This window comes from the organism of the source record quoted next, unplaced genomic scaffold (assembly GCF_019419815.1).
Source record: "Pyrus x bretschneideri cultivar Hongxiangsu unplaced genomic scaffold, Pyrus_bretschneideri_v1 Contig2, whole genome shotgun sequence".
Taxonomy (NCBI): Eukaryota; Viridiplantae; Streptophyta; class Magnoliopsida; order Rosales; family Rosaceae; genus Pyrus; species Pyrus x bretschneideri.
The window spans coordinates 4,731,743-4,803,831 of record NW_025999501.1 but is presented as its reverse complement, the minus strand read 5'-3'; the positions used below and the strand labels follow the sequence as shown (position 1 = coordinate 4,803,831).

The following is a 72,089-nucleotide window of genomic DNA, read 5'->3' as shown; positions in this document are numbered from 1 at the left end:
ACTTTTGGTCCCCCAATAACACTAATATTTTCAAACGCATTAGTGATCATTTTGGATCTTCAGGAGGAAGATTGACTTCTGGTTAAGTTCGTTCTAAAGTAGACTAATAACAACTTCCTTTTTGGCTTTAGGACGTTCCAACCAATACTAATTTTCTGAATTTCTTTTGGTGATGTACCCATCATTTCGACGAGCATAAGCACAGGTGTATGAGTTATTATACCTATAGTTAGTAGAAATCATCGCGTAGCAAGTGTTTTCCTTAGGATTAACGAAACCACCTCACATGACCAATTCCTTACCAATTATCCTAGACCATTTACCTGAGCAGGTTCTAGCCTATAATCAGTCTACAGTGGCGCTACTAATTGATGATATTGTCCGATGCCGAGGAACTATCAACCAGTATTCAGGCGGTATGATTCCTGATACCGGACACATGTACTAGTATTTGGGAGTGATACCTTTATGCCAGAAGGCCGGTTTACAGTTTCAGGGTAACAAATAATGTTAAAAATATCAAAACTATCATATATGCGTTAATTAACGGCACGACTGATAGATTAATTAACAGTTTGAACCGAAGAAACTAAATTGTGGTTAGGAGCAAGCCTTGTCTTAGGACAGTAAATTCCTAGTGGTGTTAACCATATTACCTAGTTAGGTAACCCAAACGTTCTGGATAAGTCATTTTTCTGGTTGCATCCACCGACAAACATTAGAATCTAAGTACGATATAATTTCTCATTGTTAGAGTGAATAGAGTATCGAGAAAGTTATGAAAACCGATAAACACGAGGCATGGTGAAAGGAAGTAATATGGTACGTTTCGAGGACGTACATCCAGGTTTCATATTCCAAAATCTTACCTGGGATATCACCAAATGGTGGAGTGAAGTACACCATCGATCCACTTTCTCATACTACACCAGTTTTTCCTTGCATCCTTTTGAATAAGTCCTACATCATGGAGATAACTTAGTTACAAAAGCTTAATGATTAGAAATTTACCTAACCACACACCTTATATAGGGAACCTCGAACCTATTCATGAAGGCAAAAGACTGAACCTTAGGATTGTACCTAGATTTTAGCAACCCAATCAGGTGACGATTAAAATTGTTAACACCCATACTTCGAATTACTGGTCTACCTGACTGACCTTTGTAACCCGAAATTATCCTCCATGGGCTGACGAATTCATAGCGGTCTTATCGACGACCTTCTCAACTACCTCAACAATGAGACCAATTTCTCTAAATATCAATAGTACTGTAAACTTTGATTAAATTGGTACTTTTCTTGGGAGACGTGATCTCCGTAAACGATAATCTTTTCTTTTTCCAAAAAGGGTTTAGTGGGAGAAGGTTGAAATTCTCACAAAGTGTGGTGAAATTTGAGATATCTTTGGTCTTGTCGATTTTATCGACAATTGGTTAGCGATATTTTTAGGCTATAGTGTTTTTCCTCACTTATCGGCTGAGGAAAGTTAATTTACTTTGAGATGTCTATAAGAATAAAGTTTTAGACAACATAACAGTTGTCTCACCTCACCTCTATTTTACGCCTTTTGATGATATTGATCATTTCGAAATCTATGACGACGTGTTCTTTGGATGTTTCGGTTGTGTAGAGACAGCATGGCAAATTATAGCTTATATTTTCCAATGTGTAGAACTGTTTGAAATAAGCCATTTTATTCATGACTTAGAGTCCACATTTACCATCTTTGCTTGAAAACCGGATGACACTTCTCTGTGGAAAAACGTGTTTAAAATCTTTATCAATCTTAGACCTCTCAAGTATATATTCATTTTAAAAGAATTAGATTTCTGACTGCAACGATGGAAGAACCAGATCATCGTTTACGTTTGCACTACCGTCTATTACCCTGATTGTGCAAATGTAATTACTGTTACAGTAGCAATATATCTACCCTTGAACATCTTTAGTTTGTCCTATCCCATTCTTGTTGGGATTCATGAGTATCAATTTAATGTCAATTACAAATGAGCAAGAATCGTTCGAGTGGTTATAATCACTTCCTGTATATAAATGGAGTTGGGAAATATCATCGTACACTCTCGGTACGAGGTATCTTGTGCATGTGGAGATTATTATGATGTTTCGATGATTATAGATCGACTTGACAAGTCAACTTACCTCATGTTGGTCCACATGGACAACATTTTAGATCTCTTGGTAAATTGCTCATTCTTGAATTTACCAAATTTTTTGGCGTTTTGATCAACATCTACTCTGATTGTGATTCCATATTCACCTCTTGGTGTTGGAAGGCATTCCAGTCAACCTTGGGTACGTGTCTACCCTGCTGTGCACTTCGTATTATTTTGAAGCCAATAGACTGTCTAAAGGAACCGTTGACTTTGGAATTGCAGTTGTGACTATTACTTTCTCAATCATGCGATAAATGCTCCGTCAAATAGATCGTTACCATTGATGATTGATTATTCCAGAAACTGCTTTTGTAGTGTGATGGCATGCAATCAACCTAGATATTTTGAACTCTAAATTTGATGGACTTATTTTGACCCTCAAATTCTTGAGTGTTCTTTTAGCTTTCTCTACATAGTTTTCACTAAAATTCGAGAGAATTGCTTTATGAATCTGTTTGCCTAGGCATTTGTGAACTACATTGCTCATCATTGCTGCACCTGGTGTTAGTGCTCACCCCAAGCCAGGGCCAGTCTTTCATGTGTATGTTCACATCCACACCGCACGCTTGCCTTGGATCAAGTAGGTGCTAGTCATGTTGTACAGGTTGCAATAGGCAACTCCGACTCGTATGTGATCACAAATAGCACCAATCTTCACGTGATTGTAGCACTAGAGTGTATATTATGATTACACCCAGTCCTGTCATACAGGTTGCATTAGGCAACTCCGACTCGTGTGCCAGCATAAATTGATGAGCATCAGTTCAGTCGTACAAGTTGCATTAGGCGACTTCGACTTGTGTGCTAGCATAAATCGATGAACGTCTGATTTTATTATGCTACTGTTGAGATACTGTGATTGGCATATCTCTGAAATTATTGTTGATTTGCACTTGATTTCATACTTATACGTAGTATGACTTTCTGGAAACTATACTTGTTTTACAGCAAGGGGTTACAATGTTTTCAGAAAGGTTTTTATAAAACTTTATTTTCAAGTCCACTTACCCTTGTTTTTCGCCCCTCCAAGTTTTAGTAGCTGAGCTTTCATATCGAAGAGGATTCTTGGCGAATCTTGGTATTGGAGATTACCTTCAATGGTATAATTCTCATCATACCTTATTGTACTTTACTTGTGCTCTGTCATCACATGTGAAATGAGTTCATTCCCGCTCACCAGCGCACTCTTAAAATTAGGCACTTTTAGGTTGAAATTTATTCACATATTCCACTACACTACACTTTATGGTTTTGTCACCTTCCAGGTGTCGGCCAGCACAACTCAATTCGGAGTTCAAATGGACATTTCAAGTTGGGGTGTGTCAAATATAAATTCAGGTTAACAATCTAATATATGATATACGATATATTATTACTTTTACACAAATTTGCACTATAAAGAGAGGAGATAGCTTAAATCCAGAACACAATTAATTGAAAATAAAGATTTCGAACTATCAAAACATCCACCACTTATACATGTTATGGTATTCCTCTTTGTTTTTCCTTTTTTGTTATGCATGCGATGTTGGGTCAACTATGTTGTTTGTAGAAGAGACATTAATTTGGAAACTTTGCTGAGTGAAAAAGGGGGAAACCTAGGAGTTGTGCTTGGGGAGGGAAAGAAGGTGAAAAATCCCAAAAAAAAAAAAATGAGGGGTCAAAACGCAAAAGCACTAAGCCCATAAAATCACTGCAAAGCATGCAAAGAGCGTAGAAAGCACGCTTAACCGGCGGCTACCGCGTCTGCAATAATTCCCGCTGATGCGGCGGGCCCCAACCCCAGAAATCTCAATCTCTATTCCACGTGTCGACCATCCGCCAGACGAACCGTACGACCCTCATGCTGACAAAAAAAAAAGACAGGCGGCAGAGCAGAGGGACGCGTGCATAGGCTGGAAAGCCCATTTAACAATGGTTTGACCCAAAAGCCCTCGTCCTCCTCCTCTACTCATGGAACCACGAGCCCAACGCATACGCCTATTTAAGTTTCTTCGCCCCATGCACCTACAACAACTAGATCCCGGCGGCGATACGTTGCGTGTCACACAGCACCCCTCTTGCTTTTCACGCTCATTATATCCTTACCCGCCTGTCACGCCTTTAACTGGGCGTGGCTAGAAGGATTTTAATGGTATAGGATATTGTTCTTGTGCTTACTGCATCACTGATGCAATATTATGTGACATATGTGATAAAAAATTTACTTCAATAAACGGCTTTCACGTGTTCAAAATTACTTTAATTATGCAATAAACGAATGATATGTGGTGTTACAGATTACGTAAAAATTATCTATGGAGATGACCCTCCTAAGTTTCGTCACGTAAGCATTTAAGTTGAGAATTATAATAAATAATGTTAGGCACACCAAACTTATGTACTAAGTTTGTATCGAATGACAAAACGCCGCATCATTTAATGTATAAATTTAGTGAGTAAATTTGGAGCACCGCCCAATTATAAAATGGTGGCTGCAATGAGCAGGTCTGGTGGGGGAGATAAGACGGCTTGTTAATAAAAGTTTGGGAGTCGCGTGACTAACTTTTTCGCATAAAGTCTGCTGTTTTGTCACTGTGCCGGAGATTTGGTGGTCTGGGATTCTTGGATTTTCCTCCCTTTTCTTATTCGTCTCTCCCTATTTTAATCTCCTCAAAAACCCTCCAATTTTTTGGTATATTTGCTTGAGAGGTCAGTGATTAATTTTATTAACTACTCAGATAAGTACTAAATTAAAATTTTATCACTCATCTTCATCTCCAGCTGAGCTACCTATTTTATTTTCCTCCTGTATTAGTAACTTTATAGTGCATTTTTTTAAGGTGAAATCACTACAAATTCTACATTAAAAGTTAAAACATTTAGATATTTTAAAATTCAAAACATAATGAGTTGAAGAAAAAGTGTTTTACCTATTGCGATTATAAAGTGAAAAGGAAATTCTGGTACTGAAAATTATTAGAATTGACTGACAGATAATATGCATGCGTTGCAGATGTTAATTGTGGGCATAAGTGAGAGAAATGGAGTTACATTAAAGTAAAGTTTAATTACTATAGTCTTTAATCTCATGTTTATTATTCAGGTTAAAATTCTTTATATAATTTATTATGGAAGTTTTTAATAAACTTTATGGGCTCATGCATGTTCATTATATCATCGATATTATTCTAACTTAACAACCTATTACTAAGTGATGAATTTTATCACAAAATATCTTAGTAAAGAGTGGAAAAACATAATAAGATTAGACGGCAATCATTTAACTATTTTGAATTATCGTAATATTTATATAATTGTTTTGGTTGACATATTCATTGGTATCTAAGCTAAAAATATGATATTTTAACTAAAAGTTTTATTAGAATTGGTCTCCAAACCAAAAGATTTCAAATAAATATGATAATTATTTCACCCATGGGACTTTCGTTTTTGTCCTTTCACCCCTTCGAGTCTCACCACCCCGCATTGTCTACATTTCTCTTCCTACTTATTTCATCTTTCACATTTCGCATGCATTATGCGCTCCTGTGTATATTCTTTGTGGGAATAGGGATCGGCCTAATGGTTAGGTGTTTAATTTGATTGGTCAATATTTGATAATTACAGCACTGCTGTGGGTGGATTATCTTGACTTAATGGTCTTAATCTAATTAACACAAAGTAACCCAGATGTGAAATTTCACTGTTACTTGGGTGAAAAGTGAAAACATGTGAACCAGGAACAGCCTAATCATGTCTCATCCACCATTTTCAACCTTAGAATACAAGTTATCTGGAAGCATGAGCCATATATGTCACATTGGTATTGCCCTTATTATTACTTGGAAAAATGCACGCACGCTGTGATTCATTACAACTTAATTAGCGGTAATTAGTGCGCAAGGGTTAACTTCTTTATATATGCGTCACAAGTCTTGCGTTTCAAGGATTATGATTTCTAAGAAAAGTTAAAGGGTCGTTTGATAATCATTTCATTCTTAGTTTTTATTTTACTTTTATTAAAAAAAAAGACTGCAAACTCGTTTGTCAACTACTTTTAGTTAAAAATTGAAAATTATTTTCTTGAGTTTTCAAATTTTGATGGTGAGTGTATTTTTTGGAAAATTGGATGAAGTTACCAATGAGTTTTTAGTTTTCAAAAAACACGTTAGGTGCTACTACTTATATTTAAGTGCTATTCATCCATTGCCATATATATAGAGTTACTATTTTATTTTTGACTTGAGATACCTAATTTTCAAATACCATATAAGTAGAAAGTAGTGCTGCTTCAAGGGGCGCCAACAACTCTCCCCAATCTGAACACTTAGCTCTAGCTAGTGGGTGGATGAGAAGTTTACCTCTGCAACATCACATCTACAAGACTTTGATGCGAAAGTTTCTGTTTTCTTGCCATCGAAGGGACATAGACGTTCAACAAGATATTTCAAACCGTGTTTGATACAGTTCAAGCGATATCTTATGGAGAACTTTTTTTTTTTTTTTTTTCGATATTTTTAATTTATTTTATAATACTTGAGTTAGTAACAACATAATGCATATAATCACACCCAAACTAATGATTTTTTGTTTTGTTTTAAAGTGTTTTTGTTAGTGCCATATATATTGATTGAAAATGCTTGAATAGTACTTGAATTTTTAATGAAATTTTTTATATATGCTTCTAATAAAAACGTCACTTAACAACAAAAATGCTGGATAATTAGGTCTGAAAACATGACTTATAAGCATCAAAACCTCACATCAGGAGGACCTCAATAATTAGGGTTTTGAAGGAAGACAATTGAAACTTGCCCATCATAATCCTTATTTTTTCATGGAAGCGTGCTTGGCTTCACGTGTTTGATGATGTAAATGTCAAGCCTAACCACACCTACTCAAAATTGAATCGTGCAATCTCGAGCTACTACTAATTATATTAACTTCTAATAAAAGAAAATTTAGGTGGAGGGGAGGCTACCCATCTCAGAGTTGGGGCATATCACAAACTTCTTTAAGAACTTACAAAGGGAGTCTTAGCCTATTTTTTGGTTTTTACAAATGTCCACCAAGAATGATTGTCGACAGCAAGACTTGAATCTAAACCTTAATTTAGCGAAGAGAACGATCATTACCAACTTAACCAACCTTCGTTGTCTACTTATATTAGCTTGCAAAAACATCAACTTAAACAAAGAGAGATGGAGAGGGTTGACACTTTCTAAATATAATGGGCCAATTTCTCTTGGTAAAATAATTAGGGCATTACTATAAAGTAAGAATGGGAAAAGTCTAAGAAAGTGGGCGGTACGTTGCCGTAAAATATGGGAGGAAGAGAGGAAGGCAATAGCAATAGCCAATCGGCATGGATTCCCGCCTTTTCTTCTTCCTTTATTATTTTTTGTGGGTTTTGGTTCTTATTTTTATGAAAAAGAAGGGCATATGATTCTTTTAGTGCGGGCTGGTGGAGAGAGTATTGTTTTTGCTTTCCAAGCGTGGGATGTGTTTGTTGGAGAATCCACAACCAAATGGCTCCATGGTCTCATGTCCCACGCTCCCCCACCAGACTCAAATATACCTTATTATGTTAATCCGCCGATTAATGGTGTCTTCAAAAGAAACTATCCATCTCCTGTTAAAGAAAATAAATAAAAAACGATCAATTGCAGAACGACACATGTTATGTTTTCAAGTGTTCGATGGGTTGGATCGCTCTTCTTTAATAATTTCTTCCAGTATGCTCAATAATACATGTATTAAAATTGCATATATTAAAAGAACATCAAAGTTCTAAAAAAAATACAAATGCCTCCTGAAAAATCATTTGCTCCACAATTCAAGATCAAATTAAATCTCTTAACCAATGCTTACTACTGATCTGATATACAAATGTGCATCTATCATGTATGACAGACTTGCCACTGCTTTCACCATAACTATGAGCTTTTGATATATGATATGAAGGCAAGTTAAACCTAAAAGTATATGCATATGATTAACTGTTGAAACAAATCATTTATGTCAATCATAAAACCATGTACACCAACACAAACTTTACGTATGAAATTAGTTATAAATAAATATATTTTTGTTAGAATGCTAGTCGAGACTTTGCATTCGATTGTTAAGACATTTTTAGTCTTTGTGTTTTGCTTGTAATACGTTTTGGTACATATGTCACATCCCGATCCGGGCCTCCACCACATCCCGGGCTCGACTCTGCCGTAGCACGATATTGTCCGCTTTAAGCCCCGACCACGCCCTCACGGTTTTGTTTCTGGGAATTCACGTGAGCAGAACTTCCCAGTGGGTCACCCATCTTGGGAATGCTCTGATCTCTTTCTCGCTTAACTTCGGAGTTCCAATAGAATCCGAAGTCAATGAGCTCCCAAAAGGTCTCGTGCTAGGTAGAGATGAGAATATACATATAAGGCTTACATGATCCACTTCCTTTGGTAATATGGGATATTACAACATGTGTTTTAAGTTTTAACTTTAAATCCTTCAGTAAATTTGGTTAATTTCTTCTAATTTGGCTTTAAATTTTGCACGTGACAAACACTTAAACGAACATAAACTTAAAGTCTTTTACAATAGTTTATGTAAGTTTGAGTTTTGTATATATATAATAATCGAACTGCCTGAGTTTTTATTTTAAAAACACAATTTTTATACCGGTGTGAGTTTAATAATTTTGAGAGTCATATTTTTTTTTTTTTAAACCGAACTCATATGTTAAGCTCAACAATTGAACTCATCCTTATCGAACTCATATTTTCAGCCTAGTACGTGCGACTGTGAGTACTGTGAGATTGATACCGGTGGAGTCCGACTAAAACACCAAAAAGAAAAAGGTATTTAACCAATTAACCCTACATTCAAACATCCATGATTCCGTTGGGTGTTCACCCGTGAGCTCCTAGCTGAACAACTTTTGGATCAAAAGGGAAGTGATAGGTGTTAAGTTCACAGAATATATATATATATATACACACACACACACTCGATTAAGATAACATATCGGGTTGTTTTTAGAAAAAGGAAGAAAACATGATGAACATCCATAGAATATGGAGGGTCCACTACCAGTGATGAGAGAGCTCAAATAGTGAAAAATATTTTGTATTTGTGCGTTACACAGAAACATCCATATAAGCTTCAACTTTAAAAACGAAATAAAAAAGAAAAGAAAAGGGAAAACACTTGTGTTCCAAGAGGCTTTAGTCAAGTGGTCAATCCACAACAACCACCGTTCTTGTGTCATTGTTACATTTTAATTGGACCATTCAACATTTTACTTTTAAATTATAAAGTTTTAAATTCTATGATACTAAAGTGGCTATGATGATTAAATAACACATAAGACGTGCGGAGGAAAGCAAATATTTCTTTTTCCTTTTTTAAAAAATACTGTATATTCTCAACTGTGTTATTAGCTATCCGCTCAAAGTCGAGTGAGGTGCTCTAGTAATGTGAGAGCTTAAGACGAGTTGGTGAATAGACTTTAAATACCAATACTCACTTAGCTTAGGTTTCATCTTCAATCAATCATTAAATGCCCAGTTTAATTACAAACTCGCTCTATCAGACTCAACGTTTATAGATATACGCTGAACAAAAGAAACCTTGCTTTTATATTTAATTATTAATTAGGGTTTGCTTTACATCTCACATTGTAGTTTATACATGGGAGAGTGTTTAGGTGCCACCTAAAGGGTCGACCCAATGAGATTGGAGGGGGAGGAAAGGACTTGATTGGGCGTGGCCATTTGTTCCCTCCACTCCAAACAAGAGAGCATGAAAGCATGTATATAATTGACAATTAAATAAGCTTAATACATATATAATTAGGTAATATGGATCTTCTTACCTGTGCATTAGATCTCTTTCAGGTTATCAAATCATGGGTCTACCTTATATATTATATTTTGGGTACGAACATATGCCATGCCCTAGCTCCCCACAGTCGGCCGGCACTAAAGTCTAGGGCAGAAGTTCTCTTTCGCTCGATCCACTGATTTTTTATTCCATGTTTTTTTAATCCAGGCCCTGTTTGTTCTGGTTGTTTAAAGTGAGTCACGTATCAAATTAGAATCCTATGATAAATTTGCAGTTTATTAAATAAGGCAATACTTTGATTTATTATTTGTACGGCTGTCTCGACCATTTATCTAATAAGTAATTTTGTTTTTTTTATGATCGCATTTTTTTAAAGTTGATGTGCTTTTGTTATACTAATACTAGAGGATATTACACATCCGATGCATGCGATAGAAGTTACAAAACGAGAAAACGAAGAGTGTGAGAGATAGAAAAGATAAAAGTGTATTAGGGTTCTTAGTTTACAAATATTATAATATCAACTATGAGAATATACATTTTATAAGACGATTATTTTGATTTTATTATCATTTAATATTACGGTGAAGTAATATTTCTCTTTATGTTGTATTAAAATTACTATAATATTATCTTATTATCATTGTTTAATGCGGGTGCCAAAGAAATCCTTGGAAACAACCATCTTCTTCTAAATCATTTGCTTTACAAGCTTAATCAAATGCACCCGGCTCTTCACTCTTGGTTCGGGCCAACCATTGATGGCTACTTTGGAGGTCGAGATACATCCATATATCACATCAACCAAAAGTATTCTTGTACCCTATATATGGCGGGGTTGCCGTAGACCTATTGCCCTTTTAACCTCCTAACCCTAAAGTAGTAGGCCACCGATGGATAGAGATACAATTGTCAGGTGGAGTGTGAGTTTGTGAAATCACATTACCCAATCAAAGATCAGTGGGACCCCCAAAATGCATGTATACAGTTCAATGGTTTGAATGGTCAAGCTCCAAATAATTGGTGTTTATGTAAAACATTGGATACCATCTCCTTCTACCTTATAATCTTGTATATACATTTGCCTAATTTTGCCTTTCGTTCTTCTTTTAGTTTTTACCATATCTATTGCCCTTTCTGCATCATTTCCACGGTTTGTAGCATAAAAGTGAGAAGCAACTAAGTTTGAATCATGTTGCCATCTAAAATAGCTAGTGCTTCTCACTCTCATAATGTGCGGTTAAATTGAACTTAATTTTATCAATTTTTACTGGTGTAATTGAATCAACTTTCACACATGTGTAAAGATATAGCAGTTGGTCGCTGTTGATGTAAAATCTTATTTATCACGTCTTGTTACGACTAATCATAAAGTTATTGGTGCTTACAATAAGAGCAATTGCTAATGTTTTCTTTTCTTTGTGTTTGGATTAAGAAATTTTTAAGACTAGTACATAATTCTAACAGAATTTAATATGCTAGAGCTAATACATGGTAACATATGGGTATCAAATAATCTCATCATTAAGAATGAAAGTATTATTAGGCCAGATGCTAGTGTGTCATGCTGTAATAAGGTGATTTTTAGTTAAACTGCTTTAACATCAATTTGAAAGTGTTTTTAGGATAACGAAAAATGTTCTTAACAACGACTATTAGCAAAAATTACCATGCATTTTTTTCATACGCATTTTTTTGCTTATGTTTCTACAAGATAGCAGTGCAAGATGACTATTTTTTAAGCACCTAAAAATTTAAAATTATAAATAAACATGACAAGAAAACTAAAAAGCAATCGGTTTATGATAAAAATGAAAAAGAGACGGGCAAAGCTCCAATATAATTAAAATTAGGAGGGTATGTCGGCAATTTTGAATATAGAGTGACTCATGTGCAATACAGAAGAAGAGTCTCGACTCTAAGACTGCAAGCCAACCAGAGTTACTCGCGTAGGGAACCCAATGACGTCGTCAACATACCACGCAAATAACATCCTTGATTATTTGACTTAAACTCCAATGTCGATATAAAATATTAACGTGATTAAATCATAACAGTTCGAAAAAAAATAGAAAAAAAGCGAGTAGTATTCCAATATAATCACCCACCGGTGACGGGTCCACCCCGGATAAAAATAAAAATATAAAAAGCAATAAGAAAAAAAGAAAGAATTCGAGTCATTCGACCCCCAACCAGGGACATTTCTGTAAAATCCGTTTCTATATAATCTCACCCTCCGTTCTCTCATCACGTTTCGTCTTCCGACTGTATCTGCAATCTCCACTCTCTCTCTCTCTCTCTCTCTCTCTCGCTCTCGCTCTGCTCGCTCTCGCTCTGCCCTCTGCTTGTTCTGAAAGCTTCCGGAGCTGCAATTCGATCTCGTTCCCTCAAGCAATCTCGCTCTCAAATTGGGTTTTCTCCACTGTAAGTTTTCTCTTCGATTTCCCGGCTTTTAATGGCGGATTTGTCGATTTATTCATGTTTTTGGACTTCGACTTTCTGTTTGTTTCCCGAGATATTGAATTGGAAAATTTCCGAGAAAAAAAAAAGAAGAGCTAACATTTTGATCTGTTGCTTCGTTTTCCATTGCAGGGGATTGAGGAAAAGGCGTTGGAGATCTGTAGATTCGTACTGTGGGTAAGACCAGAACAGCATGCGGTGGTGGCTGAGTCTCTCTGTTGATGTTGTTCGCAAAGCCATCTCTTTGAACCTTTATTGCAGAGTAATTCTGTAATTCTTCTTTTTAATGAGCAGTGAACAATATTGAAATTCTGATATAACCCTTCAATTTTCTTACCCTTTTTTAGCCTGAAAATTTTCCATGGGATCCACTTTTTTCATCGTCGTTCCTTGTTATGTTCGTCAGATTAGTTGATTTGAATCCAAAAAGCCTAAATCTTTAGCTGAAATTCTGTTTCAATTCACTCTCATTTGCTTGTATTTGGGTAATTTAGCTTAAATTCATCTACACTTTTCATATTTTCTCCATTTGGTTCTTGTTGATCTGCCTTCATTCCTTCGATTTTCGGGTTCGATCTCACTTTCTTGTCAATCAATCTGCTCAGACTTTCTCATACTCTATTTGAGTTTTAGTGTATTGCTCTGTGTTGAAATTGTTTGTTGTTTGGAAGTTGTCATTCCAAAAAAATTCAAGTGCCGCGAAGTCGTTTAGTTATGGTGTGCCAAGCAGCGGGCCAAACAAGATTTCGGGCATTGAAACACGAAAATGGGATTGATGGGGGCGCCACCATAATTGTTAGAGTAATTGCATGCTTTCAACCTCTCCAGGATTGCCAGGTTAGTAATTGAATTTACTACTTGTTGTTAACACTTCTAAAAAAGAAGAATCAGATGCCCCTATTCGATATTTCAGCTTTATTCGTTCATTTTCGGTAGATTCCATGTTCTTTTTATTGTGCTGGATAATGGTTGATGATGCCTAATATATGATTCTTGGGTATTTTCCAGGCTGAATATTTTCGACATTTGTTGAAACCTGTAACGTAGGAAGATTTCAGTGCTTTTGTGTTCAAGTTAAGCTGGAGTTTTTAGTTTATTTCATTCTTGCTGAAAGAGAGACATAAATAAACTATTTCTAGTTGTACATACGTCCTTCTGGTACGTTTTACATTTCCGATTGGATGAATTGTAGTTTATCGTTTTTGGTTTTTTTTTTTTATTTTTATTTTTATTTTTATCTTCTTCTAAGTTATTAGAAGTTTAATTATTTGTGATTGAACTTGTAGGTAGTTGTTTTGGTTGGATGGGTGAAGATTTTGGAGCCTGGATTCCTCACCAGTATCTGGGCTGGCAACCACCCGATCCGAATGCAATGGGTGCTCAACATGGCTTGGGGCAACAAAACTTCATTACTGCTTATGGGAAACCAGGCACTAATATGCTTTTGACAAATGGTACTATGCCGCCATATGCATCCTCCGAGTTGCCGCAACCACAAGTCGGCAGACCAAATGAACCTAAAGGTTGGTTCTATTGCTTACCCCGTGTCAGACAGGCCTTCATGCCTGCCACAGACAATGGTCTCAAAGAGAGAGTTTCTTCTGCCTGTCATGAAAGTACTGGGGGGACATTCATACCGTACACAGACAGTGCCTTTGAACAGAAGAGACTCCTTGTTAACAATCCGTCAGGGTATCAGACAACTTTGGTCTTTAGTTCTGAGATAGTGAATCCATTGCAGTGCCGTACTTCTTGGAATCCATACCAACAAGGTGCTTATTATTTGGATGGGGATGATCCTCGAAATGAAAGAGATTTTAAAAATCTATCTGGAGCAGTTTTGACAGATGAATTCAAAGGGAATGATGAATGTGGTGCTGAGAGTGAGATGCATGAAGACACAGAAGAACTGAATGCCTTGCTCTATTCAGATGGTGATAGCGATTATACCGAGGACGATGAAGTTACTAGCACCGGCCATTCTCCGAGTACAATGACAGTTCATGATAAGCAAAATTGGTTTGAAGAAGTTGCCAGTTCTGATGGAATGAATAAAAAGCGGAAGCTATTTGATGGGGGTAAAGATGACGTGCCATCCGTAATGGACACTGCTAGTCCCATGAAACACAACCGATCGCTGGAGTTGGAGGATGATGCAGAATCCAGTTGTGCCTGCAACCGAAGTTCTGGATTAAGAGAAGTGGATTCCTTGTCCAGCAACAAGAAGATGAGAAAGGAGAAAATCCGCGAAACCATAGACATTCTGCAGAACATAATTCCCGATGGAAAGGGAAAGGATGCGATTGTGGTGCTCGATGAAGCAATCCAGTACTTGAAATCGTTGAAGCTCAAAGCCAAGGCTTTCGGACTTGACTCCCTCTGAGTCCTTAATATGTCAGTTCCAGTAGTGCCTCTAGTAGGCACCTTGTATTACTCCTTATCAGTTATCGTCGATTTAGTAATATTGGAGAATAAGTCGGTGTACATACGTGTTGCTTGCGGATATAGTACGGCATGAAGTAGGTTCCAGCTATGGTGGCGAAAACGGGATCGGCTCCGGAGAGGATGAATCGAGCATGAAACCCTCTTGAAGCATTTGTGTTAAATGATTGAAATGGTGAATGATTTGTTTTAGGGTAAAGAGAAAGTGACAAGCGCACCTGGAGAGAAAGAGAGCGTGTCATATATTGGCATGGGGTGAATTCAAAGAGAAGGAGGAGAGAGGTCCCACCAAAAGAGATGAAGAGTGCACGCTCCTTGTGTTTTTTTGGGTCCCAACACTTCACTTTCCTCTCACTTTTGTGTTTACTTGTCATCTCTCTCTCTGCAAGTTTGCACGAGCAAGAAGGCTTTCACCAACCCCATCATACCAACTTGCCAAAAGAGGGTCCCAAAACTAACCAATTTCTGCCGATCAAAAGGGTTCAATCCATGACAGCCATGTGAGCGGAGCGACTGTTACTCGAGGTGAGGCGACAGGCTTACCCCGTGAGATGATGGGGTTAAAGATGTTACTATGGTTATTTTTTAAGTGTGGTTTTTGGGTGTGCGGGATGTAAATTGCATGTGGGTGTTGGGTTACTATTGTCCAGATGTCCATGTACTTACGTTGCATGCAAGCTTTATGATACGGGACAGCGATGTGTATTTCAATATTTGTGTGTTGTGATGTGATTCCCTTTTGTTTTTGCTGAATGAAGTATTGTTGTTGCAGAAATATTTTCTTTGATTTAATAATGGAATTGTGAAATGAGGGGGAGGGACCACTGTGTTTGCATTAGAAATATATGTGCATGAGGGGCACGTGTACGGCTCTAAGTTTAACATCATTTTGGCCTATGAGATTGAAATATGATAGAAGTAATCTCTAATTTTGTTCACCATAAATTATTTTTGGTCATTCTGTGAAGAATCTTTCAACATAATTGTCAAATTAACAAGTAAGCAACCACGTGGTCACTTTTTTTTTTTAAGGTATTTTTGTCAAACTGACCATTTCTTTGTACGAAATGGTTCTTGGGATTTGCATATCTCTTCATATTGGTTTTGAAAATAGAAATTGATAGAAGTGGTTCATAAGTTTCCATTGTAAATTATTTTAGTCATTTCGTCAATATAGAGAAGATATAGAAACTCCAATAAAATATGACCTAGTAAGTGCTTATATCACCGTAAACTCCAATAAAATATGGCTCTAAGTTTAACTTGTCTATAAGTTACTATATTTTATTTTTTGAAAATTGTGAAATGTCCAAAATACTCCTAGAGGAGAAGATGTTGACTTTTGTAGACAATTGAACTCGTGACATGTGTGTCTTAGCACATGTTCGTAGTACTCGTCAATACAAGCTCACGAGCGCAAGTGGAGAGGAATTAGAGCCAGAATGAAGATTTTATGAAACACAAATGTTAAAGGTATTCTTGTAATTCTAAATTTAAAGAGTAAAACTAATAATATTATAAAATGTTAACTAAAGTAAAGCAAAGAGGGGAAAAGGAGGTTTCTGGAAAGGGGAGGAAGAGAAAAGGGGGGAGAGAGCGGGAAAAGAAAAGGGGGACGAGGACAGAAACTATGTCTGGATCTTTGAGAGAAGTCGATGGAAATATAGAAGAAGATGCTAGGAGAAGCAAAGAGGAATAAGGAATTAAGATGTTACCCAGGAACTGGAAGTGTAATTTGAATCATAAGAGTATAGGTTCTAAGTTGCAGAAAAACTATGTTTCAAGTAGCCTACTTTGAGCTCTAAGTCCTTACGAATTCCTTTTTAGCGTATAGTACGTGGTTTAAAAGTAGACATGTTCGTGATCTAAACCCATCTAATTTCACGTAATTCCATTGAGTATTGATATGTCAAAATCATATTCAAACTTGAGTCCCGAAACTACCAGACAGCAGCAAATACTGGGGTTCCAGTTTTGAGACTCTATTTTGTAACTTGCATAACTTTCAACTTAGAACCCCGTTATCTACAAATCTTTTATTCTTTTAAAGTACACAAAACAAGCTTCCAAACCCATGTAAGTTTGCATGAACCGGTATAGTTATGGGTGTTCAAAATCAGGTTTAATCTTAGTTGACTGAAATTGCTTTTCTGCAGCTTTTGTGGAGAAGAGGTTGCTGCTTTTGCAATATTCGTTCATCTCTCAGTTTTAATTCTAATTTACTTATCCGTATTGAGTTTGTGACTAAACCACTTTATATGGTTATGTATTGGGGTTCAAAGAACCATTTTCTTATACAATTATAAGCTCAATGACTTAATGTATTGGTGCAATTATACCTATTGAAACACATAAATCCCTTATGGTCCAGAATTATTTCCATTCAAACATATTGGCAGTGATGAAGTTATTATAGATCAACCAAAATGGCATCTGAATTGGGTGCTGTTAAATTTGTAATTCCAAGTACTTTGACTAGAATTAAAGTTCATGTCATGCATTTAGTAACGTCTTATATTTGTGAAAATGGAATTGGCCAAGTTGAAGGATCCGTGTATTAGTAACTAAGAGCAATGCTTAGGAATCTAGTTAGGGGAAATACAATAGACATTTACGGAGTTTGATTATACTAAACTTCGTGGAATGTTATATTATTATTTATCTCATTGGTTGATTACTCTTGTTGGGTGTTACTTGATCAAGTGCATAATTGGATGACTTGGAGGGTAATTGAATTATTGCTTTTGTAGGATGTCTATTTGTGTGATTATGGCTTGCTTTGATATGAGATGGAATTCTGATCAGACTTTGCAATAATGTGAGGTATGTTAGGGAACTATGAATGACTTGATCCCTTCTTAGGGTACGTAGGCAGTCTAATGCTACGGTTAGATGCAGCCATGAAATAAAAGGAAATGACTGCGTGGTTGAATTATTGATTGTGTTTGGATTGTTTTGGAGTTAAGACATGATGGATAAACAGGAATGTGGTGACATCATGTGTAGATCTTGGACGTATGTTAGGATCGGGGCATGACATGTGAATCCATCGCGGTCGCTTTTTTTGATATGTTTGTTAGCTTAGAAACATTCTGGCAGAAAGAAAGAGAATGACAAAAAAAGGAAGAAAGGCCCAGAAAGAAATAAAGAAAAAGAAGGAAAATGACGAAAAAGGAAGAAAAGCCTAGAAACTTTATGTACATTTTGGTCATTTTACACATTCATACTGTTTTATATAAAAATTTACCAAATACTATAACAATGTTTTTATTATTTTTTATTATAAACATTTTTACAAGTATAGTTTACCAACACTTTACTATATTATTTTACAACTGCTCATTCTCATAGCATAGCATAAGTAGGAGTGGTACAGGACAGGTCCAAAAATAATAAATACATAACGGGGCGGGGCGGGATGAGACGGGTCCAAGTAAATAATGGGGCGGGGCGGTTCTAAAAGTTGGAGAAAACGGGCCCCCGGCCTAGATCGTTGATTTCCTACCTTATTAAATCTCTACCATCTATGATTCTATCACCCTCTCGGTCTAATTTCTTTCCCTCGTTTTCTGAATTTCCGTCTCTCTCTAACCTTCACTTTGCAAAACTCGCTTATTTTCATCGAGAAACCATCACCCACAATAATCATTTTCCTGGCTAGATTCAAATCGGAACCACTATAATCAGTTTTTGGGTGGCTTGAAGATCATGTTGTGTGCTTGCATGGAAGATCTAAAGCTACGACAGTAGTAAACTCTTGAGCCAGAGAACCCTAGGCCAACTCATCAAATTTTGATGAGTCATTCGTCCAAATCCATACCAATTTGTATATGGTTGAGTTATGTGGTGATGTATGTTGGCCTTTGCTATGAAATTTGAGGGTTTAAACCCTTATTTCATCATTGTTAATTTCTCCAGAATTTGATTGGGAGACTTGTCCAAATTATGACGAATCAAAGACGGATTTAAACCCCCAGTATAGAAATTATGAGCTTGTTGGTAAGTTTCTAGACTCTTACATGAATTTTGAGTGAAATTTAAGTGTGAATTGGGATTCTTAACCTTTGATGCCTACGAGCATTTTTCTAGAAATCGATCACGGACTTCGGCTGAGTTTCGTTGAGTCCGAAGCCATTTTCAACCCAAGTCTTTTTGGATTGAACATAATAGAATATTTCCATCATTTATGGACGGTTTTGATTTAATTTGGTGAAGGGATAAAGCTAATTCTAACCTTGGACAATTTCTAGATCTTCTTTGCAGAATCTGGTGAGCTTCGGCGATGTCAACGACATTAGAGACTCAACGATATTAGACACGTGGACCCAGCTTGTTTTGGCTCGTTTCAAACGAGCCGGGTTAGGTCCGGTTCCAAATTCTCAAAACCGATTACTTGGCTCGGCCCGCCCCGTTACTATTTACAACGGGTAAGGTCCGGTTCCTCTAAATTTAGGCCTGTGTCCACCCCTAAGCACAAGCAGTTTTTTTTTTTTTTTCTTCAAAGCACAACAATTCAAACTAATACTTAAAGATCTAAGGCCATCTCTAACCTTGGACAAGTAATTTTCAAGGAATAGAGCTGATTCTAACCTTGGACAATTTCTAAATCTTCTTCGCAGAATCCGGTGAGCTCCGACGATGTCAACGATATTGGACTCGTGGACCCAGTCCGTTTCGGCCCGTTTCAAACGAGCTGGGTTAGGTCCGGTTCCAAATTCTCAAAATCCATTACCTGGCTCGGCTTGCCCCGTTATTATTTACAACGGGTAAGGTCTGGTTCCTCATAGCCCGTGCCCACCCCTAAGCATAAGGAGGTTTTTTTTCCTTCAAAGCACAACAATTCAAACTAACACTTAAAGATCTAAGGTCATCTCTAATGATGTGGCTATATTTTTCTAACGTTCTTAAATACAACACAAAAAGATAATTTTCAAGGAATATTGACGGACAATAATGTTCATCCCCAATGGTGTAGGGACTACATTTTATTCCTCTCAATATTTTATCACCCTTTAGCATCCTAAGAAATACTATAGTACATTACTTACACATTCAACTACAATGTATTGTTAATTAAACCACTATTTTATACTAAAATACTTAAAATTTAAAAACAATACATAAATGTAAAAGAAACCAAATACATAAAAATCAAAGACATCTACCTTCTCTGTGTGTGAGAGACTTTCTCTCTTTGTGAGAGTTTACTCACAGTGGTGTGAGTGGTTTCCCTTCCGTCAAAATTTGAAACCACCGACCCTAACTGCGGCAAAAGTCGGAGGCCAGTCCTTTCCTATTTCTATTTGCTTTCTCCTTTCTTTCCGTCTGTATCTTTTTCCCTTGTTATCCATCCCGATCTATGTTCTTCAACCCTAATAGCCGTAGGTCTTACTAGACTATGCCTTTAGGTTCGACCTTCTCTTTCTTCTAACCCTTGTTATCCCATCTCCATGTTCCTTATCCATCCTCCGCAATTCTGATATGTCTTTTCGTACACTTGTTCCTTGTCCATCCTCCGCAATTCTGATATGTTAGCAGTGTCACTCATGGCGATCCAATCGGCTTCTTTCAATTGGTGACTGAGATCAGTTTGTTTTTGGTTTTGGGCTTCAACATTGTTCGGCCTCTTGTTGTTTAGTTTGGAAGGTTCATTTTTACTTTGTGTTTACTTATTATAATCGGGCCTTTGTCATGTAATTTTTTATCGTTGGTAATAAAACTTATCTTTGATCCAAAAAAAAAAAAAAAAAAAAATCAAAGACAACTACTTAAACATTATTAAAGAAAACAAATGATAAATTACATTTTTGCAACTTTATATATCATCTTTAAAATGTTGCAATGTCATCCAAAGAGGTAACATTCTATTGCAATATGCTACACTCGTTAAAAATTATGTTAAATAAATCGTTAAATGATGACGTGGTAAAATCCTAATTTTTAATGATGTGGAGCCAACTTTGCGCCATGTGGAAACAAAATATTAAAATTTTTTTTTTATTCCGTCTCTCTTCGGTTCCCCACTAACCCTCTTCCGCATTTTGGCAGCACACATCTCTTGCCAGTCCAACTGCGTCCTCTCTGGGTACGGCTCGAATAGGTTGGGCGATTTGCAATTACAACAAACCTTCCACTTTCTCTATCTCCTCCGAGTTATAAAAAAAATAAAAAATAAAAAACTAATGAAAATGATTTGAAAAATTTGAGTTTTAACAATAAGGATAAAATAAAGGATAAAGTGAATAGTACTAGGATTAACTTTTTAGTGTAAAAATGTGATTTTTCGTTAAAATAAACAGTAACGAAAGTTTTTCGTTAAAATTCTCACAAAAAAAAAAAAAGGGTTAAATTGAAATGTTTTTTGGGTGCCCAAAATTGCATAAAGTAAAAAGCTCCACATGTCAAACTGCACCAAAAACAAAGAATAAAAGTCCAAAAATGCCATGGATTGATGACAGGCTTCAAAAGATCCCTCTGAATCTTGTTCGACAACACTCCCCATTCCTTGTTTCTCTTGGTGGAAACTATGAATATAGTGAGCGCTTTGCAGTCTGTGAAACCTGGGGCCTGTAGAGACGGGCTTTTTCGTCCCGTGCCCTTTACCCTGAGCAGAACCACCACCACTAGCGCTACCCCTCCGTCATCATTACCCATCGACACCACACCTACACCCATGACTGAATCGCAACAATTCAAACCTAGTGTGATTGAAAGGCTGGTTGGGGTTGGGGAAGTGCGGCAAGGCCGAGAAAGAGCTCAGGGGCATGTCGCTGGAAAGGGATGACATAGTATATACTGATCTTATAGATTGTGAATGACTGATTGACAATTCTACAATTAGGAACGTTTAGGATATACGTATGAGAAATAAATATCTCATGAATCTAATTTTCTTATATTACATTCTCTCTATTACATATTTTTTGGACATATTGTTTAAATGTGTAACATTTAATGAGATGACTCTAAACCATAATATTTTCCTTAAATTAAACTGAATTAGTTTCATAAATGTCTGTAGAGTATCATTTTATGATTGACCTTTAGCACATTTCTAACAATTGTAGCAGTGAAAAAAAGAGAGGTGCTAGTGGGTACATATTTGGGGGCTTACGTTCTTGGGTTAATAATCATGGTACGGTGGACTAGGTATATGTGGGTAATCTCCATACATGGAATTCAAAAGATCAATTTGGAAGAATTATTAGGAAATGGCTTGATAGGGGAATATGTTTGTTGTTGCAAATATTAGATAACAAAAAATTAACCTCGTTAAATCTCAAATTTTAATACTCGCAAATTGCAAGTCGCAAGTACACAAAAAAGATTGCAATATACCATATAAGCATGGGTATCTAATTCTTAGAATCTCAAATTCCTATCCTCTTTGCTAAAAATCCAAATCTCATTAGCCCGGAAGAGAGAAGGGTCCATCCTCCGAGTTTCCAACACAGCCAACCCTGGTCGCGTTGGGTCCAGAAACCAGAACTCACGGAACGACATGCCGTATCCCTGACCGCACTTAGCGCTTCAAAACAATACATGACGATACAGCGGGTCGCACGTGTCCAGTTTCAACCATATCCATCATCGCCAATGGAGAGAAGATCAACGGCGGTTAAACATCTCCCAGACGTCTCACAGCCGTGGATCTCACTCCCAAACGACAGCATCATGCTGTAATCTTCTAGACAATAATAATATAAAAAAGATTAGAAAATATATAAAGACATAAATTAATAAAAAAAAAATTGTGTAGGAAAAGGCGAGTGTTTCGTGTTCCTGAAAATTGGACGAGGAGGAGAATCAAGAAGCGCTTCTTCTTCTGCAAGTGGCTTACTGAAGATTATCGGACTGGTACACGATCGCGTTTCGGTTTTTGGTTTCGGGTTTTCGGCTCTTCTCTCTTCAATGGAAGGCGTCCCTTTTCACGACGGCAACATCCACGACTTGATTGCGAGACGATACGTCGACGTTCGGCACGTATGTTCTTCCTCTTTCCCTCTTTCGCGTTTTGGAAATTTCGGCTCGCAATTCGCTTGGATTTTCTTGTTTTTGTGAAGATTGGGTGAATAATTTTGCGTGCTGTTTGCAGGATGCCAATCACAGGTTGCAGATGCACTCGTCGTTGGTGCGAAGGCTTTCTCAGGAAAGAGAATTGGAGGTTTGTTCGCTTCGATTTTATTTTCGGCATTTCATTTCTTTTGCGGTTAATGTTTTCTTCTGCCCTAGTTTGTAGTAAATGTGAATTCTTGTGATGTGAGGTGAAATATGTGATGATCTAAGAACATCTCCAAGGGAGTTAGCAATTGGGTAGCAAAGTCTAATTTGCAATGTCACGTAGGAAAAACGCATCTCCAACGGGGGTAGCAACCCAATTAGCAAATTGAAAGAATTAGCAACTCACCTTGTAAAAGATCAATTGCTACTTCAAATTAGGTTCCGCAATATATTTATTTAAAATTATTGTTTAGTAAAGAGTTTAGAACTAAAGTTTGTGCTCACAAGATAAAATAAAGTTAATATATTAATATTTTAAAGTGAAAAATAAAATTTGAAGAGTTCCTTGAAGAGTGGGCTGGAGTGACACATTTTTAAAGTAGCATAAAAGTGCCAAATGAGTTAGCAAATGACACTTTTAAAAAAGCTTTTTGCTAACTCCTTTGGAGATGCTCTAAGGTAATTGAAATTTGTTAATTGTAATTATCCATTCTGGTTCTTCAGCTGTTACTTGTGTATTAACAGTTAGAGGGAACGCGATTCGACCAGAAACTAGTTAAACAACAGTAACTCCACTTCATTTGAAATATGATCAATTTTTCTTTCAGGATTTTGGTTTATGGACTAGGTTGAATTGAACTGCTATTTGGGCGAGACACTACCTCAACTGTACTCTACTTAAGAGACTCACTTTAATTATCTCGGGACAAGTTTGAGACTGTAGCGACACCAGGCAGCTCACTGAACTTAGGAGTGTTGTGTGTGTGTGTGTGTGTGTGGTGTGGTGGTTTTTTTTTTTTTTTTTTTTTTTTTTTTTTGGGGGGGGGGGGGGGGGGGGGGATGAACAACTGACAGTCAAACCTCTGCACATGGGCTGAAGTCATGATTTTTCAGTTTGTATGATTCAGAGCACCTAGTTGTCTTACTGAGAGGTTCATCATATGACATTGTCCCCCAATGCACTTTCAGCATGAGAGATATCGTGCCATAAATGTTTTAAAGTTTAAACAGATGGAAATAGTGTAGACTGTGGAGTGTCATTTTGTTGAAACCTCATTCTTTGCATTTACGTGCATGAACAACTGTGGAACTCTGATTGATACTTAAATTTCTTTGGTACATAGTATGATTTCTGTTGAGCTTTCGGTGCAGAGGTATGGTTTGGAAGTACAAAAATTTGGCTGTTGCATATTCAATTTGAAGAGACTTGTCATAGCTTATCTTTTAGCTTATTTCCTATGTTTGCTTTTCTTCTTTGGATGTAATTATTGAAAAAAAAATCCACTGAGTTAGAAATTGGTGACGTTTTATTTATAAATATGTTTACATTTCTGTAATTATCATTTTATGATTCGCTCTCTCTACAGGGGCATCAAGGTTGTGTTAATTCCATTGCTTGGAATTCGAATGGCTCGCTTTTAATGTCTGGATCAGATGACACACGGGTATGTTAATTACTTAATTCCATGATATTATTTATAACATTTCCCAAATGATTTATAGTTAGTACAGGGATAGAACCACCATACATGAAGGGGATTGTAAAATTTTACGGAATGTGATATTAGCATGGTGTCCAATATTATTCTACATAGTTATGATGCAGAATCATCCTAGTGACTTGGATACATGTGTTAAATTCCATTGAGATAATATATCTGGTGGATCACATATATTTCTTCATTGAGAATTGTTTTAACATTGCATACATTGCTCCCTATGTCACTACTTCTGCAAAGATGAAATATGGATGAGATATATGGTGCTTGAAGAGAAGTTAAGCATTCTTTTCCATTGGAATAGGCTTTTGTTGTTGAATTCAAAAGCTTGGTAACCCTTCTTAAAGGGAAAGTGAAGATGTATATTTGTGAAATGCAGCTGTATATGTATTGCATCATGACCAAGTTGTTAATGCCTCCATATTCTGCAGATAAATATCTGGAGCTACTCTAGTCGGAAGCTTTTGCATTCTATAGAGACTGGGCACAGTGCGAACATATTTTGTACAAAATTTGTCCCTGAAACTTCTGATGAGCTTGTGGTCTCTGGAGCTGGAGATGCAGAAGTAATGTTTAAACATTTATATCTGTGAATGTGAACACTCTATGCCTAGACTTTAAATACTGAACATAATTTAAACTTATCTTTTTGCAGGTTCGATTATTTAATTTGTCTCGTTTAAGTGGGAGAGGAACTGATGATAATGCTATTTCTCCATCAGCTGTGTATCAATGCCATAGTAGAAGAGTAAAAAAGTTAGCTGTAAGATTCCAGATTGTAGAGAAATTTCACATCAAATTTTTGTGTAGTATCTATATTGACACAAGAAAAGAAAATTATGTTTTGGGTTGTTCTTGGTTTTATGAGTATCGAACTTGTCTCATAGTTTCCGCCTGCTTCTTATGGCAGGTTGAAGTTGGAAATCCCAATGTGGTATGGAGTGCAAGTGAAGATGGAACTTTGAGACAGCATGACTTCCGAGAGGGCACTTCTTGCCCACCTGCTGGATCCACTAATCAAGAATGTCGCAATGTTTTGGTAAATAATTATGTTAATTAGATCTTAGTTCATCTAATTTAACATGAAAACATCAATTTGTCATGTTGTAAACTCAGATAGTAAAATTAGATGGAACTCTGAATGGGATTAGGGAATGTTAAACTGGGGTTTATTTGCATGAATAAAAAAGGTAATAGCAAGTCAAAAGTGCGAGTATCAGAACAGAGGGTGGAAAATATAAAGGATATGAGAGAAAACCGGACTATTAAATTTGGAGATGAAAACATATATGGGTTTTCTATGATAGTTTAGAAGGCATGCATTATATTTTTTGTGCCCTCAATAGGTTTCTGTAGGACTGTTTTTTTTTTTTTTATTGAATTTCAACAGTTAGATTAACGCTTTAGTCATGCTCACTATATATGCCAAATTTTCGGTCATTCTAATAACTAACATTCCATATATATTATGACATTTTTATATTAGAAATCGAACCTTCTTACTGGAATAAGTCTACATTGAAGTGGCTTAAATTTGATAATTGGTCATCATCAGAAGAATTAAATCCAAGATTGGATCAACAAATTAAATTTGTTAAAAATTCATTCCGTGATATAAAATTCATTAGCTTTTTTCTTTTTATTTTGTAAGAAATAAAAATCATTAGTTTTGTGTCTGTGTCAGTTGATCATGCTCCATATAACATTTTACTATGGTGATGATTTCTTGAAAATGAATATCCAACTAATGTTGTCAAGGAAATATGACACTTCATTATTTTGTGACAATTTCATCAAACTTTTAGATGTAAATTATTCCTTACATCTTGTCAAGCATCCACAGAAAAGGAAGTTATAATAATGAAGATTAATGTTCTTAAGGAATTTCATCTTGAATTGATACTCAACCAGTAAATAAAGCCATTGACAAGCTGTAGAATCCAACTTTATCTATACTAATTTGTATTACAAATTTGCAAGGAATGGATATGTATAAACTCCTTATGTGTCCTTGTAACTATGAAAAATAATGCAAGTTTCATCACTTACTGCAAAATAGGACTTAGTATTATGTGTATATATTATTTGTGTAAAAATTAAACCTTATTTCCTTATTTTCAATACATGATAGTAGCTATCTTTACCTGTCACCAGAGTAGGAATGTGAAATCGTTCTTTTGATTGTGGGGTTGTTTCTCAAATGTGCCATGTCCATGATTGATTGGTAATATGTCTAGGTTGATGAACTACTATTTAAAATCTTCATGTTTGAGTATTTGTTTTTTTCTCTCTCTCTAATACTCTCAAAATGTATTTACAATACAGTATTGATGAATTTTCTCCATTGAGACTCACATGGGAAGCCTAAATTAAGGAATCTTATTTGGGGCAAGTCTGAGTCAAAGAGCCCAATTAGTGGGCAACAGCTTGATCCTTGAAAAAGTGGGCTCTGTTGTGTGGTCATTACTAAATATTGTACAATTTTCAAATTAATTGGTGTAGTTCTGTCCTTTGCGAGATATGCTCGAATCTTAATTGTAGTTCACCTCTTTGATGTAACCAGAGAGCTTTATCTGTCCACATTAAAATTTCCTTTAGCAAAAAACTGGTGCAGATTTGTTAGTATACCATTCTTTTGCAGCCTGGAACGTTAGGTGCTTTTTATTTCCCTGTGTGTCCTAATACTTTGGAAATCATTGTTTTCAAATATATTCTTAATGGCAGCTTGACTTGCGGTGTGGAGCAAAGAAGTCACTTGCTGATCCCCCCAAGCAAAATTTTTCTTTAAAATCTTGTGATATCAGTTCCACTAGACCTCATTTGCTCCTAGTTGGTGGGAGGTATTTTGTTGTTGTTGGTTCTTAATGCAATGACTTTGTTAACATCCCTGCCACTCTTCAATTTGAACTGATTCTCGTCGTGAATGTTTGCAGTGATGCATTTGCCCGTTTATATGATAGAAGGATGCTGCCACCACTGACATCCTGTCGGAAACGGACAGCGCCACCTCCTTGTGTTAACTATTTTTGTCCAATGCATCTCTCCGAACGTGTTAGTGCAAAGTTCTTAATTACTCAACTGCTTCCTGTCTTCATAAAAACTCAGATTCATGTTTTTGTTTGGTAAAATATATGCTGGTTGTGCTTGCATCAAACTATTTGCTACAACTTTTGGATGTTTAGTACTTTCTTTTATGGATTATATTTTCAGTCAGCGAAGTTACAGTTTTTAGCAGAAAAATTTATGTGGATCTTTTGCTCGGGCTTTTGGGGATATGATTTGGAAAATTGTTAGTGTTCAGGTTGTAACTTCTTTTTTCTGACCCCTGAACATTTTGACTCTTTTAGTTGTTATTTACTCCTTTTTACTTTTGACGGATAAACTTTTTCATGCTATCCTAATTATCTCCCCCCACCACATACAACCTGAGGGCAAGAAGAAACCGTTGACGGAAGTTTTGAATGTTTGATTTGTATGCCCAAGTTTAATGTATACACCAATTGGTTTATCAAATATGTATTGAGGAAAGTAGTATTTTTTTTCAGGGACGTGCTAGCTTGCATTTGACTCATGTTGCATTTAGTCCAGACGGAGAAGAGGTTCTACTTAGTTATAGTGGGGAGCACATATATTTGATGAATGTAAATCATGGTATGTTAATTATCCTTCAAAATAATTTGCTTATGCAGTTAAATGATGTGATTTATGTGGCAAGGGTGTAGTTATAGGATAAAAATATTGTTGGTTAAATGAACGTCCAGTTATGCTTGGACTATTTATGACAAGTTGACAACAAAAATTTCTGATCTCACTTTGTTATTTTGTCATTTTTGTCTTCATCTGGTTGTATCATATTAGTACATTCCGGCTAAACAATATATATTGGTTTTGCAATTCCAGCTGGTGAGAGTGCTATGCAGTATACTTCTGGAGGTGTTTTGAAACTAACCAGCTTCAGTCCTATACTCAATGGAGTCGAACTGCATCAACCAGCATCCAATGTAGTTCAGAAATGGTCTTCCCAAAAGAGGCAACGTTGCTGCAAGGGTGTGCGTCTTTTCTTGTTTAGTTGTACTTGCATCCTAGTCATTTTTATTTTGTCTGAAAGGAATTGGAAGTAGCTGGTATTCTCTAGCAAATCCATTTGTGGCTTATCTAATATAATATAGTTGTTTCAGTTTGAGAAGTGCAGGAATCTAATTGAAATTGCTGAGCGGTCCTTGGAGGAGGGGACAGATTATTTTTATGGCATTGAAGCGTGCAATGAGGTGTTGGATGGAAATGGTTGTGATATTGGGCCTACACTAAAGCATAATTGCCTTTGTATTCGTGCGGCATTGTTGCTTAAGGTGATTTTTTATCATGTGAAGTTACTTGGTTGGAAACATATTCATTAGTTGAAGGGCGCTTAACTCTTTCTTTCTTTTTTTCTTTTTTTCCAGCGCCAGTGGAAAAATGATGTTCATATGGCTATAAGAGATTGTTATAATGCTCGGAGGCTCATTAGCTCCTCTTACAGAGCTCATTACTATATGTCTGAAGCTTTATCGCAGGTAAATTCTGTGGTGCTTCCTGCAGTTGACTATGATTTTGGTTTAGTCATACATTGCTGTCACTAAGTGTTGGGACTAATCCAGCGTCCTTTTACCATCTTCTCTGCAGTCATCTTGACTTTCCCAATTGGCCAATTTACATTTTTTTTAAACTTTTGTTAGGTCTAGAGTCGTGTTATAGTCTTCTGTTGGACAGGACGGGTTGAGATTAAGAGGACTGAATTTTTACCAAGTTAATGTGATCCAGAAGATGCAATATTGCAACAGAACCTTTTGTTTTTTAACAAAGTGTTTAAACTTGTTGCCCTTTCCTATATAATCAGGATATCCTTGCCAGGATCGTAAATCTGATTTTCAAAATTTAACCTAATAAATTATTGGTCCCTAATATGCTTTGACAGCAAGTGCAATTTCCCAAATCATTTTTTTTTCATTTGGAGAGAGGGGAAGGGAGCGAACTGGAGTGACATAACCAATATTTATAAACACTAGTGTGATGGGAGTTACTGCAATATATTGAAAGTTGCACAGGAGACAAAATAGGGTGTGGTAGAGAGAAATGGGTGGATAGAAGTTGAGTTTAATTATTATAAAATACTAGATTAACCTTGGCTTTTAAATCTTTGTTTATACTTTCTTTGAAAAGTTTCTTATACATGTTTAACATAGAAGGGGTATAATTGGCATGGTTCTTAGACTCTAAACCTTTGTTGGCCTGGGTTTTAATGAATTTTTTTTACTAAGACTAATATTAGTATTACAAAGTGACTCTTTTATAATCGAATAGATTTAATTAAACTTTCATTTGTTTTATTACTTCTTTCTTGATCTGTTCCATTACTGTTAATTTTTTTATTAAACTTTTTTTTATTGATAATTTACTTAAGAAATCTGTCATAGACTATTCACTTATGTTGTTCTCTTGAGGGCCTAAATTTTTCTCCTAACTGAGGAACTGTTTGTTAGTTTATGACTGAAACAAGGAAATGCAATGAAATTATAAGCTTGTACCTGTCTTTGTGTTTGTTAAGCACTTTTTGGTTGGTAATTGCTATTTCCTTGCAGTTGGCTAAACATAAAGAAGCTCTGGAATTTGCTATCGCAGCCCAATCTTTGGCTCCATCAAATTCTCAAGTAGCAGAACGATTGGAGCGTGTACAAGGGGATCTTGCTGCAGGTTTGTGATTTTTAGTGTTTTATGTCTTGTGCATTACCCTGGTCCCCAAATAGTTTTCAATTGATCAGCTTCTAATTTTATTCAGTACAGTAGTGTTGATTTGACCATTTTAAGTAGACTAGGACTAAAGCATTGTGTTTCCATCTTAGCCTTGTTCCAGTTTTTTTTACTAACTACAGCATACTGGAATGACAATAATATATATATATATATATATATTTTTTTTTTTAAATTCAATATATTGTATAATTTGTGGATGCATACATGAGTGTCTCTAGTTAGCGCTCACATGGGGTCTTTGACATGCCAACTTCCAAAACCTCGATGTGAGAGTACCAGTATATTTGACATTTTTTTCCTTTCCTTTTTCATCTGCATAAAGATAAATTTTAGTCGTTACTTGGGGAAACCATATTTGGTAAAATCGACAAAATAAAAACTGTTGTAGCTTTCTTCACAGAAATCCTTAACAGTTAACACCTTGATTTCTTCATTTATTCTAAAATAATGTGAATGGGGGAGTTGATTTCTGCACACCCTATTTCACTTCCTGCACTCTTGCCATGTAATTGAACAATCAATGGTGACTTGAGGGCCGGTGTGCAGCTTAGATCAGCACTTTGTGAGGACTAATTCTTTGCATTGCTTGGTTCAACTTAGTTTACTTTGTGAGGACTAATAATAGGATTAGTGACTTAAGAGATTCAATGTACTTTGCTGATGGTAGTTGGATTACTGAGCCAAACATATCCTATAAAATGAATATGTTGTGAATTAACATGATTTGCAAAGATCAATTTATGGCATATTTTGTATTGATTCATTGTTATGCAGTTGTAATTGTTTGTTTTACTGTCTAGTTGAATCTGAAAGAAATAGTAAGCCAAATGATGGAGCACACAGGTCTGAACCTCGAGGTGAAAGAGTTCTATCACTGAGTGACATACTCTACCGATCAGAGGGTAATAGTGATGTTTCACAAGATGGTCCAAGATCTGAAAGGGAAGATTCTGATTATGATGAGGAACTAGAGCTGGACTTTGAAACGTCGATCTCAGGTGATGAAGAGCATGATATCGAGCCCAATATTGTACAAGGAAGCTTAAACTTGAGAATTCATCGAAGAAGTGATTCTGCTAGAGAAGTTGGTGGTGCAAACGGCCCATCTGGATCCCCTTCTTCGTCATCTCACAATGAAAGAATACCATATCAGGTTGCTTTCATACTTATGATGTGAAACTCTGGTGTTTTCAGATTGATAACATGCAATGGTGTTGTTGGCATTATCTTTTGCTATTGTGCTGATTTATATCTTGTTGTGTTCCTACTTTGTTTACCTGTAGAGGATTGATTATGATTTCTTCTTTGATCTTTAGTGTAATTGGTCCAAGTATAGGTTCACTGTGTTGGATGGTAGAAAAAAGTTATTGACTTCTATGTGATTTGTTCTATACTTTATACCTCATTCTAGGTATTCATTGCCCAACCACTGATTCTTTCTCTGCCCTTTTCTGTGATAAGTCTTCATACACCCTTTAATGACGGATGCAAGAAGAAAATTTCTCTTTTTAGGTTTAAGCACAAGCTTAGAAAATTAATGTAGAGGTTAATTATATGTTTAAATGTAATTATGATAACTTGGCGTCTTACTATTTAGGATTCCAATTATATGAGGAAATGTTGGAGAATGGGATTGCCTACATAAAATTAGAGTGGAAGTTGTTCTTAGTGTAGTTTTATTTCTATCTTAATATTCTCTGTTCTTTCTCTATTTTATTTTCACAATAAGTCCTAGGTGCATTTTTGACTGTCATCAATCTAGGGTTTCTGTCACCCTTTGCTCAGAAAAGTCCCCTTTTTTCATGCACTGATTCTTTTATTTTATTGGTTGAATAGCATTAACTTTGTGCTGGACCAAATTAGATCCTCTTGTTTTTTTCCTTAGCGTCGATAAAATAATCTCTTTAATCTAATACATTCTTCTTTGTTTTTTTTTTTTTTTTTTTTTTTTAAACTTAAATTTCAGCCTGAGGCAACTATTGATATGAAACAGAGATATGTTGGCCATTGTAATGTTGGAACGGACATAAAACAGGCCAGCTTTCTTGGCCAGCGAGGTACTTTTGTTTGGTGTAGATCTTACTTAAGAATACAATGCTATTGAGTCTTGATATTATTAGGACTTGGTTATTCTTGGCATTGAATGATAGTATTAAAGGTAAAAAACCTTCGTCTTTTCTATATTTATGCGCTGTGGCAGTGTGTGGTTACTTCCTTTAGATGAATCTACATAGCAGAGTTACCTCAATGCCTCATCATAAAAATGTACATGGCATCCTCAAATATATGTGTTTGGGATCTGATCTTGGGCGCATCGATAATTTTGTCAGTTTCATGTCTTTTTTATAATTCATCTTGCTTTAAAGAATATTCTTTCAAAATAATTAAAATTGCATCAATGCCCTGCATACTGACATTGTCATGTGTGAATGGTGATTATGTTTATTTATTTTAGTGGAACTTATGTGTGCACTTATCAGTTATACCATTTATCTCAACTAAAAGAACAAGTTTGATTTTCGAACAGACTGGTTGTTGTCATAAATATTGTATTTCATGATTGTACTGTTATCTATATTGATTTGCAGGTGAATATGTTGCTAGTGGAAGTGATGATGGCAGATGGTTTGTCTGGGAAAAGCGAACTGGTAGACTGATAAAAATGCTTCAAGGAGATGAAGCTGGTATTGTTTTCCCCTGCCACGGAAAATAATGAGATTACCAACTTCCTTTAGTAGTTTTATTTACTAACATATTTACGTTTCTCTGTGCAGTCGTGAACTGTGTACAGTGCCATCCGGTTGATTGTGTTGTGGCAACTAGTGGAATTGACAACACAATAAAAGTGGGTATTATGAAGTCAACCCTTTTCTTTTTTTTTTGGGTGGGCTGTGGTGCGGAATTACAAAATTATTTTTAATTTTGTTTTGGTTCATTATTCTAGATTTGGACCCCCAGTGCCTCAGTCCCATCTATTGTGGCTGGTGGAGCCGCTGGACCAGAAAATGCTGACATTTCGGTAGTCATGGAATCCAATCAGCGCAGATTAAGCCATAATCGTGAGACTATCCTGTAAGACTAGTGAAATGTCTGACTCTATATGATTATCCCATTTGTTACAAAGACTGAAGTTGCTTCTGTGATAACAATATAATTATAACAAACTTGTCTAACCTGAAATCCCCAAACTTAGTCTCAACATGATGCGTTAAATTCTGAATTTAATACGAGCATGTACTGGGAAAAATGAATCCATGATTGTGCACATGGAATTTTAGATCTTCTAACTTGTCTATTTCTTGATTTCATTTCAGTATTCAGTTATATATGCACTGTTGATTTCCTGGCTTTGCATCCTCTCTTCTTCCACTGACTAATGCCATATATGTTAGGTACAGCCATTCTGAAATTTTGGAGCATTTTCGAATGCACGAGTTTGCTGAAGGAAGCTTGCACCCATTTGAGTGTGCCCAGAGCTGACAAAGTCTTATGGAAGTATGGAGGTACTGATCATGTCTTACTGTCTTATTCCTTTTTTCAAACTCCATTGTTTCTTGTTCTTCCATGCACTCCATTTAAATGATGGGCGATGAATCTTCTGTATTTGGTATCCTGGGACTCGCAGGTGTCTACACATGCACAAGACTATATATGCACCCACACATTTAAACTTAAATCGATTAAACAATTGCCAAATTTTAGAATTAAACTTAAATTGATTCAAGGCATACAGCTATGGTTTGGTCATATTTGATTGACAAATTTTATATGTAAAGTGTAAACTCTGTTTCACTAAAACTTATGCTTATTGTTGAATTATGAAATTACTTACATTCAACTAGAATTATAATGGAAGTATAGGACAATCGTGTGTATGGCTTGCCTCAACTTTTGCCAATTGCCACAAGGCATGACGATTTTGATTATACTCTTTGAGATTGAAGTGGTGTAATGGGTGATATAATGCCTTAGTTTATCCCAATAGCAAAATTGGTGTGACCATATTTTACGGCCGACTGTCAGTTCGTTAATTAGCAAAACGTTATAGTTATACAGACTATGCTCTCGTCGTGCATCTTGGTCACTTGAGTAGTTTACAGGTTGTGCTATCTGTCATTTTAAACCTACTTTAATACTAATAGGTGACTGAAGCTTGTGATGTTTTTGTTTTGGACAGTGGAGGTGGAAGTTACTGATTTCATAACATGATCCTTATGAGTCTAGTTCTGATTTTTATCGGTTATTACAGATGCATAATGGTAGATTGTAAAGGAGGGGCAATCGGGTTTTTGTTTTCTGTAATGCCAGAAGTTGATCCGAGGCAACCGATATTGCTGTTGGCAGAAATCTTGTAAGTCATACAAAACCATTGTCAAATCCCTAAATTTGTTGAAAACATAGAGATGTTATTATCCGGTTCTCAACTGTAAAGTTGTACCAGCTGAAAGTAGTTTCTCCCCCTCTTCGTTTTGTTTTTGTGACTGTAGATAAGGAATGAGGATGTTATTTTTGTGTATTCGTTTGCTTTCCTTTCCGTGTACAGAATAGAAAGTGAAAGTTCGTCTATTGTCTTGTGAGTTGATAAATATATAATTCCCTGCTGCCTTGCCTGCAACCGTTTTCATATGACATTAGATGTATTCCCTGCCGCCTTCGTTTTTCTGTATACGTCTTTTTCTTTCGTTATTTTCAATTACAAAATACCTCTTTTTTCTTTATTGAGCAACTATCATAGTCAGGGCAATGTGGCCGTCTCTTTGCTCGAGTTCGATATTAGAAGAAAATGTAAGTGGATGTATGATTACCTTTCTCTGTGTTGCTTCTTGTAGTTTATGAACCCTCGTATAAACTACAAGAAGCCTCATGTTTTACCTACTTGGTCATTTTAAATTAAAAAATGGTTTGTTTACATGGTAATTGTAGGTGCATTTTATTAGAAAAAGGTTTGGAGCATTAGTCCCTTGGATTTTTGCGCGATTAACCAAAAACTCAAGTGCGTAGTGCTTCCTACAATGCTACTTTTGTGCAACTCCGTTAAACCTCGCATCTCTTATTTACCCCATAAAATGCTTACTTTTGGTGGAAATTGTATGGAGTTACCCAAAACACCTTTGCTATACCTGACGAGTTCGTACACTGATGCTTACAAATTATATGGATTCCGAATGATATGAAATTGCAAATTTCTATCCGACTTGAAATTTTGGTATGAAAATTTGAAACCCTGGTTTCGATCCAATCCACCCGAAAACCGCCCATGGTCTAAATTCAATTGGTTTTACCCCCAAACCGCAACCAAACTAATTATAACTATATGATTTGGTTCAGTTTGATTTTAACAGAAAGCCGAACCAAACCGATTTAAGACATGTGATTTGGGCCACATGGTCAATAGCTAATGTAGTTACAACCCAATTATGAATAACCTCATCATCAACATCCTCGTCTAAGGCATTACTCATACATCTTTCCAATTACAAACTGATACGAGAACTACATGTGTAAAAGTAAAACAACATAAGTGAAAACATATGAATCGTCGGTCTAACTTTGATTAGGCCGATTTCCAAGTTCTCAAAACCAAAAAATGATGACAGTCCGGTTCATTCTAGACGGGTAATTTTTTTTTGAGTAGGACAATATTAAATAGTTAGTTATTAAGGAAAAATCAGTAAGTTGCATAGTTATGATTAGTTTTTACCATTGGTCCACTGCAATAAAGCACCATCTACTGGTACGAATGAACTGATTAAACTCTTTCATGGTCAAAATCAGGGTAAATCAACTTAACTGGCCAATACGAATGAGCTGGTTTAGTACAACTCTATATTTTACACTAAGGGGAGGGAGAGTTCGATTAAGCCATACAATGAACAACCTAATTTGGTATTGAATTCGCCATCCACGAGATTCGAACCTAAGACCTCTCACTTACAAGTAAAGATGAATACGACCAGACTAGTACCAAGTGACAGTAGGAAAGAACAGGTTTAACCGGTCAATATGGAAGCAGCCGGTTTAGTGAGTAGCAACGGGCAAACAAATACACAGTGAGAGAGGGGATCCCTACTACTGCTAGGCTTTCTCTCACCACAATCACCTACCAAAAGCAATGCCCTAAAACCCGAAAGCGTCCACTATTCAAGCTCGCAACGCAGCAGCAGAACCATACTCGCTCTTTCACCACCATTTTTGTGTCATCATATATTGTGAGTTTCTGAAGCCCTTTAATGGTGTTTTTAAGAGCTTATTTCTTATAACAATGGTGGATTTGAATTTACTGTTTATTTTATAATTTCAATGAATGTTACTCTGCTGTTAAAACACTTGCCTTGATTTTTACTTGTTCTCGGTTCTCGTTTCTCGGTTTTATAGATTATTGGGTTGTATGGAGAAATGATCAGAATTACAGGGATGAGATAGTTTCTCTGGACCTTGTGAGCAAACAATTGAAAAATCATGGAATTCATGAATATGATTATTACTTTGCTGATTCTTATGACGAGAGCCTAGTCTTACTTGACTATATCGATGCAGTTTCTTACTGAGGGATAGAACAGGTACGGTGATAGGGCATTTTCTTCTTGTTCAAATGCAGTTACCTCCAATCGAGTGACATGCGATATGACCATTAATTTTAGCACTAGATCAAATTTGTATGTGTATTTGTGACTTGAATTATTAGGGTGATGTAGATTGGTTGCTGATTTTACATTTGAGTTCATGACATAACCTCATGAAATGGACGTAGAATAATAAAGCGACACTTCAAAAACCGCCAATTTTGGAAAAGGAGGACATACTAATTATGATAACTCCGAAATGTGTTATTTGCCATCTTGAGGAACTCTGCATTCTACAATGCTGTCTTTAAGAGTAGACCATGTAATATTTGCTTGACAGTAGCGTGGTGTCCTTTCAAATTATGAAAATTTTGAATATACCTGCATTGAACCTTGGTTATTGGACTCCGTTGCTGAAGCGTAATTGTTAATGTCATTCCTCCGTCCTTGGTGCAGGTTTGAAATGCGGCTGATAACTCTCAAGAATTTTACGATTCCTGCAGCTGCGTAGTGCTAACTTTGCTGCTTGAAATGTTAAATTCTTCAGTAGTGCAGTATATGGATACTTTGAATCGTTGATGAATTTGTACCTCTCTATTTGCTAGGAGATGAACCTGGGATTTTGTGCCTTTTTAGAAGTCTATGTAGTCACTCAACATCTAATATCTGCTGCTTAGTGGTCTTGCTTTCTACCTTCGAGTTTCGACCAGAAAAAGGATATCGCTTGTAGTACAACCTGTATCTTGATGTCCTTTCTCGTGAAGCTTACACTTTCGTCGGCCGAGAAAAACCTTGCAGATCCCGGTTTCATTGCTCTAGTGCCGTTATCCGTCTCATCGTGCTATTTGTTCCTCGTTTCGTATAAGTTTTCCTCCCCTAAAAAAATTAAAAAATGATTAGTCAGGTAAGCAAGCTGGTGTGCTCCCTCTTTTAACGACTCTTATGAACCCACCTAACCTCCCTAACGCACACTGCACACATTTGTTTCTTTGTTCAAACATACACCCTTTTTTTAATCATTTTATAGGATTTCTCCACACAAGTTATAAATTTTTCCTTTTATAAGTATATGTAATAAATTGTTTCTTTTGATTAGTAATTTTTATTCATGGTGATGAGGAGGTAATGTTTTGTATAGTTTAGTACAATGATATATTTTACACTAAAGGGAGGGGGGAGTTCGGTTAAACTACACAATAGGCAACCTAATTTGGTATCGAATTCGTCCTCCACGAGATTCGAACCTAAGACCGCTCACTTACAAATGAAGAGGAATATCATCAGATCGTAGTACTAGGTGGCATGTTTTGTGATAGTGTAAAGATAGTAATAAAATAAATTTTTTTAGGTGAAGGACCTAACCCTATCAAGGTTTATAAGGAGTTAGGTTATTAAGGTCACCTCAAGCCAAGAGGCATAGGCCACATTTAGCCCTAAAAGGGGCGTTTGTTTGCCCTCACTAACTCTCACTTGACCAGACTGGAGTAACTATTAGTCTAGTCCTGTGTTTCTTAACATGCTGGACAAACGTTAATGAGATTAACCGGGACTCACCCAGACTAAGACTAAGGGTGTGTCTAGAGGTTCTTAGCGAGAGCCTCTGAAAACCATGGGACTAGCTAAGACCTTGGCTTCGTCTCTGCTCTCCTGCTAGCGTCCCCTCTTTGTTCTTTGTCCTCTCTCCTACTCTGGCCCCTCTTTGCTCTTTGTCATCTCTCCGGTGACATAATAGCATTAGACCATCACCACTTTCTCCCTCTCTCCTCGTCTTGCTCAACTATAACCACAAGACCACCACCACCAGAAGCTCGACGCCAATCTCCGCGTTCGAACACGACCTAGACTTAAGTCGGGACCGGAACTAGAGCATACCAAATGCCCAAGTACCAGTTGGGGTTTTTGTCGGTGGTGGAGAAGAAGCTGAGCGTCGCCATCGCGATTACAATAGATCTAGCGGCAATTTCGATTTCAATTGTGAAATTAGGGAGAAAGTTGTGAAATTTGGTATTTGTATTTTGATCTATGAGAAACTTGTAAAATTTGGGCTTTATGTTTTGTGAATTGTGAGAAGAGGGAGATGGGGTTTGACGGGAAAATAGGGAGTCATAGGGAAGCGAGAGGTTTCATGAGAGAGGGAGAGAGTTCTAAAACAGGAAAAAAAAAATAAAAAAAAAAATTACTTTTTATTATCTTCCTTGTAGTCCGATACTCCACTAAACACCTCTTTAAGTTAGTACAACTTAGTTTATTCTAAGCTAGTCCAACTTAGTTCATGAAGTTAGTCTAGTCCAAGATAGCCGACCCAGTGCAACAAAAACATTGAAAGTTGACAAAATTAGTCTACAACCTAAGACCAACTCCAATGATTGGGCTAAAAGCTAAATTTTTTAGCCTGAAAAATTTAGCTTTTAGCCCATAAACAGCTTTTCAGCTCTAACCATTTTGGACTAAAATTTTAGCTCGGAATCATTAAAGAATGAACTTAGGCTATTTTTTTTCTTAAATTAATTTTAAAAAAATAAATAAATATGTAGACTATCGTAAATTAATTTTATGAACTTTTTATTCTAAAAATATTTAAATTCCGATAAATAATGAAAAATCACAAAATTTTCTACAAAGCAAGCCTTCAACTTCTTATTTTGATTTGTGCCAACTACACCATCTTTGCTAACACAAACCCATGCCAAGCATAAAGCAACATCTTCCTCACAGGTCCAATTACGACCTCTAATATGCTCTCTTGCCATGTTGAATAATTTGGAAATGGAAAGAAATTGTAGAAAGATAATTTGGAAGAATTGTAGGAGAAAATTGAGTTTTGTGTGAATGTTTGAACAAATACATAGGTATTTATAGAGTTTTTGGGTGAATTTTGAGTTAAATATATATTTTTAAAATTATTTTAGCCATTGGATTTAAATTTGGACTGTTAGATCTTTTTTTTTTTTACCGTTAGATTTGATTATATTCGATCTCAGCCGTTGGATTCAATAATATATAAATATAAAAGAAAAAAAATTGAATTTAGGCCGTTGGATTAACCAACGGCCTGATGATCATAGCCGTTCGATCGAAAGAGCTGTTGGAGCTCTGGGGAACGTGGCCGACATGCCCAGGTGGGTGGGTCCCGGTCGGTCAAAAGGAGCGCGCGTTAGGCGCGTTTGGCGAGTGCACGGGCTGGGTTTGGAGCCCAAATGTTGAAAACCACTCTCTTCGATGGGGCCCACTCTGATTTTGGGCTAAATTTTGGGCGGTTTCTAGCCTTACTTCCCCCTTTTAGCATCTAGCCCACATTTTCCCCTTGGGTTGGAGTGAGTGTGGGGGGAAATTTTTGGGTTTTGGGGGGGGTGGTGGGGGAATTTAGCATTTAGCCCACCATTGAAGGTGGTTTTGAGGGCTAAGGGAATCAAGCCAAATTTAGCCCCAGAGCAGGCAACATCAAATAGGCAACCATATAGTTTTGAGTTTGATTGTAAAAGCAAATCTTTTTATGGATTGTCTGAGAGAAATTATGAATCTCACGTTGGTGAGAGAAATGACCTTGCATGGACTTTTAGAGAGTTGAGCTATTTCTTATATTGTCAATTAATTTTATAATTAAACCTCAACTTTCTTTTAACTTTTCGAGAGTATTGTCGGCCAAATAAATTTTAATAAAATAAGACCCATTGTGAAACAAAACCTAGCACAAGGATTTGGCCTCGTATTGGAGGTTAGTCTACAAACACCAGCTAATGTACAAAGCCCGATTGTTGCGTATGTGCATTACTCTGGTCTTCTTCGGTGTATTTCTAATTTTCTATTGGGTTAATTGCCACATGTGTTGGTCTCCTCATATTATCATACGTGTTATGTATCACATACTCTAAGATGTAAACCTATTGTTTAGTTCTTTTATAACATATGGATTGGCAGTACTTTCTTTGGTCAATGTCATCAACCTAAGCACCTACCTGCCGATTTAAAATGGTGGTCGGGCTCATAGTTCTAGCCACTGGTAGTAAAAATCATGTCGTTTGTGGCTTACCGAGATCAAATATATCGTATTTACCAAGTTAAAATATTGATTTTAGAGTTTATAGTTCAAGTTGTAACAAATATTTTATGATATTGTGACTATAATTTATGTGACAAAATAATTTTGTATATATCTCAAATACATTGATCATCTGACTTGTTTTTCCATTTAAATCTTTGGAGAACATGTTAACCTGACATGGTTTGCACTTGGTCGGTTTATAATCCGAGTAGTTCAACCGAATTTTTTGGAGAAGAACACATGCAGAAACCCGCGTGCATCATGACAGACAGACAAGGACTGTTCACTTGCCAAGTCGGTGTGTTATTTATATTTTAAATTTCTGAGGACAAAACAATATAGTTGTTCAATGTACGTACAACCAATACATTACTACAGGGGACCATGAAAATGAGTATTTTATGTGGCTTTGAGATTCCAAGAAGCTAAAATATCCCATTTGCATTGTCCATCAAGGGTTTATGTTCTGCCATTAGCCGAAGCACGTGGTCATATAATTCAACTTATGTATAATATTGTTTGGGCCCAAAATATTGGTGTGGGCCGAGTTAGAAGTTGTTCTCGGCCCGACAGTATGATTCTAGAATCATCGCGAATTCTAGTTATTATGGGCAACTCGGTTAGGATCGGCCGAGTCTTAGTATGAGACGGATTGATGGGAAAGTCGAATCGTAGCATAACAAGGAGTCTTAATGGGATGAGGATAATGAGATTTGAGAAGTGAATGTGGCCAGATAAAGAGTTTGGTTCAAAGTTCTAATGGAGGAAGATTGGCCGAGACTTGGTTAGAGTAGGATAAAGAATCCTAATCCGAATATAGTTCTGGTTCAGCCATGACGAGATTGGTTGCTATAAATAAGAAGGGGGTGCATCATTCTAAGCCTCTCCAATTCAACACACAAACTGTCCTGCGCAAACTCTCGCTCTACGCAAAACCTCTCAACAACCTTGAGATTTTTATTTTCTTTTTCCTGCCGACACATCTTTAGTTTGGATAAACAACACTGTGAAGGCAACCGGCAAACATCTTCAGTTTGGATAAACAACACTATTGCTGTAGAATTAGCCGACTGCGGAGCACCTTTAGTTTGGATAAACAGAACTACGTCGAGGTGGACTGGTTATCTATCCAAGTCTCGGTCGAGAAGGATTTTCGAATCCTTATTGGCAGAGGTCATCTCATTAGCCTTCTCAACGAAGTGAGGTGTTACGGGTTACTACATGCGGCACATTGAAAGCCGAATTTGATATTGTACTTCGCAAGATTAGCAGCCTTGTCTTCAGGCTCTAGAACCCGAAGATCAAGACATGTTCCTTCCTCGGTTGCAATCGCAAAATCAAGAAGTCAGCAGCACGCACAACGCAACATCAACACATTTTACTCCTCGGCTGAGCTAATGAGTTGGCATGCCCCGCACACAACTAAATGACATAGTTAGCTTATTAATTACTCAGCTTGCGTGCCATGTAGGCTTGGTAGGTTTTAAGGTCAACATTTTGGCATACCCATTAGGACCTATTGCTGAAGCTACGAAGTTCATGACCATTGAGACACGATCAGTAAATAAGAAAATAGGGATGGGTAAATTAGCGACTAACCTTCCATCTATGGTCTAAAATCCAAATCATGATGGCCTGTCACAAGCACAGAATCCTCATGCTGCCATCACACCTGAAGCCACGAGTGTGACACGCCGAGAAAATGAAGTTAGTCTCAACGGACAGGCTCGTGATGCGAAGATCACCACCAGAGTGACAAAAGCAATTTTTGTCGAAGGAATAATCGAAGATTACTATGAGGATGGTGGTGAAGGTTCTGATCCGTCGACTAGATCTTTTTTTTGGAGAAGACTCGAAAAGCAATCTTAGATTTTCAGTCGAGAAGTAAGAAGCATACTTGAAGTAATACGCAGTAATGTTGAGGCACATAACAAAATGCTCGAACTGTTGGTTAGTAAAGTTTACGATGGCGAATCCACTGATCGTTCCCGACAACTTCCACCTAAGGGTAATTCGGTATCAACGCTACATGCCGAAACAGGATTTGCTCGGCTCAAAATGATCGATTTGGAAAAAAGAGGAGGATCAAGCAGTAGATCAGACGGATCCGATCAGAAAGAAGAAACAGCATCCGTCGATGTGATTGAGGTCTAAAGAATGATCGATTCGGCCTTGAAAGGGGCTAAAGTTCCCAAAGTTCATCCATCCATACCCAGCTTATGTAGAGAAGTTCGAATATCCTAAAGGTTTCAAAATCCCAGACTTTAGACTTTTTGCTGGCGAATCGTCCCTGTCCTCGTTAGAACATGTGGCTTGTTTCACTGTATAATGCGAAGATGTTAATAGTAACTTCCATAAATTGCATTTATTCAACTTCTCGCTAACAGGTTCGGCATTCACTTGGTACATCAACCTCCTGTCTAATTCCATACAAAGTTAGGATAAACTGGTTGAAAATTTTCATGAACAATTTTATCGACCGGGGATGGAAATGTCAGTTTCGTCATTGGCTAGGATAGCTCGAACATCTGACGAGTTGCCAATGGAATACTTAACGAGGTTTAAGTCAGCCAGAAATTGGTGCTGAGTACCTCTTTCTGAATTTGAATTCGTCAGAATCGCTTTGAATAACCTGGATATGGAATATAAAAAGAAATTCTTGGGGGCAAACTTCTGAGATATGTACGAACTGGCCCAACACGTCGAACAATATGATTATTTGCTCCAAGAAGTAAAGATCTCGAAGTCTTTATCCTGGGGAACGATTTATATGAATCCCACGGTTAGATATGCATCAGCAGAAGGTGAGGATTCCTGATACGCCAGTATGGACGTGGCTGAGATAGTGATAGATAAACTGTACGTATGCAAGGCTTTGGCTCAAATTAATTCCAAGGAGGCCAAAACACGCTCGGCCTCTGAAGAGACAATGAAAATATCAAAAGTTTACACCCTTGATATCACCAAGGCCGATGCAATTTTCGACCGATTGTTACTAGAAAAGACCATCAAAATTCAGCCAGGACATAACATTCTAAAGGTCGAATAGCTGAAAGGCAAAACGTATTGTAAGCACCACAACTCGAATAAGCATATCACAAACAACTGCGTCGTGTTCCTTGATGCTATTCAAAGCTGGATTGATAAAGGCAAGTTAAAATTTATTGAAAAACAGATGACTGTCGATGTTGATCCCTTCCCTTTAGCGACAGTTGGCATGGTAGATGCTCATTTGCCCAAGAACAAAGGGAATGAGAAGGCCAAGTTCGTTCCAATACAACAAGCCCCAAAGAAGAAGTCTCGGCCGCGACTCAAGCTTGATCTATTTTCAAATGAACCACCTACAGAGTTGTCGGGACTGGCCTAGTTGAATCTATGTCAAACTCTAATGCAGAATAAACTGATGGACCAATGGTTTTGTACAACCATTGTAAAACACGCATCGTTCTAACTGAACCAAAGGAGAAACCAGCTCAGGTTCCAACACCATGGCAACCATCCACGACCGCGACAACATTTCCAAAGGTACTCGGCACAGGCCAGGGCTAAAAGGTGTTCGATAGGCTCGGTCCTCAAATACGAACGTACAACCCAACTTCAGCCAGACGATGTCTTGATTTCGACGTGCCGTTTTATAATGAGGATTATTACTCGCATAACTTCAGCAGCTCGAGTTCATCGACGAATAAAAAAACATTCAAGCCATTTGAGCCATGAGACCAACGTTGGTAAAGTTACAATTCTCCTACCGGCATGTATATTGCATTATCCAAATCTCAGAAATGTCGACGCCAATGGATAGACTGCATGGCTCAACGATAGGTAACATATGCTACTTCGACTACCAAATGGCAGCCGAAAGAAGCCGAAATGGTGAGGCTGACAACCCCCCGTAATCATGGCCGAATTACTTCAAGGGAAAAAGGTAATTGATCGCGACTTTGAAACCACCATTGAAGAATCCTAGAAGCACATCAAACTCCTTCTTCAGCCTGGGGAGATGAAAGCCCGTTTGGAGCATTTCAAAAAAGAAGCCGAAAGTAAGCTTCATCACTACCCTCGCAAGAACCGTTAATAAGAGTCCGATGGGAATCTATACCCTGCATTTCTCAGAGAATCCCTGGAGTACATGCAAGAATTTCACAAAAAATATTCTACCAATGACCTGTACGGCCTACCCAAAGTGTGTTAAGAAGCTCTTGACCTGGCTCTAACTTAACCTGATGCTGAACAGATTATCTAAAAAACCATTGATCCAGCAATGAAGGCCAGGTTCCAGCACATACGTGAAGCTTGGGTCCTCGGTTTCGAGGTCGACCCGTACACAGACATAGTCACCCCCGAACTCCCTTTTTCTTTTGAAGACCTTTAGTATTTACTACATCATTTCAAAGTCTTTTCAGTTGTATCTCTCTTCGGCCTTACGACCAATGAGAATGATCATATGGCGCGTTTGGATGCCTACTTAGACATAAGGGACGCCCTAATCGCCTATGAAAAATGAGCCTGTAAAGCACTGCAGGGACAAAATCAAACTTCAACAACGAACAAGCTTGAGGACGACAACCAGAATGAAACAAGTTCAGTCGACATACCACGAGAGCAAGTACCTCATGAGGTGAAAGATGATTAGGTTGAAGATACTCCAAAGCATGATACCACACTCGATAACTCGAAGGACGGCGACCAAGACCCTATGGGCCCTTAAGTCCTCGAAAATATGGAAATCAACATGGTCCATGTCTTACCTGCTGAATTTCAACCAACCACACACCAGCCAAATTTCTTGGATGGGGACGTGGTTGCCGAGGAAGCAACACAAGTCGATTTCATTACTACCGAGAAAGATGGGAAAGCCAGTAAAGATGATAAACTTAAAGCAGTTCTGGCCGTACTGTTTCCCTGCTCTTCTTTGTTAATCTTCAACATTTGAAGCCGTTGTATGTCACGACTCATATTGAAGGTTATCCAATCTCCAAAATCTTCGTTGATTGTGGGGCTACGGTCAATATCATGCCGGTATCCATCATGAAGGCACTACGACGATCTAACGACGAACTCATTCTATCAGGAATAACCATGACAGCTTTGTCGGCGATAAGTCCCATACCAAATAAGTGATTCCTTTAGAGGTAAACGTTGTAGGTCACAATCACATGACCGCATTCTTTATTGTCGATTCCAAGACCGAGTATAATGCATTTAGAGGTAAGTGTTTCATCAAACACATTGCATTCCCTTTTCATTATATCAGGTTCTTATCTTTTGGGACGGCAAATCAGTTATGGTTCATCCAGTCGAAAATTAACCGTTTGAAGCCAATATGATTCAGGCATGGTATTACGTCGGCTATATTACCCTACAAGGTTTGAATGAAGAATGATGGCCGACTTGAATTTTGGTACAGAAATCAATCGAGGTAGGCGTCAATACTATCCATCAGGATTTGGCGAGACTTGGGTTGACCGATCTGATTGCAGACACTGATGTCTGAAGACAACCAGGACAGACGCCGAGCCGCAGTTTCATCTACCATGGAACGACTGCTGGCCCATTGGTATGCTATTTCCAAGCAACCAAATTCGGGCTTAAACTTAGTCGAATTTTTGACCAAATGAGACAACGGCCCAGTACTCTCACTAGACAAAGTTCAGGCTTAGACAAAGTTCAGGCTGCACCAGCCGAGCTCAAGGATAATCAACCTCAAGTCAAAGATCTTTTAGATGAAATAAATGTTGGAACAACTGAAGACCCACAGCCTTTGCTCGTTAGTGCATTGTTACCCCAACATGTAAAAACAGAGCTTTGTAATTTGCTCAGAAAATTTAAAGATTATTTTGCTTGGAGCTACCATGAGATGCCTGGTTTAGATTGAACACTAGTCGAACATGAATTACGTATCAAACCTGGGTGTAAACCATTTCGTCAACCACCTCGATGTTTCTCAACCGAAGTACAACTTCGCATAAAAGACGAACTCATTTGACTTTTAAAAGCTGGGTTTATTCAGACAGCTCGATACGTCGAATGGTTGACAAACATTGTCTCGGTTTTAAATAAAAATTGTGCTTTACGTATCTGCATTGATTTTAGAAATTTGAACTGGCAACTCCTAAAAATGAATATCCAATGCCAATTTCAGATTTGTTAATCGATGCGGCAGCAAACCACGAGATCTTATCCTTTATGGATAGACATGCTGGTTATAACCAGATTTTCATTGCCAAGGCTGATGTCCATAAGATCGCTTTTCGTTGCCCGGGAGCACTCGGCACATACGAATGGGTCCTCATGCCATTTGGCCTCAAGAATGCCGGTACCACATACCAACGAGCCATGAATACTATTTTCCATTATTTGATTGGTACCACCGTTGAAGTCTACATTGACGATGTTGTAATCAAATCACAATGTCGGCAGACACATTTAGATGATCTCTATTAGGCTTTCCTATGTATGCACCAACACAACCTTAAAATGAATCTCGCCAAATGTGCTTTTCGCGTATCAGTTGGAAATTTTTTAGGATTCCTTTTACACCATCATGGTATTGAGGTAGATGAAAATAAGGCTCATGTAGTAATCAATGCTCTATCCCCGATGACTAAAAAACAACTACAGTCGTTGCTCGGCAAGATTAACTTTCTTCGTCGATTCATTGCCAATTCGGCGGGAAAAATGAAAGCCTTCTCCACGCTTTTGAAACTTAAGGATTCTAACCTCTTCGAATGACGTGCAAAACACCAAGAAGTGTTTACACAAATCAAGGTCTCCCTCATGACTCCACTTGTCATGGTCCCACCACGACGTGGCAGACCTCTCAAGCTGAACATCTCAGTAGCCGAAGAATCCATCGGATGCCTTCTTGCACAAGACAATGAAGCTGGGCGGGAACATGCCATTTTTTATCTTAGCCGAAATCTCAACCCACCGAAGATTAATTATTCCGCCATCGAGAAGCTTTGCCTAGCCGTATTTTTCGCTACATCAAAACTCAAGCATTGCATGCTCTTGTCGGTAACTTAGGTCATCGCCTAGACCGATGTTATTCGTTACATGCTCACTCGGCCGATAGTAAAAGGCTGAATTCAAAAGTGGACAATGGCACTGTTTGAATTTAGTTTGCAATATGTGCCCCATAAAGCTGTCAAAGGCCAAGTGTTAGCCAATTTCTTGGCCCAACATCCCTCACCATACAGTTTTGGGGGCAACGACGTTGAAATCAGCATGGTGGAAACACGTGATAATTACTGGACGATGTACTTTGATGGCTCTAGTACTTCAGTCTCGGCTGGCATTGGGATCGTTATCCAATCCCCAAATCACAACCGTTGGGACTTTTCTCTCAAGCTCGATTTCGATTGTACGAATAATCAAGTCGAATACGAAGCCCTTATCATCGACTTTGGTGTCCTACACGATTTACAGGCAACTCGTGTCCTTATTCTCGGTGATTCCAAACTTGTTAACTAACTTAATAGGACTTTTTCGTTACATGAGTTGCACTATGGCACCCTATCACATAGTTGCCACCTATTTGGCCAAGTCTTTCGATGACGTTACCTTCAAACACATTTCATGAGTTTGAAACACTGACGCAGACGAATTAGCTCAAATAGCCTCCGGAGCATAAATCCTAGGGGGCAAACTAGGCCGAGAAATACCTATGTCACGATGAGCACACCCGGCCTTGGTTAATCAGTAAGTTCTCTAATGTGATTGCATGATCCGTACACAAGTCATGTCCTTACCTTTGTTGTTGGAACGGATTGACCCTATAGAGGTTTGTGCAATTGAGGCAATACCAGATGACTGGAGAAAGTCAGTTATACAGTATCTTGACAATCACAATGGCAAACACGACCGTAAAACAAGGGTTCACCCTACAAACTATGTAACATACCAAAATGAGTTGTATTGCAAAGGTGATGATGATTTATTGTTACTATGCCTCAACCTGCAGGAGCCCATCAATCTAGACGCAAGATGCAATGGTTGCTTCGTCGACACGGATATTTCTGGCCAAGTATATTGAAAGATTGTATCGAGTACGCACGAAGATGTGTACAACGTCAAATTCATGGGCCTATACAAAGAGTCCCGGCTGAAGTAATTCACTCCGTTACCAAACCCTAGCCATTCAGATGATGGTCCATGGATGTAATTTGCAAAATTACATCGTCTTCTGGAGTAGCAAAACATGCATGGATACTTGTGGCAACTGACTACTTCACTAAGTGGGTCGAAGCAAAATCATACGCCCAATTGACATCAAAGGAAGTTTTCAATTTTATAGAAGAAAACATCGTGACCAGATTCGGTGTACCAGAAACAATCATAATGGACAATGGTACAATCTTTATGTCCGACAGGTTCAAATAGTACATGACAAGTTTAAAAATTCAGCTCGAACAGTCCATGCCGTATTACCCACAAGCAAATGGACAAGCCGAAGCAAGCAATAAAGTGTTGATCAGCATTCTTGAAAAAACGATAAAAGAGAAGCCTGGTATATGACATTTAAAGTTAAACAAGGTTTTATGGGCATATCGGACTTCGCTCCGCTCGGCAACAGGGACGACCCCGTAGCATTAACTTACTGACACGATGCGATGTTACTGGTCGAGCTAAGTATAAACTCGTTGTGAGTGATTGAACAAAGTAGTTTGTTTAGTGCTAAGTACAGTCAGGCCATGAGACAAGAGTTAGAAGACTTGGAAGAAATTTGGCTTGATGCTTATAATTTATTGGTGGCACAGAAGAAGATTTCCAAGCAAGCCTATAATCAACGAGTTAGACGAAAAACATTCGGAGAGGGAGAGTTGGTTTGGCAAACTGTACCGCCCGTGGGGATTAAAGGCCTTAAGTTTGGTAAATGGTCACCGAATTGGGAATGACCATTCGTGATTCACAAAGTTCTCGGTAAGGGGGCATACCACCTCGAGGATCGAACTTGTTTAATTCACAAGTTGATAATCAATGGGAAATTTTTAAAGACATACTATCTAATCATTTGGGAAATAAGGGGATAAAGGCTTTTCATTAACTTTGAAAAAGATACAAGTGACAAGAAATTAAAGCAGCCTATAGATATACAAAGTTCTAAGGGGTCGAAGGAAGGAAGGCCTAGAAAGCGGCTTTTAATTCTAGCCATCTTACTTCACCCATTGCAACCTCGGCCTGTTGCGTCATCTTGTCAAGTTTCATTTGTTCGATCCGCCTCACGTCAGCTGCGAACTCTGTTAACTTAGCCTTGTTTGATTCAAAATTCTTCTTGAGTTCAGAAGCAACGGCCGATTTTTGGCATTGAAGTTCTGCAATTTGATAGTCGAGATCGGCCAACAGTTTCTTCTGAGTTTTTATTTCCTTAAGCTTCGGTCAAATTGCTTCTTGAGCAACCATTGCAGCCTTCATATCATCTTTTGCTCGTAGAGCCCTCTGAAAAGTAGAAAAATATTCTCGAGTTCTCTCCAAGACTGATGACAAGTGAACAATGGATTCGTTGCTCAATTAACCTTCAGTTGCAAGGATGTTCAGACACTATCCTATAGAGTCGAGGCTTTACGCTCTAGGACTTACAGAGCTGAAAAAGAAATGAGCTCTTGTAGTTTGACAAAGGCGCTAGTTTCAGTCGCAGTTATAGCAGATTCGGCCAAGGTGGTTGAGGGTCCAACCATCCCAGAAGTACTCGAGAGGAGAGCGTCGAGCTTGACTTCCCATGAAGGTTGCACACAAAAAGATTTTAGGCAGAAGAAAAATCGTAAAGAATATAACAGAGAGAATTTGTTTTAGACCTGCCGAGAGGAGACTTAGGCCATGTCCCCTGGTTTATTGCTCGAACCTATAGAGCTTAATGGACGAACCCAGTGTTTAAGACTACTTCTCAATTCACTCAACCGATGAAGGTTATCTACATTCGACAGCCATTAAGGTGGCCAGGAAATATAGATAACACCTTTCGGCGCATAGAATTTTCGGTGAATTGAAATAATTGGGCACCTGACATTTAAAATATTTCTCGGTTCAGACTTGTTATAGAAAAAGTAACGAGAAAGAAGGATCAGGCCTTACAAAGCTGAAGTAACTTCTTGAGGATGAATACCAAGGTCTTGATCCTACGGATGGATTAGTGTCTCTATCGTCCCTTCAGGCTTGATAGGAGACCTTTTTCCACGGTCGGCTGCAGGAGGGTCGACCTGGTTAGTCGCCTCAACCATATATGGATTAGTGGTAAGGGGTTAGTTGGTCAAGGGTGACTCATTAACGGGATTTCTTCGCCGTCGTCGTCCTAAAATAAGAGTTGTTAGCATTCGGAGTCTAAAAAACAAATATATATACATATATATATATATATATAATATTTGAAAAATATAATCATACATCTTCCTCCAGAACAACCATTGGTTTTGTTTTTGGATTCGGGGGGAGATTTTTCTCGGCCAAGGTAGCCACTTCCTCCAAGACTAGAACAACGGCCGGCCCTGGAACTGCAAGTTCCTTGACCATCGGAGCAATGGTTGGCTTGACCACGACTTGGTGAACAGGACGAACCTCAGGTGCTTGGCCAGTGGGAAGGTTTAGTTGCATGTCTGTCAAGGTTTGAATGACAGGAGTGCGAGGAGACTTAACGGTTGCTCCTGTGGTTTGGCTGGGGATGACATGAATCTCCCGTTCTTATTTTCTCGCTAATTTCTTGACGTACTTTTTAGAGCGGGGAGCATCGCCAGCCGTTTTGGCCTCTGGGCGAGACTTTTTGCTCTGAAAGGTTAACAGTGCAGTCACTGTTTTCTTTCGCGAAAGGGCAAGTTTTTTCTTGGCCACGGCCTCAGCTGCCGCATCCGTATGATTGCCTAAAAAAGCTAAAATCAAATCAGAAGAGAGTTCGAACAAACGACCAAAGTGAAATGATAGACACAGACAAATACCTTGAGTCGTCTCTTTGGATTTTGGGGTAAGGGTTTCCTTTGGGCGGTCACCGAAAACTTTTTTGACAGCATCCTCAACCGGTGTGTGAAAGAAGTCTTGAATGTATGTTTCCCACCAGTCGACGAAGGTGTCGGTACTAAGGTTTCAGGGACATTCGGCCGGAGACGGAATTTTTGCACCTCTCTTGAAATTCACGTGCTGTTTCCTTGCATTTTCTCTCCGAAAAACCAAAGAAACATCATCGGCTTAAGAGGGAGCAGGAAGTGAGCAGAGGCACGGGGCAACCTTGAAGGTAACCGAGTTACTGAGCTGTGAAATTAGGGTGGTAGACTTCCCAGCTCGCTCGACGAGCATCGCAGCCGAAGGGAAGACCTTGTGTTAACACGAACGACCCCCAGCTTTGGCGAAGATCGGCATCTTCAGCTTCACTCCATGCTGATAATGGAAGCTTGATGGAAGAAGGGTACTCTTGAGGATGACATATTAGAAATTCGTCGTCAGAGAAATCTTCTAGGCCGAAGAAGTATTCGAAAACTTCTTCGGCCCGGTGAGGATGCACCGGTCAAAATGCTAACTAAAGACCGAGTGTTTCAGTGGATTGGAAGTTGGGGATCTCTGGTCGAAGGGTGGCAAAATAGACCTGCAGCCAGAGTTGGAAAACCCAAAGAGGGCCGTTTTGGTACGGATCTATTTTGTTGATGGTCGCCTCGGCCAGTCAGCGCATGAGGTTGGCAAGGACAGCCGAACTGAGGGCTAAGGTGTGACCGCTTGCCAGAGCTTCGACCACAGGCATATTCTCAACCAAGCACTTATTCGACTTGGTATAACAAATAAATTTGTTATACTAGTAAAATAGGAAGGCTTCATGCTCCCTTTTCTGAAGGTTTTCTTCCCCTCGGCCAGCAAAATGGAGGATGAGGGTGTTGTAGTTGAAGAAATTCTTATGTAGCTTCTGAATTTCTTCTGTTGAAGGTTCTTAGCCTTTTTTGCTCAGCGTCTCGATAGCTCGTTCGTCGTATAATGCATTGAGGTCGAGATTAGACGGGTACCCAGAAAGGGCGGCATCAATTGGGAGGCCCGAAGGGGAGGTCCTAAGGATAGCTCAGACTTCGAGGATAATGGGGCCGATAGGGCCAAGGGGAAGGACCATGATGTTAGTGGCCGAGCACCAGAAGCTCAAAACTGCCATGAGAAGTTCTTTGTCCATTGCGCTTTTCACGATCGAGAGTTTAATGGCATTATAGATGCCAAGAGTCTTCCATTCATGGCCAAAGATTTTTTCCATCCGTTCCACCCAAGCTGCTCAGGCTGCGGTGGTCGAAGGCCAGGCTTCTTGGGGCTTGGTTGGATCCCACTTCGACCAATCGAACCCTTGCAACACAGGTGTCATGTAATGAGCCTTGAGGAGGGTGGTGATGGACGATGACACGACGTTCTTAAAGAGTGGCCTCAAAATCTGATGGGAAGCAATCAAATCACCTTCGAAGCACAAAGTCTTGATGGCGCTTTGATCGATGAAGTTCTGGTATTTGTTGCATTCGTCGGAAAGCTTGGAAATGAAGGAAGCCATTGATGAGAACTCGAAAAGTTTTTGGGTTTTCTAGGAATTTGAAGGCAAAGGGCAAGAGGGGTTCAGGATTTCTGAAAGCGTAAAGGAAGCAATGAAGGGATCCGAGCATTTATAGGGGTTTTGGAAGGATGTCGTTTGATTTTTGAAAAGAAAGGGTAAGACCAATTAGACAGTTGTGCAATCATCACAGATATTTAGAGAATCCATATGAAGGGACCTAAGAACTCATAGATTGAGGCGACGTGGTGATGTGTGGTGGCAAGTTTTTATGATGAGGGGACGATTCAATAACCTAGCAGTTCGTGATTCAAGGAAGCGTGGTTAAGTGTAACAGCAGGATTAATGAAGAGATTGTTTGGCGTCTGCGCGTTTTAAATGTCATTATTAGGGGACAAGCAAGTAAAGGATTGACACATGGCAGGAACCAGAGACATGTGATTGTGTCCCATAAATGCACATGTTTAGGTGATTCGAGGCACTTCAGTTTTTATAAAGGTATAAGAGTCGATTTTGCTTCTTCAAGTTAGGAGTTGTTCTTGGCTCGGCAGTATGATTCTAGAATCATGGCGAATTCTAATTATTATGGGACGCTCGGTTAGGATCAGTCGAGTCCTAGTATGAGATGGATTGATGGGAAAGTCGAATCCTAGCATAACAAGGAGTCTCAATGGGATGAGGATGCTGCGATTTGAGAAGTGAATGTGGCCGGATAAAGAGTTTGGTTCAAAGTCCTAATGGAGGTAGGATTGGCTGAGACTTGGTTAGATTAGGATAAAGAATCCTAATCTGAGTATAGTTCTGGTTCGACCATGAGGAAATTGGCTGCTATAAATAAGAAGGGGGTGCATGATTCTAAGCCTCTCCAATTCAACACACAAACTGCCCTGCGCAAACTCTCGCTCTACGCGAAACCTCTCAACAACTTGAGATTTTTATTTTCTTTTTCCCGCCGACACATCTTTAGTTTGGATAAACAGCACTGTGAAGGCAACCGCCGAACATCTTCAGTTTGGATAAACAGCACTGTTGCCGTAGAATCAGCCGACTGCGGAGCACCTTCAGTTTGGATAAACAACACTGCATCGAGGGCGGCTCGTTATCTATCCAAGTCTCAGTCGAGAAGGATTTTCAAATCCTTATTGGCAGAGGTGATCTCGTTAGCCTTCTTGGTGAAGTGAGGTGTTACAGGTTACCACATTCGGCACATTGAAAGTCGAATTTGATATTGAACTTTGCAAGACTAGCAGCGTTGTCTTCAGGCTCTAGAACCTGAAGACCGAGACGTGTTCCTTCCTCGACCGCAGTTGCAAGATCAAGAAGTTAGCAGCGCGTACAACGCAACATCAACACATTTTACTCCTCGGCCGACGAGTTGGCACGCCCCGCACACAACCGAAAGACATAGTTAGCTTATTAATTACTCGGCCTACGCGCCACGTAGGTTTGGTAGTTTTTAAGGTCAACAAATATATACACCCAATGTGCTAGTTTTATAGTCCAAATAAAATATTTCTTTCAATTATTTTCGGCAGTGAAGAGGAAGAAATTATATTGTTTGAGCGCTCGTACACAAAATATCTTTACGATTATGTATTTTAATCCCTACGAACATTTCTCTTTAGGTTTCATCCCCTCGTGTATATTACCTTAATCGCGAAAGATTGTTAAAAAAATAGAGAGATTTTAACATGTAATCGGCTTGCCATTAGACTGAATTTTGTGAATTAGGATTAGGCGGGGAAGAAATTTAGTGTAGTTGATCTTAAAAGTTGAAAATTAGGGTTTCTGCAATTTGGTTTTAACAGTTAAGTAATAGTATTTTAACGTTCAGCCAAGTCATCCTAGGAGTAGGAGCACTCTAATATGAACTGTACTATGTTTCATTGCAGCTGGACTTTGTTGAGTGTTTCAGGCCTTCCAGATCGAATTCATTATATTCTAATTATAATACCACCAACAATCCATTAAAATTAGCCATTTATATCATTCAAACTGCATTTTCCAACCCCATTTCCTCGAGAAGCTAATCAGTCTCTACCTTTAATAATATAAGAAAATCCCTGACTTCGGTTGCATAAAGCCAATTAGTCTATTGTCACTTGTAAGTATCTTAGAATTAATCTTTTGATGAGAAATATTAAGAGGATTCTTTCAAAGTGAGACTCTCCATGAACTTTTTACTAAAAATTTTGGATCACTACTCGTTCCTACAAACACCGCAAGCTTCTATAGTGAAACACAAACATGAACCAAGCAGCCTTCAGGCAAGTCCAGAATCTTGCAGATTCTCGAGTTGCCTACGTAAAAGGAGGTCTCTTTGAACTTTCGCCTCCCAAGTCCTAGGATTGAGATGATAACCCTAGAGATTAAACTGAAAAAATATATATGAACTATAAGAGTACATAGCTTTATCTCTCCTATCTAATACTGAGAAAGATTTTCCAATTAGTACTACGGTCTAGTGGTATTCTGCTTCACTTGTAAGTGAGAACTTATAGGTTCGATTCGTGCCAAAGACGAATTTCAACTACATTATTGCTAGCCCATGAGAGGCTAAGTCCACCCCTTCCTTGTAGATAATATCGTTTATTAAAAAAATACCGAGAGAGATTTTCTCTTTGTGTCTTCTTTCTTCCTGAAAGCCCGTAGTTGGGAACATAGTAGAAAGACAGATATGTCCATGAAAATTCTAAGAATAGTTTTTTAAGGATTTTCTTTAAATATTACAAAGATAATTAAGAGATACTTGATAATCAAATACCTTAATTTGAGTGCCACTTAGTACTACAGTTTAGTGGTATTCCTCTTCACTTGTAAGTGAGAGGTCTTAGGTTCGATTCTTGCTAAAGGCGAAACCATATTATTGCTAGATCATTGTGAAGCTCAGCTCACCTCCGACCCTTAATGTAGATAATGTTATTTGTTAAAAAAAATGTATCAAAAAAAAAAACCCCTAATTTGAGTGGATTAAATATTGGTATTTATTTAATTAATATATAGGTAAATCGCACAAAAGGATGTATGACGAACCACAAAAAATCTATAATTATAGTATAGATAATATTATTTGTTAAAAAAAATGTATTAAAATAAACCCTAATTTGAGTGGATTAAATATTGGTATTTATTTAATTAATATATAGGTAAATTGCGCAAAAGGATGTATGACGAACCACAAAAAATCTATAATTATTAACTCTTCTTTGTGACGAAACAAAAAGGAAAGAAAAAGAATTACGAAAACCTACGTTCCTCGCATGGAATCGATGCATGCAGAAGCTTTTTCTTTTACCATTTCAGTGCAGAATCAACAGAAGGAGATTAGAAAGCAATCCCAAATAAAAAATGACTGTAGGGCAAGTAACAGATAATTTCACACACAAGAAAAAGGAATTATTTGTTTTCCCCTCCTTTTGTGACAGCCTTGTCAGAAGTAAAACCTTTTCTCATGTAAAAATAATTCTCTTTTGAGGACAATAATGTTATCAGTGAGTTAGATAGTTAGTTATTAAAAGAGAAATATCGATGAAAATTAAACTCACACATATAAATGACATTATTGTTTTTCAACATTCTGACAAAGTATCATATACCATCATGAATTTTATATTTATTTTTTAAACTTTTTTCAATCATGGAAAATCACCATTATTTTTGTACAAGAAAAGGACCTTTATATCTAAAGAAGAAAAATAAAAATATAGAGAATTTATAGCTGGAAAAATTTATGCACCAATACCAATTGTAAAGCCTCATTCTTTATTCTCTCTCCAACGAAATTTTTTTTATTTTAATGAAATCATGATATTATTAGTTTTTTTTAAACAAACCAAATTATGATAGTATAAGTTAGAAAATGCTTTCGCCACACTCTGTTTACCGTGCTTACATATTCATATTTAACTTTACCATTGTTTTTGTTTGCTTTATTACCAAAAATAAATAAAGGTGTCACGTTCTACACACGGCCGTACCAAAAATGAAAATGATGTGCATATTTTATATATTACTTTATTTAATTAAGAATCCCAATAAAACACTACACGTTTTGTGGCTTTTGTTGTGCGGCCGTCGGCCTACCCAAAAAAATCCCTCCCCCATCATTCATCTCTCCCTCTCTCCCTCTCCTCTGCAACAACAATATGACAACAAGTAGCAAAGGAAACAACAACGCAGCATCAGTAGTCCAAGTCCAAGAGCAAGCAGCAGGTAGCCATGAGTGCTGCATGTGTGGGGATTTTGGCTTCTCCTATGAGCTCTTTCTTTGCAAGGTTTGCCAATTCAGATCTCAGCACAGGTCACCAATTTAACAAAACCACTCTCCTTTTTGTTTAATTATATGAACATATTTAAGTTGATCCTTTAATTTATGGATTATGATCTAACCAAACTGAAGTTTAATTGTAATTAGATTTCCGATGTGCAGGTACTGCAGCAATCTTTACCCGAATGCTGAGTCCTACAGAATCTGCAATTGGTGCCTCACCCAGAAGGAGGACACAAAGGAAAAGTCCCCGAACTCCTCAAATTCTTCATCCTCATGCAAAAGGGAATCCCAAGATCAAGACCACCCAATTACCAAGATCAGCATCAAGAAAAAGATTTCATCAAAAAACAGTAATAATCCATATGGTGGGTGTCTGAGGGGCACTATGCAGCTGCAACCAAGCGGGCCCATCAAGAAACAGAGATCACTTGATCTTCATCGTCAATCATCAGCAATATCTCCATCTCCATCACCATCTCCAAAATCTGCACCAGTTGTTACCAGAAAGAGGATCATCACAAATGCGGCAAAGGAGGCTGAGAGGATCAGGAGGACAAGGTCAGAGGGCATATCAAACATAAAAAACACAAGCACTATTGGGATCACAAGGCAAGTCTTCAGGAACAAGGTCAGAAGGTACAAGCTTTTGGATGAAGTTTCAAGTCAATGACTTGTTGGCTACAGCTAGCTATATATTCCAATTTCTTCTCTCTTTTATTTTCTTTTTGTTGTACATACAAATATAAATACAGATAAATGTGATGGAGGAGACCAGTGGCAGGCGTAATTTAGTATGATATAGTAAATTGTAATTTTCAGTTAATGTAGAAACGTAATAAGAGAACTCTGTGGTGGATTGTGGTGGATTCTGTATAATCAAGTTCTTTTTAAGTTAAAGAACGTACTTCATTGTGTATGATCATATGTTTATTTCTTTCATTACGAAATAGAGTAAATAATATGTTTGTTTCTCTCTTTACGTGATAGGTCGAAAGAGCTTTACGTAAGTAAAGAGTACTACAAGTTCTCTATCACGATACTGTTACAACTTACAAGCCTTCGCATGAATATGTGTGTGTGTGTTTTTCTTTCAATGCCATATATGTGTAAATAGTATTTGGTAACCACTTTCAACATAAGAGCTGATATAATTTAGCCACTAGGATGACTCGCCTATACAGAGAACACAAAACTAACCCAAACGAGACTACATACACAAAGACAACTCAGTCTAATTTTTGTACTACAATGACAAAACAACAAACACAGTCCGCACCAAGAACACCACTTGATAAAGATTCAGTGGGTGCATTGTTGTTTGATGGATTTTGGATGACTTTCAAATTTAAGTGTATTCAATATAGACTTTTAGAGATCAATAAAAGTCATTCTGTATTAAATAAACTTTTTTATAACTCTAAAAAGTTTATGAAAATCTTGTGGTATTCATTTATGAAGTCTACAAAGATCCAAGTGTATTTAAAAGTTCACTTATTTTAAAAGATTTTAGAAAGTCATGGATTTTGATGGACTTTGAATGCTTTTATAGAAAAATTTTTGTCATTGCAAATTCAACCTCTCCTCTAAGATTCTGATGGATTTCATTTTTCTTAATTCTCTGATGAATACTCCATCATCTAATATAATGCAATAATTATCACTATCACCACTTCCAACATCATGTCACCACCACTACCTTACCATAACCATCTTGTTCACCTCTAACCCGACCACTGTCACCATTGGTTCCACTGCTGTCATTGCCATGAGCATCATCGCTATCACTACTATGACCACCACGTACACCACCATCACTATGACCGCCACCTCTACCACCATCTCCTTTACCACCCCGACACCACAATCACCCCGTGACACTTCCACTACCACCACCTCATAAGCCCACTTTGTCATAAATCATGATCACCATCTCAATGATGAAAACTTAAAAATAATAATGCTTATTAATAAATTAATAGTTAAAACATCTACGACAATCTCCAAAATTCTTTAAAAAAGTAAAAATAAAGTATTGAACTCTCTAGAATTCTGCAAAAGTCTATCATGTAAGTCAACAAAAGTATATCATTAAAAGGAAAAAATGTAAGAAAAAAAAAAAAAGTCTTTTTCTCTTCCCTGCGAGAGACCTTCCCTCTCTTTGAGAGCGATTCTCACCCTTTCGTGTGAGTGGTTCTCCATCATGTTCTCGTTTGTTGCCGTCGATCCTGGCTATGGTCGGGATCGATGGGTGTTCTTTTGTTTTTGCCTTGGTGTCCCTCTCTTCTCCCCTATGCTACTTCTTCCCCCTGTTTCGATTTACCCTTTTCTCCTCCCACTGTTGTCTCTCCTCCTCCTTCCTCTAATTTCCGATCTTTGGTCAAGTTTCACGGCGAGATGCGGCTTGTTGAGTCAGTGAGCTCTAATCTGGTGCTTCCACTGGGTCAGGTGTTCCAAACACCCCAACATTCTCTTTGCTATCTGCCTTGGTTGGCAGTGTTGCTTGTGGATTTCCACGCGCTTCTTTATCTTTGCTGCAGGTCCTTGGTGATCTGTGGCTGTGTTTGGACTGAAGATTGGAATTGGTTGACGGGTTTGCTGAGGCGCGGCTCAGTTGGGAGATGGGCTTTGGGCGGATCGACAGGCACTGATGTGGCAGTGTTGGTTGCAGCGGTGGTTGCAGCGAGGGTTGTAGCGGTATTTCTAGTTTTATGTTTTCTTCGGTTCCAACTTTGGGTTGGGCTCATTTTGGTGTGTTTGGTTGGCCCCGTTTTGCCTTGTGTATCTGTTTTGGGCCTTGGTTGTAAGTTTGTGTTGTTGCAATAAATGCTTCACCATGTTTTGGAATGGTGTTTTCCCAAAAAAAATATATATATATCATTAAAAGTCTATGAAATTTTAGGAAATTTATAATAATTAATAAAAGTCTATTACATCTGTGAAGGTCTATCACTTTAAAAGCTCAACAAAAGTCCATATAAATCTTAATACAATACATCCCTTAGTTCTTCTTTTTCAAAAGAAACACAAAGTTCCTCATGTTTTATTTGACATACAAACAAGTAGCGTTATTAATAAATAAAAAATATTAAGAAATACCATATTTTTATACCACATTGACATCATTTACCATATAATATCATACCCTAATGCAGTAAAAGGAATAGATACATTTAGAACTCTCGACTACGTAAAATAAATGAAATGGGTTGGTAATGCCACAACCAACGAACAAATTAATAGGTACACCTAAAACCTAGCTACATTTCTCAATGTCCCTTTCAATAAAAAAATGGAACCTAACACTTATCCACTCAAAGTGGGATGTCTAGAGATTCCAAATTGCTTAGGTACAAGGAGCATATCGAACTCTCTGGATTTAACTGGGAAGTTTGACAGATTCCCTTGGATAAAGATCGGATCAGAATGCTAGCAGCAAGTAGTAAAATATTATGTAATTAGTCTTTTTCTGTCTAATTATTTGTAAGTGTATAATCCTAATAAAGTAAGGTGCAAAATCTATGAATAAGTTGACTTAGGAAAAGGCATGGAACATAATCTGTGATGGGAAAACGTCCCATACTTTCAATTTGCCGAGTTTTAATACAAAACTTGAGTTACAAGGAACTTGGAACCAAGTCATTAATACTAATATTAATATTGTATTTAGTCTTGAAAGACTTTCAGTCGAATTTTAAACATACAATATGTCGAAAGATTCTATATAGCTAAGATTTTTAGCAAATGTTGACGCATGTAGGTTGATAAGCATTTAGATTTTTAGAAAAAAAATGTTTGATTGAACTTTATAACGAATGCTTGAATGAAATGAAAAGTATAAAGAAAAAATGTGAGAACATACGTAGATATGAGTTAGAAATTTATAAATACTTTACCACTAATCTATAGCTTAAAAATATTAAGAGTCTCTACTATATAATGAAAAAGTTTTAGTTTTCCAAATTTTCTAAGAAATTGTGTGAGAATAAATTTCATACAACCGATAGTATAATTATCTCTTCTAATTAGAGGTGGGCAAACAGCTCCAGCGCCTGCGGGTAGGGATGGGTACTAGCGGTTATAGGTGGGTCCATATTATTTATATGCAAAACAGGGCGGGGTGGGTCGGTTCCAAGTAAACAGTGGGGGAGGGCGAATCCAAATTTCTAAGGACACGGGCCCCCGGCCCGGACCATATCCATTGAACTTGTATGCTCAAATCTCACACAAACACACAGGTCTCATGAAGCCTAACCTCACTCAGTTTACTTTCTCAAAGACTCTTCTCATACTCAGATTGAATCTTCTATTCTCAGTTTTCCTTCTCGTATCTCAATCTCCTCCCTCTCGATCTCTCTCCTAGAGTCCGAACTAACTTTCATCCTTATTGATTCTTAATCTCTCTTTGTCGAACTCGAAGGGACGAACGACGAAGTCAGTCTATCTTTGTGTCAAACTTGAAGGGATGAACGATGAAGTCGAATGACAAAGTCATCTTCTCCGTCTAAGAAGACGAAGATTGCGAGGGGCTGTCCTAATTTATTTCTTAGATTTTGAGTCATTGTCCAAGAAGAAGAAGATTTAAACCTTCAATATGGCCCCAAAAATAACTTTGATATTTGTTGTCCAATATAGGAATACCCATATCCAAATTAAACTTATCCTTGCTATTCTTTCACCTATTTATCCTTGTTCAGTTCTCCCTCAGAATCTCAGCCATTAAGTATTTTTAATTTTTTATATTATCTCTTTGATTGTTGAGAAAAACAAAGAAAATGTTCAATTTTTGTAGTAATGTGGTTGTAAATTTTGAATCTTTGATGGCGCTCCAAATCGGAGAAGACTGTGGGATCAAATAGATTGGCGAAGATGAAGGGGAACAACTAGCTTGCTGTCCACCCAATATGGTCCGACTTAGCCGATTATGTGGCACTCTTGACTCACGCATCTTAAGGATGATGATCGAGGAAGAAAGTAATTGCAGCTGGGAAAACTTCTTCTCCCACAGTCAATTCCCTTATGTGTTGAGGAAGACGATGCCAACAAGGTCGTCCCTTCTGTGTTGGCCAAAAAAAAAAAAAAATTAACTAGACTTGTGGACCCGTCCGGTTTCTGCTCGTTTCAAACGATCCGGGTTAGGCCTGGTTCCAAATTCTAAAATGCCATTACCCGGCTCAGCCCACCCCGTTACCATTTACAACGGGTAGGGTCCGGTTCCTCCAAATTTCAGCCCGACCCGGCCCGTGCCCACCCCTAATTCAAATTGAGAGTGTGATACATGGGCTAAAGAATAATTTTGAAAAGTTATACACATAAGTATAATCGGAGACTTAAGACAAATCTTATATTTGAGTTTGGATATGAGTTTAAGGTTCTCCAATGCACCAAAGACTTGAAACTCATCAAAATTATATATAAGTCTTCCGAGAAGTTGAGATCAAAATTTGGGGTTCAATATGCAATTTGAGTTCAAGGGAAGCCCATGCTAACTAGGAAAAATATTATTCAACTAAGAAAAATGAGATGTGTTTTGAATCCAATCATCTCCAATGCACATAAGTAAATTGTTAAAATTCAAATATGAGTTTTGAGAGTCTTTTTTTATTTTGAGAGAAACGATAATAGAGCTGGAAAAAATTCCTGAAAATCCTAAACCAAACAAAAAAAATTCTGATCCTAAACCAAAATTCCCGAAATTTTTGGGATGACATACCGAACCGATCCTGAAAGTTTGTATGGGAATCGGTATTGTCTTCTCAATATTTCGGTAATCCCACATCGAACCAAAAATGTCACATCCTAGTCTTGACTCCGCCGTAGCACGATATTATCCGCTTTGGGCTTACCATTCCCTCATGGTTTTGTTTCTGAGAACTCACGAGCAACTTCCCAGTGGGTCACCCATCTTGGGAACGCTCTAGCCCGAACTCGCTTAACTTTGGAGTTCCGATGGAATCTGAAGCTAGTGAGTTCCCAAAAGGCCTCGTACTATATGGAGGTGGGCATGTACATATAAGGTACATCACCCCCTCTCCGTTGTTCAATGTGGGATGTTACAATCTACCCATCTTAGGTGCCCCACAGCAGAGTGGCTTTGATACCATTCTGTCACATCCCAGTCTCGACTTCGCCGTAGCATGATATTGTCTGCTTTGGACTTACCATTCCCTCACGATTTTGTTTCTAGGAACTCACGAGCTACTTCCCAGTGGGTCACCCATCCTAAGAATGCTCTAGCCCAAACTTGCTTAACTTTGGAGTTCCGATGGAATCCAAAGCTAGTGAGTTTCCAAAAGGCCTCGTGCTATATGGAGGTGGGCATGTACATATAAGGCACATCACCCCCTCTCCATTGGTCGATGTGGGATGTTACAGAAAATGAACATTATATATATATATATATATATATGTATGTATGTATGTGTGTGTGTGTGTGTGTGTGTGTGTGTGTGTGTGTGTGTATTATGCATATTTAAGCTTTTCTTTTTGCTTTTGGTTTGGAACTTATTTTATTTTGGAACTATAGTTTGTAACTTATTTTTTAGCTTTTGGTTCTGTTACTTAACTTGTTTTATTTTGGTTGCATGCATGTTAAAGTTGAATGTTGAATTCAAGTACTAAAAAAAAAAAAGGACATTTGAATTGTTTCAAACTACTAGTAGCAATATAATTGGTGTGGTCTACAAGTAGTAACCATAGCCCTTTACTCCATTTGTTCAACGCAGCCATCCAACTCTTGGATTTCCAGAATTTTAACTCTGCCATTTGGTCTAAAGGTAGTAACCATAACCCTTTATCACCACAATTGCCGGTATGAACCTCCCACACACACTCACCTTGCATTGCTGCTTCTCAACCAAATGTGTCTATCTCTTCAACACGAAATCAAAAAATTGTATTGTTACTTTTCGAACATATTAGGTTTGTAACTTATTTTATTTTGGTTGCATGTTAATTTGACTTGGTATGTATAATTGGTATTTCAATTTGTATGAAATTTGGGGATACCGAACATCCCGAAATACCGAAAATTTTTTGAGAATCCCAAAAATTAGGAATACCGAAATTTCAGTTCGAGGTTGGTCTTCAAATTCCTGTCCCAAAAAATTTCAGTTTAGGATTCGGGATTCCATTTTCTGTTTGGGATCCCATACCAAACCACCCCTAGATTCTAAAGCCAAAGAAAACCGAGAAGAATAGTACAAATGGATTACATAACATCCTCCACAACGAGGTCAATAATGAAACTCGGAGAATCTTCAATAATATGCCTATTGGAGATACATTAGTTAACGAATGATTAAGAGCAACCACAATTTGAAGAGAATCACCTTCCATAATAAAATTTTGAAAGCCTCTTAACGTTGCCTAAACCACGTACTCATAAGTTGCCAAAGCTTCTGCCATCAGCAAAGATGAGACGTCCTGCCAATTCCAACAATGAGCCCCAACTTTCCAAATTCATCCTAACGATATGCCAGCTCCTCCAACTAGAGAATCACGGTTCCAGGCTCCATCAAAATTTAATTTGAGACACCCAGACAGTGGTAAAGACCATTTGCACGGACCAAGATCCATAGAGCAGGATTAACTTGGGCAAGGTTGCATGCGTAGGTATTCCTACCACCAAGCAATCGAGTGAGCAACCATAAGATCCGGGGATTCGCAAGTGTCATTCCATAACATTGAATTACGACTATTCTAGATTGCCTAGGAAATCATGAGCAATATTTCAAATGAGTTAGGGGGATGAGAAAGAGACAGGTCCGAGAACCAGTTGGTGTTTTGGCCACGAGGCAAGGGCCCCAAAGGGAGCAAAGCTAAACACTCCGAGCAAAATGGCAGTTCTTAAGGAAATGGGATATTGACTCTGAAGCGGAGTGGCATAGTACGTAGGATAGATCCGTCGTAATATGCTTGGTAGCCAAGTTGTGTTTTGTGGGGACGATATTCTTGCATAGACGCCAACAAGTAATCCTCACTTTTGGGGGAACCCTTGCCTTCCAAAGTTTTGCCCATAAATCTACACTTTTTTGGTACCTAATATAATAATATAGATTTAAAATTTGAGTCTTTGCATTGGAAATGCTATAATTAAGAAGAAAATCCCATGTAGAAAGTTGGTTAGAAAAGTATTCACTACTCGCATGTAAGTTTGATCATCTAGTAGATGATTATGAAGTCATTAGTCAGAGAAATGCAAATTCTATATATGAATTTCAAATTTATTATTAGTGGCTTTTTACGTTCAAAACTCTTAATAAATAAATAAAAAGAAGTGTTTTCAGTGTCATTTGGTCGAGAATCTGGAGATCGGACCAGGTGATCATACGGCTCACACACACACACAAAATCATTCCTATCTCACTTCTTCTAATTTTTTCAAGTTCACCCGGTCTCATTTGTATTTCACCTCCTTTCACACAGTACGAAGGGGCCCACCACCAACGGTGACCACATCCAAAATCTTCTCCATTTAGTGACTAGGTTTGTGTGCTTGAAGGAAAAATTAACTTAAATGGAACTATATGTAATATATATTAACCATAAGTGAAAAGGAAAATCTCACCCCAAAACTACATGAATTGACTATTTTTAACAGGTTTACCCTCTTTTAGATGTGTAATGGGATCCTTGGCAGTTTGAAACAACTTCTAGATCATGGTCATCTGCAATTTTCCAAACCAATGATGGTGATGTTGAATAAATACCACTTCTACCAATCATCATATAAATTCATCATAAATATTATGAAACTAATAATGAACAGTTAATTTGTTAAAAAAAATTAACGAACAACTAATTCATCGTTGTTGTAAAATCGACGATATGTGTGTGCAGTGGAATAAAATAAATAAAACACAATATTTACGGGGTTTGGCAAGTATACCTACGTCCTCGAGGCAGCAGTAGTACTTTTTTTCATTATCTGAAATAATAGGAGTACAAAATAACTCTCACTATTTTCTCTTTTCTTTCTAGCTTGTCTCACTTGTAATTTCTTTCGCATTTCTATTCTTTCCTCTTCTCTTGTTTTTCCTCCATAACTCCTCTTTCTTTCCTCTGTATGTTTTTCTCTCATCTCTTTCTTCTCCTCACTTCTTCCTTCCTCTGTATGCTCTCATCTTATAGGCAAAGGATTACTATCACAACACTATTCACTTTACAAACTTTCCCAAAATGAATAGTGTATTAATGTGCATGAATAGTAATCCACCTGTTTTTCTTCATATGAATAACAATCTATCTGATTTTTCTTTGGATGAATAGTAACAAACTATTCATGTGGGCCATCCACATATTATATTACAACACTCCCCCTTAGATGGTCATACGTCAATTTCGGTTGCCTCCCCCTGATAAGCATTCCCCCTGATTTCGAATTCTTTAATTTGACTGATTACTATGTTGATGTAATCTGATACCATTCATGATAGTTTGAGTGTTTGCTTCTGAAGATGGTTCACATGCGCTCCAAATTTTAATAGCCACAAGTTTTAACCAAATTCCTGTATTTCTGAGAAATATGAAGATGTGGCACTAAATGTTGCTTCCTTGATCGTTGTATGATCAATTTATTTCCATATGTAAATACAAATAATTTCTGAGAGCAATTTGTATGCAAGCTAGAGAGATATTCAGATTTTTGCTTGCCCAATAAGACCATGGCTATTAGTGAGTTTTTTGGAATAGAATAAGCACATGTCTATAATTCCTGGGGTTATCAAAAGATAAACTTTACTTCATTCTAATACCATATGTTGGTATTGTGCTTCACAGGAAATGTAACATCTGGCTCAGTATATTGTACTAAATACAATAAGACACATACCTCACTAAGATATGGTACTCCTAGACTAAATATCAATTCATCATTTCTCTCATGAGGATGAATGATCTTCCTTAGTGTATAAATATTGGTTAATCATTTGAGTATTCAACTCATAATCTTCAGTCCATATGATTTTTTTAATACCATAAACATTTTGGATAAGATTTATGTTGGAATATTGTTCGATCTGCAGCTCAAGACAATATTCCTTTCAACACTTTATAATCTTTCTAGACTCTTCAAGAGTCCCATTCTAATATTATCAACTCTTGCAAGGGATTTAGTATGTTGCAACAACATCATAAAGATAGTACTCACTAAGGCAATTTATACCATTAATTGGTATTGAGTACATAATGTATACTTTACCTTTCCTGGGCTTCTTCAAGTAGTCTGAATCCTTTAGGGATTTTCTACACTTCATGACACATTCACCATTGGTATTTATACAGAGCAACTTGTTTCCATGTATACTTAAGGGATTTACTTGTGGAGATATGCTTCGGGCATGTATAATTCTCTACTGAATTGAACAAGCTTCACAATGAGAAATCATGTTTCTAGGAGTGTATTACAATTTCAGGTTTCAATTGGAAACCTTGTTCATATGATGTTGAGTGTAGTTCACTGTATTACAAATGCCCATATGTAACCTTCTAGGTTCAACATCATTTGGCGATTTGAACTATAGGTCCATTTTTCCATGTTCTTAACAAATTGTAATGGAATTGCCTTTCTCCATTTTGGCCAATAATTTTGCTTTTTGTCACCGAACAAAAGAACGCAACTCAATATCAACACAACTCTTTAATGAATTTAGTAGCTACTATAAAACCAAAATTAACATTGATAATCATCAATTCTTGATCCCAATAATTCTCATGTGCATGCGCATGCATATTTATAAGCATTTCATTACTCTGGATATCCTTGCCTCTTCAGGGGCTTTACATTGTCTCTTCTAGGACAGTCATCTCTTATTAGATGAATTGTTTGAGAATTTGGATCATAACATCCTTTCGAGCGTTATAGAGCTTGCATTTTTAATATCCAATTATGGGGAGTTGAATCATTGGAACCTACACATCGATTATGCTTCTGGCATAAGATATATTAAAACTGCCGTGTCCATGGATTATCCTTTTGGAACTTGAATCCATGCGGCGAATGTCATGCTTTGAGCATGCAACAGTTCAGTAGTGCCAAGTCTATGGATAGTTTGACTTAGAATTCAATCCGTGCAGTAACTCTGTAACTTGTAATCAATTAGTAATTTTCATTACCTTTTTGTGCATCATGTGAAATATAAAATGATATTGTTTGCTGGGGCTATGAGTAGGATTCCCATAATTGAACTTTGGTCTTCCATTCACTCAATCAACCACCAATTTTCTCCATTTAGACTTCTATGGGCTCATCGTTGATCCTTCTGCTCCAATCTCTTACACAGTAGAAGTGGTGCGCAACCTTGCCACCCACGCTTGTTGGCAACAGTGGTGTAGTTGGAATAGTGAACCTTACGCATTTTAACTTTGCCAGAGATATTTTGACATAGTTGTCCTTGATATCCAAAAAGCTGAGATTGCGTCTGAGAAATGTTGACAAACTTTATTCAGGAAAATCCGGCTTTTGAAATTCGGAGAGCGGTGTCTCTTCAATTATTGAACAGGTGGCTGTGTTGCCTTTTTTTGTATAGAGGTATCAATTGTTTTCAAAATGCACGCTTTGAAGGTTGCCCACCTATGAAAATTATTTCTGTTGTATTTCTGAGATTTCACTTTATCTATCCCTTTTCTTTCATCATTTATGAAAATGGCTTGACCATCCAACCCTTGTTTAGATTTGAGTCTCAGAGGGGATACACACGAGCTGGGTCAGGATAATATATGATGCCCATCATTTTTATCTTCTAATGGCCCTCTTATAGTTTGAGACTCTGTGATGAGGAATGATATAACGACTATAGTAGTAGCTAGGAACCTTCTCACCCCTAGAGATAAAAAAATACTTTCAAAAAGGTCTAATGAATTTGTTGTTCAAGACTCTTTGGCTTTTAGTGTACAATGTGCGGGTTTTGTATCCAACATGGGCCAACGCCTACTTGCTCGAACTCGCCAAGTCGAAACATTAATTGCTGAGGTGGCAAGTCTTAGACAAGAAATTAGAGGGCTCAAGCACAAGAATAAAGAGTTGCACAAACTTGCAAATATTTACTCGACGAGCATGAAAAGAAAGCTCGACCAGCTGCAAGAATCCAAAAGTCGGATTCAAAATGATCACCAGATATTTGTGGCTAAATTCTGAAGATAACTGGTGTCTTCCCTTTCTGGTGTTTTGCGAAGTACTAAGGCGTTACATGATCAATCTCCAATGCCTCTCCCTTCTGGGGTAGTGCCAAGTATTGAGTCTTCACATGAGCAACCTTTGTGAAGGCCCCCCCCATTTGTTTGTTTTTGTAGTTGTAACTCATATGTATGTATAAATTATTTTTTTCTCCCATTTGATTTTATACATGTCTGAAAGCTTCTACTTTAGCTTGTTATAAATAGGAACCCATGGAAACTTTTGGTTCCATAATTAATGAATTAATGAAGAGACGATGGAAACTTCTTGTTCCATGAATATGATTCAATGAGCCTTTAAGTACAGATGTTTTCTAATATCATATGCTTGCACATGAATTATCGAGCATTATGAATTCATGAAAGTATCTCTTGTGTAAGATATCGATGGTCACAAAATTGGATTTTGCTAAGTTCACCATTTTCTTATTCCCAAAAGGAAGAAATTCAGGTATGACAGAAATTGCGATAATTAACTCATACCACATATAACATATGTCTACACAAAATGTTAGAACTTCAAGTTCTTAACATTATTCATATTTTGAACTTCAGGTCAAAACATTACTCATATGTACTCTAAATTTATTCTCAAAATCGACATCATTATAACCTTTAAGTTTATATTTTGGAATTCATGCTCATACTTAATCTATACATGGATTAAGGAACTTATGGTCCTCATTTACATGAATCAAGGAACTTCTGGCCCTCATTTAATAGTTTGTGGACTGAGGCACTTGTGGCCATCATTTTAATTTAGTTGAGGAACTGCTGCTCTCTCAGTTGATTCAAAAACTTTAGGTTTTGATTTGATCAAGGAACTTTGGGTCCAATCCTTTTTATATAATGATGATGGTGGAACTTCAGGTCTAATCTTTTTTAATGGTGGAACTTTAGGTCCAATCATTTTATATGATAAGGATCAATAGTACACTAAATAAATTAAAGCAATAGGCGGTAATTACAGTCATGGTAAATAAATTGCTTTTAAATAAATAAAAACTTGTGACAAGGGCTTTGATTCAACACCATTCACATAAATATCAAAGCTTTAAAGCAAAGGGTAATAATTCCACCCACTGTAAATAAATGGAACTTGTGATAGGACTTTAAACCAGCACCATTCACATAAGTACGCCAAAATAGAAAAGGCAATGATTAAGTCTCCATTTTTTTTTTCTTTTTTTTTCTTTGTCTGCCACTTTCTTTTGTTTCATCCTTTTTATTTTATTTTCATTTCATAGTTCTAAATCTTTTAGTTACCCAAGAAGTAATAGTAACAATAAGTCCTAATTGGTGTTCCTCCTCCGGTGAGTTTCGAAAAAATCGAAATGGTTCCCATAAGTTTTGGAGTTAAGAGTAGTGCCTGCAACTTATGAGAAGATCAAACCGTTAGATTTGGCTCAAATTTTAGTATGATATGGATAGAAAAATACCAAACAACTTTCATGATGAAACAATTTCAATCTGAGCTACTAAAAAAGGAGTTTCGGTACTCATAAGATAACTGTCTAATTTTCTGCGGAATTGGAAACTAGGTTGGTGTTTCAGACATCTGCAACGATCGCACCGTTGGAATTTTCTGAAAATTTGATATGTTATAGGTACTGGGCGGACAACTTTCAAGAAGGAAGTATCTCAATTTGAGGTCATCAAGGTGGAGTTTAAAGGCTGTTTACATGGCTGTCAGATTTTCTGCCAATAATAATGATAATAGTTACATAACCAAATGTATATTTACTTTAAGAAAATTAGTCATATAGAGATATGAAGATGAAATGAAAAGATTTTCTTATCTGTGAGGTTACAGCTGACAGAGTTGAGAGATAGGTAGTGCTTCACCGAATTTTAGGGTGTGCTTTCCACCGACACGAGAGCTTCTTGTGCTGATAACTTGTTGTAAAATCAACGATATGTGTGCAATGGAATAAAGTAAATAAGACACAATATTTACGAGATTCGACAAGTGTGCCTACATCATTGGGGCAGCAGTAGTACTTTCTTTCATTATCTAAAATAATAGGAGTACAAAATAACTCTCACTATTTTCTCTTTTCTCTCTAGCTAGGCTCACTGGTAATTTCTTCCGCATCTCTATTCTTTCCTCTTCTCTTCCTTTTCCTCCATAACTCCTCTTT

General features: G+C 37.5%; 3 protein-coding genes across 7 annotated transcripts; all 3 read left to right on the top strand.

Annotated features, from left to right (window-relative positions):
* The first annotated feature begins 12,256 nt into the window (after positions 1 to 12,256).
* Positions 12,257 to 14,976, top strand: LOC103962722 (transcription factor bHLH145). 2 transcript variants are annotated; one of them, XM_009375485.3, is made up of 4 exons: positions 12,258 to 12,422; positions 12,591 to 13,295; positions 13,467 to 13,616; positions 13,745 to 14,976. In XM_009375485.3, the coding sequence occupies exon 4, from the start codon at positions 13,762 to 13,764 to the stop codon at positions 14,839 to 14,841; it is 1,080 nt and encodes a 359-aa protein (XP_009373760.2). In that variant the 5' UTR covers positions 12,258 to 12,422; positions 12,591 to 13,295; positions 13,467 to 13,616; positions 13,745 to 13,761; the 3' UTR covers positions 14,842 to 14,976. The 2 variants fall into 2 exon arrangements, with proteins under 2 accessions (XP_048439093.1, XP_009373760.2); XM_048583136.1 differs by lacking the exon at positions 13,467 to 13,616 and having other exon boundaries at positions 12,257 to 12,422.
* A 7,658-nt stretch (positions 14,977 to 22,634) lies between these two features.
* On the top strand, positions 22,635 to 35,057 carry LOC103934547 (protein ALTERED SEED GERMINATION 2). Its single transcript, XM_048583134.1, is given in 21 exon segments — positions 22,635 to 22,883; positions 22,996 to 23,064; positions 24,488 to 24,565; positions 25,051 to 25,185; positions 25,275 to 25,382; positions 25,530 to 25,658; positions 27,344 to 27,459; positions 27,553 to 27,670; positions 28,165 to 28,270; positions 28,520 to 28,623; positions 28,625 to 28,666; positions 28,798 to 28,968; positions 29,062 to 29,172; positions 30,238 to 30,349; positions 31,210 to 31,562; positions 32,376 to 32,466; positions 32,998 to 33,093; positions 33,184 to 33,254; positions 33,354 to 33,481; positions 33,808 to 33,912; positions 34,659 to 35,057. Coding segments are annotated over 20 exon segments (2,292 nt in total). The 5' UTR covers positions 22,635 to 22,811; the 3' UTR covers positions 33,890 to 33,912; positions 34,659 to 35,057.
* Positions 35,058 to 57,580: 22,523 nt separating this feature from the next.
* LOC103962687 lies at positions 57,581 to 58,693 on the top strand. 4 transcript variants are annotated; one of them, XM_009375446.3, is made up of 2 exons: positions 57,581 to 57,781; positions 57,937 to 58,693. In XM_009375446.3, the coding sequence occupies exons 1-2, from the start codon at positions 57,726 to 57,728 to the stop codon at positions 58,445 to 58,447; spliced, it is 567 nt and encodes a 188-aa protein (XP_009373721.1). In that variant the 5' UTR covers positions 57,581 to 57,725; the 3' UTR covers positions 58,448 to 58,693. The 4 variants fall into 4 exon arrangements, with proteins under 4 accessions (XP_009373721.1, XP_048439017.1, XP_009373713.1 ...); XM_048583060.1 differs by having other exon boundaries at positions 57,922 to 58,693; XM_009375438.3 differs by having other exon boundaries at positions 57,581 to 57,807.
* The last annotated feature ends 13,396 nt before the right edge of the window (positions 58,694 to 72,089 follow it).

What these genes read in the sequence shown, in the direction of transcription:
- LOC103962722 (XM_048583136.1), top strand. Translation starts at nt 13,268, where the DNA reads ATGCTTTCAACCTCTCCAGGATTGCCAG. An exon ending in AACCTCTCCAGGATTGCCAG is followed by an intron (nt 13,296 to 13,744) that starts GTTAGTAATTGA and finishes TTGAACTTGTAG; the next exon opens with GTAGTTGTTTTGGTTGGATG.
- LOC103962687 (XM_048583059.1), top strand. Translation starts at nt 57,653, where the DNA reads ATGACAACAAGTAGCAAAGGAAACAACAACGCAGCATCAGTAGTCCAA. An exon ending in CAATTCAGATCTCAGCACAG is followed by an intron (nt 57,808 to 57,921) that starts GTCACCAATTTA and finishes AATTGTAATTAG; the next exon opens with ATTTCCGATGTGCAGGTACT.